The sequence below is a fragment of the Tachyglossus aculeatus genome, chromosome X3 (genome assembly GCF_015852505.1).
Source record: "Tachyglossus aculeatus isolate mTacAcu1 chromosome X3, mTacAcu1.pri, whole genome shotgun sequence".
Lineage (NCBI taxonomy): Eukaryota > Metazoa > Chordata > Mammalia > Monotremata > Tachyglossidae > Tachyglossus > Tachyglossus aculeatus.
This window is the reverse complement of record NC_052099.1, coordinates 33,737,860-33,798,807: the sequence shown is the minus strand read 5'-3', so window position 1 is coordinate 33,798,807 and position 60,948 is coordinate 33,737,860. Positions and strand designations below refer to the sequence as shown.

The window sequence follows — 60,948 nt, the reverse complement described above, 5'->3', positions numbered from 1 at the left end:
TCTCAGAATACTGAGATTCTAGTGGGCAGCAGCTGGGTGCTCTGTTATGGTCACTTCTCCCTGAACCTTTCCCGTAGGGTTAAGAAACACACCACGACCATTACATTTTAGACTAAGCTCGCTTGTTCATTCATCTCCTCCGTGTTTGAAATTCAAGTGCAAAAAAAATGTTACTTTTCCCAAGGAGAAAAGCTATCACCATGTTTGAGCAAAATGTATATACGGACTCAACACACGTGGGGCCTCTGAGAAAATGTTATTCAATTTAATCATTTTAATTTACACGGTTAAAGTACAAGAGCATTTCTTTCAACCCACAGGTTAACACACACACACACACACACACACACACACACACAAAAGCACTGCTGTTAGAGGAGCGGAGAAACGTCTCTAACACTGTCGTCTGAAATAAAAGCAAGGCACTCTCCTTTTGATAGCTGGTCTATTCCTGAATTCAGCCTGCAGAAGGTGCGCTCGGCTGGAGCCCTAACAAAGGGAGAGGAACACCTGCTTTCGGGGTCTTTTTATTCTTGGGGTCCATCACCCATCAGATAGCACGAGCACACCTTGTGAATTTCTAGCCAGGTGAAATTGGTGATTTTGGAGGTTAGCCCGGTTGAAATGACTATGGAAGACTGCAGCCCCGTGGCCTCCGGGAGCTGAACTCCAGGCTCCGAAACGGGAGCCGGAAAACTCGTTCATTCTCTCGGATAAAAGCATCATAACTCCAAAGAGGTCTTCGAAGCGAGACTGGTTTGGGAGCCAGGGAGAGGGTGAAATTATGACGGCAGCACTCTGAGGGACTTGTAGTTCTCGTAGGAGTAGAAGAAACAAGAATAAACTTCCTAAACGATAATGGTATACGTCTATGGGATATGTGGTATATAGGGCGCGCGCCTGTGTGTGTGTGTGTGTTTGTGTGTGCGCACTCATGCATGCATACACAAAACTTCAAACTCATTCCAATTATATTTACCTTGTAGGTCAGGCGTCTGATGTGAGCCTACAAGCTACATTAGCTTTTCTGATATTCAATAATGTTTATCATGTTTGCTCATTAGCTCAAAAGTCAATGCAAAAACCAATACTTTCCTCCGGAGAGCTGAGCTGTAATTATTAAGGTCTGTTTTCCTATTGATCATGTGATAAATCTTTATAGGACACTTTCATGAAAGCACATACAAACATAATAAATGCTAAAATATCAGAGGACTATGGAAAACCGCTTAGTGATTTGATACGGGTTACCCTCTGCAGCAATTAGACGATTCATTTGGCATTCGATTGTATCCTTTAATTTCCATATAAACAGCATAGTTTTGTTTTTTCCAGGATAAGAGCCAGAAGGTTTTAAAGCTAACAAAAGATACAGTGACATCTAGTTGACATTCAAAATTGGTTTCTTAGCAAAATGACTAGAGAAACTTTGATGTAATACGATGTCTGTAATATAAAGATTTTTAGACCTAAAGTCTTTAAGAATTATTTCAATTTAGCAAAATAATTTTAATATCAAAGTGCTAAACAGTACTGCCTTAAAAGTCACTGCAAACAAACCCGAGAATAATCCTTTAGGTGAAGCAACAGATAGAGCTATCACTCAAATGGTTAATAAAAAGACATATTATAAATATATATATTACCTGTTATATATATTTATATATTTCTAATTGGTGTAGCCAAGGCAGGGTGAACCCTCGTTTAATTAACTCTGTGTAACCCGGCTCCCGGGAGCTGGTAGTCTCCGCAATAAATACAGGCCAAAGCCATTTACAGTATACCATGGGTACAAATGTGCGTACAAATAAAGACGCTACGCAACAAGTCCTCTCCTAGTCATGTGGCAGCGACGTTACAAAGGTACAAAAGAGGAGTCCGAATCCGGAATGTGGAAACGCCCCCGACACTTACATTCCAATAATTCACTAGTCGTGCCCGTTTTCCAAAATCGCCCCGTCTCTGGTCTCGTTTCCTAGATTGAATGATAGAAATGTCCGATCCCCGATGCAGACCCTGTGTGACCCAATCGCCGTTCATTTTTTAATTCCTTGGGCAAGGAACAAGTTCTCAAGTGAATCCCCAAATGCCCCCCTCTCCTCTCCCCCCCATCCCCGCCGCACCCTCCGCGTCTTCCCGGATACATTTTGTCAGTCACTACACTAATTCAAGTTTGGGAAACACGGTCGTGTAAAATTAGCGCACGTACTCCACGCTTAATTTCTTCCTTGTGATTTTCCTACTGCAATAAATTAAAAGTTAATAAACGAGACTTAGTAAGACAGCACTTTACGAAATTGCACTTGAACATGGGAGTTAATAGCCACTGTCATTCTGCTTTCTCTGATGCGTATGAAATCCTCAGTTCCACATCGTTTGTTTGAAGAAGAGAACTTCTGTTTTGTTGACGCCGACACGTGTGCTCTCGACACCGGAGGTACCTTCGGCAGGGATCAGTCAATCCATCCCAAGACACGTACCAGCCGGCAAACCCCGGTTTGTGCCGTTTTTAAATACAAAGCATCTACAACGTCATTCCCCACGGAGCGGTTGAATACTGTCAGTCAGGGCAACCCTTCGTTTTTTTGTGTGTTTTTTTTTTTTTTTTTGCGCTGGGAGAGCGTTGTCCTAAAGGGCTGGATTAGCAATGTCTTAGAAAACCCCGCAAATCGCCCCCGAATATTGGAAACAGAAACACAACCCCAAGGACGTATGCCATTCAGTTTTTCGGCTTCAAGCGGCAGGGAAAAGCGCCGGCGGAGATGGTCTTGTTCCAAACGGGGGACGCCGCTCTTCCCTTCCGGAGGGGCCCGGCAGGGACCGGGCAGCCCTATCCACGCAAGGGCCTGCTCGGGGCACGGAGCCAACCTCAGAAGGGCAGGGTGTCCAGAAACAGCCTGTCCACGATGGAAGGAGGCGGCACGAGGTCTTCCAGTTTCAGATAGAAGATGCGCTGGAGGCCCAGGGTGCAAAGAGAGCGCAAGTCCGCGAGGGCCCCCAGCACCTTGGGCTCAGCGGCCTCTTTATTCTGGCAACTGAGGGCCAAGTGCTCTTTCAGGCTTCGGGTGATCTTGCTGCATAGCTCCTCCACCTTCTTTGGTTCTTTTAACCCATGACGTTCTGCAAAGGAAGGAAGAGGGTCAGGACAAGGGAATCATTCAACCGTATTTATTGAGCGCTTACTGTGTGCGGAGCACCGTATTAAGCGCTTGGGAAGTCCAAGTTGGCAACATATGGAGACGGTCCCTACCCAACGGCGGGCTCACAGTCTAGAAGATCATTCCTGACAGCTCGGCTCGGGCCTGAAAGCTACTCTGAGGCCTGGGTCTCCCAGACGAGGCTTTGAAAGAGAAACCGCAGGTGCGTTCTGAGTTCCTGGTCCGCTCTGCCAGAAACCAATTGGCAGGTTTCGCAGGAAGAGTAGAGATTTAAGCCCCATCTTTTTTGGACAAAACCTTCCTGCCTCCTCTGCTATAAACTCTGAAGTTCTCCACGTGTCTTCCCGACTTCCCCCCACATACGGAATATCTGTAAGTGGCTCCTCTCCGGGGTTCTTTCTGACATGGAAGCAGATGCCGCCGAGAGTTGAGAAGACAACTGCTTTGATTATCCAGATAATTTTGGCCAGAGCTGAGGTTTCCGCCTAGTTACCGGAATGGAACCAACTCCCCGGCGTCTTTGGGCCAGGGATCAGTCAATCAATCGTATTTACTGAGCTCTTTCTTTGTGCAGACACTGTATTGAGCCCTTGGGAGAGCAGAATATAACAGAGTTGGTAGACACGTTCCCTGCCCGCATTGAGCTTACAGTCTAGTGGAAGATCCTGAATCAATCAATCATATTTATTGAGTGCTTACTGTGTGCAGAGCACTGTACTAAGCGCTTGGGAAGTACAAGTTGGCAACATATAGAGACGGTCCCTACCCAACAGTGGGCTCACAGTCTAGAAGACTCTGAATCAATCAATTGTATTTATTGAGCGCTTACTGTGTGCAGAGCACTGTATTAAGTGCTTGGGAAGAACAAGTTGGCAACATATAGAGACGGTCCCTACCCAACAGTGGGCTTACAGTCTAGAAGACTCTGAATGACCCCAGCCCCAACAAAACTGCTACACATAGTCCCAGAACCCTCTCGAGGAGAGGCCTGGATGGATCCCAAACTAAAGCGGTTTGAGCCTCCACTAGCAAAAGCTCCTTGAGGACAGGGAACATGTCTACCAACCCTGTTGTACTGCACTCTCCCAAGCGCTTTGTTCAGTGCTCTGCACACAGTGAGTGCTCGGTTGATGCCGTTGATTGACAAACCTTTGCCATGTGTCAATTACCAAGGGAAAGGCTTCTATTTCGCACTTGGTTTTGGCTAGAGGCCTCAGGAGATCAGCTGGAACAGGGATCCAGGCCCAGAATTAGGAGCAAGGAGCCCCGGGGGCGTCCAAAGGAGAAGCTTGGGGCCAAACACAAGGTGCAGTGCCATCCAACTGCACGGCAAAGGGGCCTGTCCCAGGGAGAGGTCTCGGCCCAGAGGGCTAGATTTAGCCATCCAGGTGGCTTAAATGTCAGAGACCTCATCCTAGCTGGATGACAGAGGCAGAGGTGCTATCACCAGATCATCATCATCATCATCATCATCAATCGTATTTATTGAGCGTTTACTATGTGCAGAGCACTGTACTAAGCGCTTGGGAAGTACAAATTGGCAACATATAGAGACAGTCCCTACCCAACAGTGGGCTCACAGTCTAAAAGGGGGAGACAGAGAACAAAACCAAACATACTAACAAAATAAAATAAATAGAATAGATATGTACAAATAAAATAAATAAGTAAATAGAGTAATAAATATGTACAAACATATATACATATATACAGGTGCTGTGGGGAAGGGAAGGAGGTAAGATGGGGGGATGGAGGGGGGACGAGGGGGAGAGGAAGGAAGGGGCTCAGTCTGGGAAGGCCTCCTGGAGGAGGTGAGCTCTCAGCAGGGCCTTGAAGGGAGGAAGAGAGCTAGCTTGGCGGATGGGCAGAGGGAGGGCATTCCAGGCCCGGGGGATGACGTGGGCCGGGGGTCGATGGCGGGATGGGCAAGAGCGAGGTACGGTGAGGAGATCAGCGGTGGAGGAGCAGAGGGTGCGGACTGGGCTGTAGAAGGAATCAGTCTAGGATCAGACCTCCTAGACTGTGAGCCCATTGTTGGGAAGGGACCATCTCTATATGTTGCCGACCTGCACTTCCCAAGCGCTTAGTACAGTGCTTTGCACACAGTAAGCACTCAACAGATACGATTGAATGAATGAATGAATGAATAGGGGAAGGCTGGCCATGGGAGGACCAACTTCGATTTTTTTTTGGCTTTGAACGGTCTCAAGTCTTTCAGAAAACCACCCCGGATTTTGGCTACCTCTGCAGACTACAAGGGCCGGTCCTCAGAGGGAGTTAGTCCCATGGACAACTCTCAGGGATGACTCCCTGAGGTTTATAACCAGCCTGGCCGAAAAGGGACTGTTTTCCAGGGGGAAAGATACCCCGTCAAAATCCGGTTTCCTAAATCTTCATCTCTGATGGCCTTCGCAGAGAGTAACAAACATGATCGTGATACCCCTGCTGATTAATGTTCAGAACGGAGATGCAGATTAACAATCAATAGAAATAAATGGGATTATGCCATACCTAGTCTAGGAGAGGACAGGGCCGATTCTCAAATCTACGAATGGATCATCTTAGGGCAGAACTCTCACAGAAGGTGTTTTGGAGTTTTCCTGGCTTCCCTGCCAGTTGCGAATGCTCGATAACTATGGCAACCATTATTTATTCAGTGAATTCAAGTGGAGATCAATATCCACTGCCAGGACTATCAGCATTAAGCCTGGAATTCCACAAGGAATTTACACACACACACACTTCTATGAGCACCTCCACAATCCTTTGTTATTCTGATCATCTACTGCCTTGATGGCTTATTTCTCTTAAAAAGGCTGACATAAAAGAAGTCTTGAAGTCAACTCCTTCTGGCTTCCAGCAGGCAACATATAGAAAGTCACTATGTTCTCCAACCTTCATGACATGGATTTCCTAGATTCCTTAAAACTCAAAGCACTGGCATTTTAGCAAACTGGTAGAACAGTTCACAACCCGAGAAGGAATCTTAAAAATATAAGATAAGTTATTAAATACAATTATTATTAGTGGTAACAATAATAATAAAGACTTTCATAAGCACAGAAGTTACATAGCACTTCTTCCAGAAGGTGAAAATGTATTGAATCCTCATTTTACAGATGAGGAAACTTGAGGTGCAGAGCAATTCAGTGACTTGCCCGGGGTCACTCAGCAGGCAAGTTGCTGAGCCCACATCCTCTGACTCCCAGGCAAATTTTCCTTCCACTAAATTCTGTTTGATGCCCATTCACCTCTGCATCAAACAGAATCTCCTGACCATCGGCTTTTAAACACTCTATCAGCCCGCCCCCTCTACTTGCCTCACTGATTTCCTATTACAACCCAATCTGCACACTTTGCTTCTCTAAGGCCAATTTATTCACTGTATCTCGATCTTGTTTATATCACTACCAACCTCTCGCCCTCATCCTCCAACTGACCTGAAACTCCCCTGCCCTCTATATACAGTCGACACCACTCTCCCCGCCTTAAAGCCTTATTAAAATCACATCTCCTCTAAGAGGTCTTCCCTGACTACGTCCTCTTTGCCCCTATTCCCTTCTCCCTCCTATGTCACCTATGCACTTGGATCTCTTTACAAGCGGGGTCTGTGGCTTTCCTTCCCCCAAACGCATACAAGCACAAATACATACACAGGTTCTGTCAAGTGCTAGGAATCAAAGCCAAGACAGGAAGTCAAGTTGCTAAAACTTCTATAATTGAATTCCTCTACAAAACCCAGACATCCCGGACCTCAATTAACTGCCATTCCTCGAGGAAACAATACGTTGATGTTTCAACCCCAAAGCCCCCGGATTTAGTGTCAGAAGGCTTGGGACTGGAAGACTCCTTATTGGGGTAGCCTTTCTACACCAGATTATCTTTGCAAGAGATCATCTTTCTTGGGCTACATTTTGTTCCTTGGGTTCTCTTTGGGCTGATCCCATATAACAAACAGTTAAGGAGTCAGGGTGAAAGGCTTGGGAGAGATTAAGCAAGTGAGAAATAGTGTGGCTTAGTGGATAGAGCCCAGGTCTGAGAGTCAGAAGGACCTGGGTTCTAATCCCAGCTCTGCGACTGGCCTGCTGGGTGACTTTAGGCAAGTCACTGATCTTCTCTGTCCCTTAGTTAATCCCCTGTAAAATGGGGATTAAGATTGTGACCCCCATGCGGGACTTGGACCGTCTCCATATTGATTAGTTTGTTTCTACCCCAGCTCTTAGAACAATGCCTGGCACAAAGCAAGAGCTTAACAAATACCATGAAAAAAAAAAGCTAGGGAGTGTGAAAGGTCTGATAAAGTGAAAAGCAACCCTCTCTGGCTCCTTCTTCTCCAGTGCACAGGCCAAAGTTTCCAGCTCTAAAGCACCTAATAAGGAGACATAACTTAAAATTTCCAGGCTCTGAAAAGATGAAAAATGGCACTTCTTCTGCTGATGGATGTGTCTCTTCCTATGTTTTTAAAGGTCAAGGGAACATCGCTATTTCTACCGACTCTGACATGGCTCTGTTCAGGGTGTGTGTGAGCGAGGCAGCGACCGTCGAAAGTCACATACAAAATACCCCCATACAAAGCAGTTGTTTGGTGGCCCACAGGTATACCAGCAAAACAAAAGGGGTCAGGTACTTGTGAGAATTCTGCGGAAGGGTTCTCCGAGTTTCACTAGTCTACAGTTCCTCAGCTGACTTATTTGCTCAGTTCCCACAGCTTAATGGAAATGTTACAATGACGCAATCAATACAAATAGAAAAACATTCCTTCCACTGAAAAAGTGCTGAAAGGATATACCGAGATATTCTACTCCCAGTAAAAGACCCCAGCGATAGGTAAGACAGATGAGTGTTTCACTAAACAACTGTAGAAGCTGAATGAGTGCTCAGAAGTGTCTCCCGCTGAGCAGGACACACAAAGATGAATATGGACTCAGACTGTACTCTTGTCCCATATGACTGCCTTGAGATTCATGAGTTGCCTTCTGGGGGCATGGGAAAGACAGTGTGAATGAATCAGTGCAACCCATGACCACTGCTGCAAAACGACTCAAACGTAGGTCCAACTTATTAAAATGAAGACTAACGTCAAAATGAATGAAAGGATTTGTTTTCTAATCATTTCCTTTTCCCTGTTTAATTTGCCCCTGCCGAAATCATCTAACTGGTTCCTTGTAGACAATGTGTAACAACGCTCCAGGAATCAGTTACTTGGTTTTCAGCAATTAAGAAGGGGAAACCCAGAAAATTGGAAAACTGCAGTTGTGGATGGGCCGGGGGTGGTATGGAAATGAAATTCAGTCCCGAGGGAAAGGTTAATTTTTGGCCTCAAGACTTTCTGCAAAATCTCACAGAGGAATCTAGATCCCGAGCCACTTCCAGTAGTCTCTCCCAGGTACTTGGCGTGGGTTGTAGTTGGGGCTGGGAGGGATGGAGTAAAACATGAAGAGGAAGACCCCTGCTCTGGGAGTTCACAATACAAGGGAGTGATGTACATGTTCCTTCGGGCAATTTCCCACATGCTGATGAGAGGCAGGAGCAGCGAGAAATGTCCAGAACTTCTCTCTCTCCTACAAGCACAGTCCTGTTGTCTGGCCTGCTCCATGGGTACAGGCTGGTTGAATTGAGTCCCACTCCCACGGTGACTAGGCCTGACCTGAGCCCCTCTGGGACCACTTTCAGGGGCTGCTACCATGGGAACACCAGCGGACAACCAGCGGCCCATCACAGGTCCACGAAGCGGATGAATGAACATGGCTGGGAGATGGCGCGGCCAGAGCCTTTTCTCAGCTCTGCCTGCCCGCTGTGCGAGCAGGGACTGTGTCTGCTATCCTGCTATATTGTCCAGTTCTCTGCACAAGGTAATCGCTCAGTAAATGCGACTGACTGACTGACTTGCTGCCCCTGTTTCTAGGGACGCTCGGCTGCCACAGTTTCCACTGTTTCAAAACTGCCCAAAAGGCACTCCCATTTGGAAGGAAGGGGAGGTAGAAATGAGGGGAAGGTGAAAGGTGGGGTAGAGAACACAAAACACCATCTATGTCGCCCATCACTCCCCCTCTCCTGGGACACTTTTTCAGTGCACCCTTTAGAGGTAGTAAGATAGAAAGTTAGGCAGGCCGGAAGAGGGATGAGTTTTCATTCACTTGTTCATTCAGTCGTATTTATCGCGTGCTTACTGCGTGCAGAGCACTTAGTGCTTGGAAGAGTACAATACAACAATAAACGGCAAGCTGGTTTCTAGATGGGAGGCTGTGAATTAGGTCCTATAAAGATTTAGATTTCAAGTTTTCTGAGATTAATAAGGCATTCATAAGATGCTTTGGGCTCTTCCCAAAGGATTGCGATACTTCCTCAATCCTGGACGTTGTCACAGCCTCTGCATCCGGGGCTAATGGGGGACTAGCCACATAAAGCAAACATGAACAGCATGTGGATGTCAGACGGGGAAAGGGATCAAAGCCCCCGGGAAAGATTCACCCTCTCTCTAGAGTACGAACTTGTGCTGCTATCAGGTTGGTGTTGCCTGGACCCAGTTATGCTTCAGAAATCATTTATTTGTGCAAGGAATCACTTCAGGGAAGAAACCATCTGTCTCTGAGAACTAACTGTCCCTGTGTTCCACTTGGAAGTGCCCATTAGCTCCAGGAGGAGGCCAATAAAACAGCAGTCCTAGTTTATATAGGTTTATAGAAGCCAACAGATCATGTTCTGCCTACCAGCAGAAAAGCAAAGAATCACTTTCACAGAAACACGTGGGCAACTCCAGATACAGAAAGAGACCCGTGTCTTGGCACACAGTAAGTGCTCAGTAAATACCACTGATGGATTGATCGATTGAGACCTACAGATCTGTTCTCCCACAGAGCTTCAACTTTCCCATCGGCGCAGAACTCCACGAGTGAAGCCCATCACAGGGAGAGGGAGATGTTTGGCCTCAGAGTAATTTACTTTCAAGATCTAATAGGAACACTAAGGGAGGTTATGTCTCTGCTTTGGCAACCAGAGTGTATTCCAAAGAGTGATCAGAGTCAGCGTACAATGAAAGACTCCACCCCAACTCACCCCCCACATTAACAGAGACAATATCAATTAGTCAATCAATGGGATTTATTGAACGCTTACTATGTGCAGAGCACTGTACTAAACTCTTGGAAGGGTACAGCCTAGAGTACCATGGTGTCATGGCATTCTTGAGACCGTTTGCTTGCAATTACCCTTGACTACTTGGCAGTATTGTTTTTACTACACTGAAGTTCCCTAATTTTAGAAAAGTGACCATTTTTTTTCCACATCTACATCAACAAAGCAGTTTGTATCAGAAATCTCTCAGCTCTGGAAAAGCGGAGAGGAGAACAGGGAATCCACTTACCTGTAACCATACTGAGAGCTGATAAGCATGCTAAGGCTGGAATATCAAGGTTAAGGCTCTGTAAGTTTAGGGAAAAGTCTTTAATTGAATCGAGCCATTCCCCAAATCCACGAAGGCACTGAAGTCTATGAAGCACTAGTCCATTACAGAATACAAACTTATCTTCAGCAGTATTAGATCTGAAACCAAAAGATATTTGTGATATTTTACATGCATGTTAAAATACGTGCTTTACAACATCTACTGTGCACTGTTTAAAACCCAAAACGCTACTGCTAAGCACATGCATTCACTCAGGTTTGATATACATGTCTTGCTTTGCGTAAAACTAGAATAAACCATCTTACTTTGCAGAGATTTAGACCTGAGGTTAATGTAGCATGTGTACAGGCTGTCTAATCAGATAGATAGATATTAGACTTGCCTAAAGACATAACAAAATTCGTAGTACATGTTACCTGGATTTTACTAAACCTTATGAGCACTGAACTACAAAGATAAGACAATCAAAGAAATGTGTGTCCACAATCATACATTTGAAATTTAAAAAATTCTTTATGGGGATTTTATTCCTCTCTAAATAAAAATTCAAAAACTGATAACCGTAAGGAGAGTGATTATTGGAGTGCCCACCCATGAATGCAGATGTCAAAAAACAAACATTACCAACCAGGTCAGGGTAGAATAACAAACTGAAGATTAATTCATTAAAAACAAAATTTGAAACAGGCGGATGCTAATCTCCAAGAAACAGTATTGGGCAAGTCACTTAAATTCTCAGTGCCTCAGTTTCCTCATCTGTAAAATGGGGATAAAATATCTGTTCTCCCTCCCTCATAGACTGTGAGCCCCCTGTGGGACAGGAATTGTGTCTGATCTGATTATCTTGTATCTACCCTCAAGCTGATCACAGTGCTTGGCACAAGTAAGCGATTAATACCTAGCAACGTCATCCCAATTATTATTAGTAAAGCTTCCCGTGGGATTAGTCTGGTGAAGAATCATCCGTTCTACAGGGTTACTGGATTTAAAGGAAAGAATACACATTAATCTACATGGATTTGGGACTCCCTGTTTCCTCTGAAATGAGAAATGGGGGAAACAAAGTCAGATGCATGGATCATTAATACTTCTGCAACGATTCTAAGAAAATAGACTATCTTGAAAATGCATGAAAAACCCCCACCATGGTGGGGGTGGAGGCCCTCAGGCCCACAGCACTTATGTACACATCCGTAATTGATTTATTTGTGTTAATTGTCCGTCTCTCCCTCTAGACCATGTCCCACGCAAGGGACTATGTCTACCAACTCTGTTATACTGTATTTTCCCAAGTGTTTAGTACAGTGCTCTGCACCCAATAAGCGCTCAATAAATATGACTAACTGATACACATGGACCTGCTTTAATGGATGTCAGCTCCTTACACCTCAACTGCTGAAATTCATTCTTTGCTTTTCATCATTTTGTCCAGAAACTTCATCTTGTTGACTATTCTGAGCTGGAATTTCCCAGGGTGGAAGCTACTTCCAGGAACTTATGCATTTCAGGAAAACACACTGACTCTTTTAGGCTATAGAGAGCAATGCTCAGAGTTCTGAAGCAGAAATTAAATGTACGATGGTCCAGTGACATACGGTATACTTCCCAAGCGCTTAGTACAGTGCTCTGCACACAGTAAGTGCTCAATAAATACGATTGATTGATTGATCAGTCTTTTCAGGGATCAGTCTTTTCAGCGATCCCTACACAGTCCGGTGGACTCCACCCTCAACGTCGTCAAACGCTCGTCTCGCTCTCTATGTACACAGATATAGGTAGCTCTCTATCCCTCTGCCTGAAGACTTGGCATGTGGGAGTTACGACTGTTCCCCGAAAACTCCTTCCGCCGATGACAAAATGCTGTGGGAGGCCAATCTTCCTAGAGACACGAAGGAAAGCATACATTGACGATGGAATGGTGATGGGAGAAATGAGTGAGTCCATTACCTGATGGAAAGTCTTAGTACAAACAGCTCCAAAAAAGCTGATTCTATAAGTAAGGTCTGATCTTCCTTTGGAAGGTCAGTAAATCCTGGAATTTTTTCAGCCCAGCCCCTGGATATCTCGATGGAGGCAGTCAGAAGATTATAGAACTGTTGTACATGTTCTGCATCCGTGCCTGCAGCAGTCTGGTCGATGGAACAGTACTACAATGAAAGCCACAGACAGCAATGTTCTCTTTTGAAAGGACTGTTAGAACATGTACAGTGGTATCAGCTGAAAAACCATTCAAGACCCTCAATGGCGAAAGCCTAAATAACCAATGGGATGATAAGTAAATGCTTACCCAGAAAGTCAACTCGAAAACAGACAGCTCGATTCCTTCAACTACATCAAATGCTTTTGGTTTCTCTCTGTCAAGATGGTACCTAAAAAAATACCTATACTTACTGAAGTCATGCCTACTTGGAAAAGGGGGAAAACAAATGTTTGCCACTATTTCAAATATCCGCTGGTTATCTTCGGAGCAAAACACCTTTTCAGGAAAAGATCTCCTCAGAATCCAGTGGATTGGATCACCCTTCCTTCTGAGTGCTAAACTATGCCAGAATGAAGCTGGGATCGGTGGCAACTGACTGTGAGCCCAGTGTTGGGTAGGGACTGTCTCTATCTGTTGCCAATTTGTACTTCCCAAGAGCTTAGTACAGTGCTCTGCACATAGTAAGCGCTCAATAAATACGATTGATGATGATCAGCCCTTAGGATAATCCACTCCCCTATCCAGCTCCCTACAAGAAGTTCTTGCCACTCCCTGACCAGGAATGGAGGGAGGGGACTGACTGAAAGCTCGCTGCGAGCAGGGAATGTGTCTGCTTATTGTTATATTGGACTCTCCCAAATGCTTAGTACAGTGCTCTGCGCACAATGAGCACTCAATAAATATGACAATGAATGAATGAATGGCTGGCCTTCACCACTCCTGTGCTCCAGAGATCTTGTCAACTGGGGAAGACAGGAGAAAGATTTCCGAAAGATGGAGGGAGCGGGGACAGTTGCTGACGCAGAAGCATGGAGAGCTACTGTGGCTTTTTCTTCTGGGAGGCCCTTCTCCACCCTCCCCAGCTGAAGCAGCATGGTGTAGTGGCTAGAGCATGGACCTGGGTTCCAATCCCGGCTCTGCCGCTTGTCTGCTGTGTGGCCTTGGCCAAGTCACTTCACTTCTCTGGGCCTCAGATACCTCATCTGTAAAATGGGGATTGAGACTCTGACCAACCTAATTTGGTTGTATCCATCCCAGCACTTAGTACAGGGCTTGGCACGTAGTAAGCGCTTAACAAATACCATAATTATTTATAGACAGGCTACTTCGTCTATCAATCGTATTTATTGAGCACTTACTGTGTGCAGAGCACAGTCTAGGCCAGTTCCCTTCCATTGTATGCTCCCAAGGGTCTGGTGCAATGCTGTGCACACCATGGGTGCTCAATAAGTGTCACTTCATACTTTCAATCATATTTCAATGATATTTATTGAGTGCAGAGCACTGTACTAAATGCTTGGGAGAGTACAATATAACAATAAACAGACACATTCCCTGTTCACAAGGAGCTTACGGTCTTACAACTGTTGATCCTCCCCTGTAGACTGTACGCTTCTTGTGGGCAGGGAATGTGCCCACCCACCAACTCTACTGTATTGTACTTTCCCAAGCCCTTAGTATAGCGCTCTGCACGCAGTAAAGCGTTCAAAAAATATCATTGACTGATTGATGTAGCCATGGAAACCACATTCCTGCCTTTAAAAGCACCCATTCTCTGGCAAGGACGACTCAGATCTCGTGCCAACCGTGAAGCTCAGAACAATTCCCCCACTCGTCCTCCCTTTCTCCGAGAATTATTATCGTCCCCTGGCACCCGGGCACGCTGGCTGCATGGCTCTTGGAAGAAGAGAAGAACGTGGCCGCATCAGCCGGAGCACAGAGCACCGCTTTTCTGTTACACGGAGATGTCCCAGAACAAAACAGTCAGTTGGAATAGTTGGTCTCCCCACCAAACCCCCTTGATAGTGGACGTCCCCACATGCAGAGAAAGGTGCTGTGCCTTGGGAGAGACAAGGGGTAAGGAACACAATTTCTTCCTTTGTATGTATCTACAGACTCTATTGTCCTCCCCCAAGCCCTCAGTACAGTGCTCGGCATACAGCAAGTGCTCAGTAAATACCACTAACTGATTTTCGACCGAGAGAAATAGAAGGCCCCCAGGAATATTTTCTACGCTCATTATAATAATAATAATAATAACATTTATTAAGCACTTACTATGTGCAAAGCACTGTTCTAAGCGCTGGGGAGGTTACAAGGTGATCAGGTTGTCCCCCGTGGGGCTCACAGTCTTCATCCCCATTTTACAGATGAGGTAACTGAGGCCCGGAGAAGTTAAGTGACTTGCCCAAAGTCACACAGCTGACAAGCGGTGGGGCGGGGATTTGAACCCATGACCTCTGACTCCAAAGCCTGTGCTCTTTCCACTGAGCCATGCTGCTTCCCTAACATGCTGCTTCTATTACAAAGACCTTTCTCCCGTCCCCCAGTGGGGAAAGTAGAATTGGACTCAGTGAATGAAAAAACAAATTGAACCCACTCAAAAAAACCTCAACAATTCTCATCTCTGTGTCACAGAGCCTTCCTCTGGGCTCTCCCACCCTCTCTTCCCCAGTTGGATCGGCCACAGGGAACAACTGAGTCACAATGACGTCCATCAGTCGTGGCCAGGGATAATAACTGTGGTAATTGTTAAGCCCCTACTATGTGGTAAGCGCTTTTCTAAGCCCTGGGGTAGATACAAGTCAATCAGGTTGGACAAAGTCCCCCACATAGCCCACGCTCTTCACAGGGAACAGGTATTTATTGAGCGCTTACTGTGTGCAGAGCACTGTACTGAGCGCTTGGAAAGTACAGTTCAAGGATGGGGCTTCTGTTTCTCCCTTGTGTCCTGGAGGATATTTAGGGGGTTTAGCAAAGGGGAGAGCGAGAATCATTAAGTTGCAGCATCTTAAGTTGCTGCAGCGTGAGAAGCAGCGTGGCTCAGTGGAAAGAGCCCGGGCTTTGGAGTCAGAGGTCAGGGGTTCAAATCCTGGCTCTGCCAATTGTCAGCTGTGTGACTTTGGGCAAGTCACTTCACTTCTCTGGGCCTCAGTGACCTCATCTGTAAAATGGGGATTAAGACTGTGAGCCCCCTGTGGGACAACCTGATCACTTGTAACCTTCCCAGCGCTTAGAACAGTGCTTTGCACATAGTAAGCGCTTAATAAATGCCATCCTTAGCCCCTCGCCACCCTCTCCATCCCCTCCATCTTACCTCCTTCCCTTCCCCACAGCACCTGTATATATGTATATATGTTTGTACATATTTATTACTCTATTTATTTATTTACTTATTTTACTTGTACATATCTATTCTATTTATTTTATTTTGTTCAGTATGTTTGGTTTTGTTCTCTGTTTCCCCCCTTTTAGACTGTGAGCCCACTGTTGGGTAGGGACTGTCTCTCTATGTTGCCAACTTGTACTTCCCAAGCGCTTAGTACAGTGCTCTGCACATAGTAAGCGCTCAATAAATACGATTGATGATGATGCAGAGAGATTGAAGGGGTCTAGTTATGATGAGGGGAAAAAAACCCTGAAAGGAGTTCCAAATTGCTGAGTGTCTGGGCCGTATAGCTACTTACTGCACATTCCTTGTACTTGTACTTCCCCAACTTGTACTTCCCAAGCGCTTAGTATAGTGCTCTGCACACAGTAAGCGCTCAATACGATTGATTGATTGATTCCTGAATAAAGGCAGGGGGAGTTGGGAGGGGAACTGCCCCCATCCACGTTGAAGCATAAGAAGAACAGGCCGAGGCTCTGCGGTATATCAGGAATCAAGGCTCCTATGGTTGGCATGCTGCTGTTAGTAAGACGGAGGGGTGGGAGGGTAAACCGAGGTCAGGGTTGGAGGTGATAGACGCCCAGTGGTTCAGCCAGCTGGGCCAAGTGGCTACTACACTGTTCTTTGAGTAACAACACTATATGTGTCTAGACTGTAAGCTCGTCGTGGGCAGGGAATGGGTCTGATTATTGTTGCACTGCACTGCACTGCACTGCACTTCGTACAGTGCTCTGCACACAGTAAGCGCTCAGCATGACGGATCGAATGAACGAACACACGAAAAACGCCACGGGCCTGAGAGTCGGAAGGACCTGAGTTCTAATCCCGGCTCCACCACCCGGCGGCGTGAACTTGGGCAAAGTCACTTCTTTCTGCGTCTCAGTTACCTCCTCTGTAAAATGGGCATTAAGGACTGTGTCCAACCGGATTTGCTTGTATAATAATGATAATAATAATAATGATTGCATTTATTAAGCGCTTACTATGTGCAAAGCACTGTTCTAAGCGCTGGGGAGGTTGCAAGGGGATCAGGTTGTCCCACGGGGGGGCTCCCAGTCTTAATCCCCATTTTACAGATGAGGTAACTGAGGGCCCAGAGAAGTGAAGTGACTTGCCCAAGGTCACACAGCAGACATGTGGCGGAGCCGGGATTCGAACCCTGACCTCTGACTCCAAAGCCCGGGCTCTTTCCACTGAGCCACGCTGCTTCTCTACCCCAGCACTCAGTACAGCGCCTGACACAGAGTGAGCACTTAGTCAATGCCACAATTAGTATTCTAGACTGTGAGCCCACTGTTGGGTAGGGACAGTCTCTATACGTTGCCAACTTGCACTTCCCAAGCGCTTAGTCCAGTGCTCTGCACACAGTAAGCACTCAATAAATACAACTAAATGAATGAATGAATATTATTGAGTTGCTGATGGTTCTGCCTGCGGCTGCGTCTACAAAACCATTTCACGCAGACACGGACTCAGTTCAAGGGGAGAATCTGTTCCAGCTGGCGTGCCATTCTGCTCCCTAAGAGGAGAGTCTGCCTTGCAGCTTCTAGACTGTGAGCCCGCTGTTGGGTAGGGACCGCCTCTATATGTTGCCAACTTGTACTTCCCAAGCGCTTAGTACAGTGCTCTACACACAGTAAGCGCTCAATAAATACGATTGATTGATTGATTGATTGATTGAACAACAGGCAGCCTGGGCCTTGGCTGTCCGATTCATTCATTCGTCCAATTGTATTTATTGAGCACTTACTGTGTGCAGAGCACTCTGCTAAGTGCTTGGGACAGTACACTACAACAAACAGACACATTCCCTGCCCACAGTGAGCTTACAGTCTGGGGGAGCCGGGGAGACAGACACTGATAGAAATAACTTCAGATATGTACATTAGAGAAACAGCGTGGCTCAGTGGGAAGAGCCCGGGCTTGGAGTCAGAGGTCATGGGTTCAAATTCCGACCGCCAATTGTCAGCTGTGTGACTCTGGGCAAGTCACTTCACTCCTCTGGGCCTCAGTTACTTCATCTGTAAAATGGGGATTAGGACGGTGAGCCCCCTGTGGGACAACCTGATCACCTTGTAACCTCCCCAGCGCTTAGAACAGTGCTTTGCACATAGTAAGCCCTTAATAAATGCCATTATTATTCCAGTGCTTTGCACATAGTAAGCACTTAATAAATGCCATTATTATTCCAGCGCTTTGCACATAGTAAGTGCTTAATAAATGCCATTATTATCATTATTATTATTATAAGCACTATGGGACTGGAAAGGGGAGGGGAGAACCAAAGGAGCAAGTCAGGGTGATGCAGAAGAGAGTGGGAGAAAAGGGAAAGAGGGGGTTAGTCAGGAAAGGCTTCTAGGAGGAAGCCTTTCAATAAGCCTTTGGTGCGGGGGAGAGTAATTGTCTGTTGGATTTGAGGAGGGAGGGGGTCCCAGGCCAGAGGCAGAACGCGGATGAGGGGTCGGCTAGAAGCGGTGGGAAAAAGTTCCCCCTATCCTATTTGAGGAGTTTTAGGGTCACCTGCCTAACAGGAGATTCCTGATTTCCTCCACTTGCTTTCTTCCAAGCTCTGCCCAGACACAAACCCTTTGAGGTCAGGGGAGGTGAGTCTCGAACCAGGCTCGTTATCCCACTCATTCTACTCCACTCCCGGAGGTACCCAGCACTACTTATCCAGAATTTTGAAAATGGGAAACCAATGCCCTGACAGGTGATGGTGACTCCCCACCAGAACCTGGATGGGAATTGAGAATTCCCGAGATTCTTCTCTCAAGGCTCCTTCTTCTAGACTGCACTGTCCCCGCTCCAAACAGGCACACATTTTAAAAGCCAAGCTGGGTTAAGTGCTCAGACTCTATCTGAAGCAGCTTGGCCTAGTGGAAAAAGGACGGGCCTCGGAGTCAGAGGACCTGGGTTCTAATCCCGGTTCTGCCACCGTCTGCTGCTGGGTGACCTTGGGCAAGTCACTTCACATCTCTGGGCCTCGGTCTCCTCAACTGTAAAATGGGGATTCGATACCTGTTCTCCCTCCTTCTTAGACTGTGAGCCCCATGCGGGACAGGGACTGTGTCTGACCTAATTAACCTGTACCTACCCCAGAGTTTAGAACAGTGTTTGGCACATAGCAAGGGCTTAACGAACGCCATTAAAAAAAATGTAACTTTCAAATCCACGAGACCTCTCTGAGCAGCTAGTGTGAAGTTGGGCATTTTATTCCTTCCTTGTGTTGGCTAGGTTGGTTAGAACACATGCACTCAGTGTGTTGTTTTCTCAATTCTGATACACGGGGTTGAACTAACCCTTAAAGTAATTCATGCTGCTGGCGATCGGTTCTGAGGTTGTCACTGCATGTGGAATCTGTTATTACTAAGCCATATCCTCGGCCAGAAAGGATCAGAGTTTACCAAAATACATGACCAGCTAACACTGAGTGCCTAACATCAGTTTTCTTACTCATAATTGTGTGGTTTCTGAAGCCAGGGATAGAATCTCTATATATGGTTTCTATGGACTAGTAAATTAAAAGCAACTGCGAGACAGAGAACCAACAGCACAGTTCTAGAGAGAAACAAATCGAATGTGACATGTTTGGACTCTACAGAGGTACACAATAGACCACGTTTACGTTTACGGTCTGGGGGTCGGAGCATAAAACATGGGATCAGAACTCCTGACTTCTTGAGCCAACTTTCTTAATGACCTGGAGTAAAACTTCCCTGCCTTAGGACAAGTTTACACTAGCAAATTATCTGGGTTATTTGGGGTGGGGGGAAGGCGCAACTTAATAATAATGATGGCATTTGTTAGCGCTTACTATGTGCAAAGCACTGTTCTAAGCGCTGGGGAGGTTACAAGGTGATCAGGTTGTCCCTCATGGGGCTCACAGTCTTCATCCCCATTTTACAGATGACGTAACTGAGGCCCAGGGAAGTTAAGTGACTTGCCCAAAGTCACACAGCTGACAACTGGCGGAGCCGGGGTTTGAACCCCCGACCTCTGACTCCAAAGCCCGGGCTCTTTCCACTGGGCCAAGCTGTTTCTCATGGGAACTTCAAGGGAAACGGTCTGACGGGAAACATGCAGAAAATTGAGGACAAAGTATATTTTTTGGCTTGAATTATCTTGAGAATGTGCAAACGCATGACATCAAAAAGTGAGGACAACACTCCTGCCCGGTCATTAAAACCTAAACTGCTACTTCTATAGTTGAAGATGAAAATACTGGCAGAGCGAATTTGTCTACTGTGTCCCTCGCATGAATGTAAATTCCTGGATGGTAGGGATTATGTCTTTTGTTCTTCAGTATGTCTCCTAAGCGCCTAGCATCCGTGTTTTGCACACAGAAGGTGCTCAGATGATACTGATTCTGGTTTATTGTGTTCCCTTTATATCAAAACTTTAATGCAGAAGTCAAGGAAACTGACAGTTCTATGACCCAAACTGGAGAAAAAAAAGATCCATACCAGAACGTAAAGACTGGCTATTTCTATTACTATTAAATATACATTTGTAATTGGATGGTAGTACGGAATTTGAAAATTCCATTGTAACTGCTGATGTCCTAAAAATTCACCGAAATTCCCCGTCTTTTACTCTAAATAGCAAGGGTTTAATGAAAGCAGTTTCACAATTGCCTACAGGTTTCTGGCGCTATGTATACTACCCTTCACCGATATATACACATTCAGTTCTCATTTTGAAATGTTAAAATAATTCATTCCAGTAGACTGTTTAATTCATTTTTTGAGTGTGGGTCTCTCTAATTTTACATGGGGTCTTTTTGCTCAAGTGTACATTTGTACCTTTCAAAATCATCGAATATTAGAAAAGCAAAGATATGCTTTGCCAATACACACAGATGAGGCAATAGATGATGGGAAAAGAAACCATATTACACAGAGATGTGCTTTCGGGGGAAAGGAGGTAACTACCCTTCATCTCCTTTACATGTCTGACAGCCTATATGTATATATGTACATGTATATGTGTATATATATACACATATATATATACACACACACATTAACTGAGAGACTGAGGAGTGCTAGTATATCTTTGGGGGACTTTTACAACAGGGCTTTACCTTTTCCCTTCCCTCCCACTTTCAAGGAGGGCTATTAATGGCCGGGCAGAGTTTCTGCGAAGCTAACAGTACCAGAAAATGTGAAATGAAGGCCCAAAACTAACAAGGTTGCCCGTGATTTTAATGCAGGAGAATTTTTTTAAAGCAAGAAAAACAAAGAAAACAGAAGATAATTGTATTGGGGAATTCTCTTATATGATTTTAACATGTAAAACTGGCTTTGCATTAGAGTTTCACTTTATACTGTGCTTTTTTTCTCCGTGAGAGCAATCCCACTGTAAAGTGAGTGGTATGCTTCGTGCTAGGCAACTGACTACGTTCTCTTACTTAGTTAAGCTAATTTACACTTCCACAAATCACGCAGCATTGTTCTAACGGGCTACTTTTCAAACCTGTAAAAACTACTAAAAATCTGTTCTTTGGAGGAATCCCATAAATTCTGGCTACAGATTTTTACAAATGACCACGTGCTGTTTTATGTTCGGAGGAATATAAATACATTTTAAAATCTTTTCATGCAAATGAATTGTCATTAAAACTTTGGTAAATTTTGAAAATCTACCTAAAAGTGAAGCTCCAAACAACTGTCTTTTGAATGTATTTCCCAGTAAAAAAAAACGTTAAAATCGATAGGTCTGGGAGACTGTGAGCCCGTTGAAGGGTAGGGACCGTCTCTATATGTTGCCGAACTGTACTTTCCAAGCGCTTAGTACGGTGCTCTGCGCACAGTAAGCGCTCAATAAATATGATTGAATGAATGAATGAATGAATGAATGAATTAGGGCCTTCTAAAAACCTAACGTGAAAAAACTTTTTAATACCATGCTAATTAGTTCTGCAATTAGTTGCCTGAAAAAGGGGCAAGGTGGAGGCCTACAGAGAGAGTTACATGGCTTAAATTGGATTTTAAAGGAACGGAGATGGCTCCGTATGTTAGAAAATGGGGGAAAAGAAGGATTTTGCCTGATCCCTGACAGAAGTCTGAGAATCGAACCCATCCCAGAGCTTTGCCACTGGGGGAACTGGGCAAACTCTGACTCAGTGACAAGCATTGGCACACCTCTGAGCACACGGGCACACCTTCGTGTACACAATCTCAACAGATCAGCCCTGCTCAGTTCAGGCACCACCGAACCGGGGAATAGGCTATGTGATTGCTCAGTTAAATAGACGATTTATTGGAGCATCGCGACACTTACCCTAGAATAATCAAGGTCTCTGGGGGTTGAGTCGGTTAAAGCTCGAACCAGGGCATTGATCATGCTGACTGGAGGAGAAGGTGGAGAGGGCTGGGAAGATTCCTGCTGGAGAGGACTCTTTGGTTTGGAAGGTAGCCGACCTCTCCTCCCTTTCAGACTATCGGTACGGACAACTGGTTAAAGCAGAGGAGAATTGGGGTTTGCAGAGAGGTTAGTGAAAAGTTACAAATGACAGAAAGGTTGAGTTAAAAAAAAAAAACCCAACCACACATTAATATGATTCATCTTCTAAAAATGATAATAAGCTTTAAATTTTTTTTCACTTGGTACTGATTCGGTGTACTCTTCCAAGTCCCTGAGTACACTGCTTTGCACGTAAACAGTATTAATTGATTGTTTTAACTGTTCAAGCATTTTGAAGGGTAGCCCACACATGCAATCCATAACTATCCACAATAGCCCCCGTCTAAGAGACTCCAGGTCTCCTTTTATGCACCCAATTAATGGACAAAAACCTCCATGGTTTGAATGAATCAGTCTAACAGAGCTTCACCATAAATAAAAATAAAATTTTTTACCAGTACAGGTTTTAAATAGCAACACTTTAGCTCAGGTCATCGGATCTACTCGTGTTAAAAAAGCGCAAGCCCCTTACCTTAGTAAGGTAAGCGCTTAGTACAGTGCTCTGCACACAGTAAGCGCTCAATAAATACGATTGATTGATTGATTACCTTCCTTAACCATGCCAACGCTGAGACATTTCTGAAATCTGCAATACTGGCAGCGGTTTCGACGTCTCTTATCCACGGGACAGTTCTTATTAGCCAGGCAGACGTATTTCGCATTTTTCTGTACGGTTCTCTGAGAGAACACAAATTCAGAAATAGTCAACAGAGAGTTTCTTGAAAGAGCTGGGACCTGACAAGATGTATTCTAATTACAAAGTGAAAAGTGACAGTGCAATTCACATAATTAGATAAAATTAATTCCCTAACACACTTGCCTGCAGGAAAAACAATTTTATTAGTGGCGGCGGATTACATTGGAAATCATCGAGGACTGTTCTGAAGCAAGTCTCAAGAGGCAACCAACTTTGAATGATAAAATCATATCTGAAATTACCAGGTCAACGAATCATACCTTTAGGGAGTATATTATCTCCTCTCTGAATATCCCTTTGGGACCAATTTTTCTACTTATCTCATTCCTCCTGATTATTGCTGACCTTATTGTATTAAACCCAGAAATGACCTGGGAAAGAATTATTTGACTATCGCTACTGTTAGATATCAGAGTAGCTGGTTCAGTTGGCCATTAGAAATGAAACCCCCCCCAAAAGCGATTAGCATCATTTAACTAGAAAATGGGGTAAATGACTCCATATTCTTATATCATTTACAATATGAAAAACTGAATGAATGCTTGGAAAACTTAATTTAAGTAGGTAAAATTTGTTTGGATAAATCATTTTCAAAGCTGCACACCACAAAATAATATTTTAGAAAACAAAAATAAAGTTACCTTCTGAATAATCATTTTTAAAACCCACACTCTAGCTACCAATTAGCTTCCCGTGAAAAATACTGTAGATGCCCCTCAAAAAAAAAAAAAATAAATCTTGCAGGTGCCACATTATAAAAATTTAACCTTAACACAAATATCTGGTAAAAGTGTGGCTAGTTAAAGGGAATTTCTTCCAGGATCAGTATTTTGTTCACTGAATGAAATCTATTAGGGCTTAGAACAGTGCTTGGCACATAGTAAGCGCTTAACAAATACCAACATTATTATTAAAAGTAACACTTTAAAAAAAGAAGCACAGGCCGAGGAAGAAGGTGGATGAATTAACCACAGGGTCCCGTTTATAAGTTTCAAATGGAACAAAAGTAAATTAAATGTCAAGCTCTAGCCAAATTCTTAACAAGCAGCTCAAACTGAAGGTAAATGTTATGTTGCCAACTTGTACTTCCCAAGCGCTTAGTACAGTGCTCTGCACACAGTAAGCGTTCAATAAATACGATTGATTGATTTGCATAGGTTAGCGGCGTCTCTTCCCTGCCTGGAGTCCCTTACGAAGTTTCACCTTGGATGGTTTTGCACCTGACAATTAAGTACTAAAGAAATTTTGTTAAGAGGAATAAACTTTTCCCTGTCACCTGCAGCTGTTCTACATTTTTGTGTCAGCCCAGCTGGAGAGGGATAGAATTAGAAGGCCGTGTTTCAATCATAGGATATTCACCGCTACATCAACAATAGGTGAGGTATAAAAAGAATTCAATTAGCCGAGGCAGGCCACCGGTTAAATCTGCTCCCTTGTCTTTGAATCAACACATCTAGGTTTTTGTCGTTTTTTAATTTAAGTGTGAACTCGCTTTATAAGATTACTTGAAAGTTCCTTGAAGGCAGGGATATCAATCCATCAGTCATACTTATTGAGCTCTTACTGTGTGCCGAGCATTGTATCAGGCACTTGGGAGAGCACACTAGAACAGACGCGTTCCCGAACCACAACAAGCGACTCTATTGTATTTTCCCCAAACTCCTGGTCAGTTCTCCGCACACAGTAAACCCTCAATAAATACCACTGATCGATTGAGAGTTGAAGGGACGAAAGAACTATCAATACGAGCGTTAAACAGAAACCTCCAGAGTTTGAGAGAACCAAACACTTTGAAAAGAGGTGAGTATTCAGAAATTGATGATAGTTTCTGTCCGCCTGAAGAGTCTCTTACAGAGCCCCACCTTAAAAGAGGCCTTCAAGTAAATACTTTCTGTGACTTTTAGTAGAACTATCTTGTGTTTCCTCCTGTTGGCTTACCTCACACTCATAAGAATCTCCTTTAGAGAACAGGCTAGAACGTGAAATTCATCTGCCCGAGACTGTCTGTCTTTGACGGCATCTCTAAATGCTTGGAAAGAGAGGGCTTTGCACAGTGCTTGGCACGTAGTAAGGGCCTGACAAATTCTACATTTATTATTCCCAAGGAAATCTCCAGCTGTCAGGGAGGGGATGGAGTGAATGAACCCAGGTTTAGGGAATGGAGAGAAAAGAAATCTCTCTCTGGCATCGCGGGTGTTTCCCAATATATTCCCAATAATGCTGTCTGGGAAGCAGATTGACATTTCTGGAACTCTGTGTCCCAGAAATTATTGGGATGGAAGAACAGATGTCAGCAGAGGCAGCATGATTCAAATCATACTTATTGAGTGTGCAAAGCACTGTACTAAGCGCTTAATAGGGATACACAACCCTGGCACCAAATCAGGCCCCAATCTCCACTGTCACCATAAGCCTCTCTGTTGCACTCTAGAAATGAAAGAAATTAGGTCTCATGGCCCCACAGCAGGTTTCTTAATAAAGTGGCAGCGGTTGCGCTGAACAGGGAAAAAAAACCAAAATGTGGCTATGGGGGTGCAGGGACACTCTCAAGTTCAGCGCTCCATTTGAGGAGTTGCAAACAACCCCAGCTATTCCAATCAGTGGGTCATCCCAAATGATCCAAGCAAATTCCAAAGAAAAAGAGAGAGGGAAAGAGAAGCAACCTAGAGCGGGTGAATGAGAGAGAAAGAAAACCAAGCAGGAGTAGGTGAGAAGCCATATGGCCTCGTGGAAAGATCAGGAGTCAGAGGACCCTAGTTCTAATCACACATTGTGTGACCTTGGGCAAAGAACGACTTCCCAGTGCCTCAGTTTCCTCTTTTCTAAAATGGAGATCCAATATCTGTTCTCCCTCCTACTTAGAGAGTGTAAGCTCCGTGTGGGACTGGGTCCATCCTGATTGCTTTGTATCTAGTACGGTGCTTGGCACATAGAAGCACATGTGCTTGGCACATAGGCTTGCCGCACAGAGAAGCGGCGTGGCTCAGTGGAAAGAGCCCGGGCTTTGGAGTCAGAGGTCATGGGTTTGAATCCCGGCTCCCCCACATGTCTGCTGTGTGACCTTGGGCAAGTCACTTCACTTCTCTGAGCCTCAGTTACCTCATCTGGACAATGGGGATTAGTACAGTGCTCTGCACACAGTAAGCGCTCAATAAATACGATTGATGATGATGATTAAGACTGTGAGCCCCCCGTGGGACAACCTGACCACCTTGTATTCCCCCCAGCGCTTAGAACAGTGCTCTGCACATAGTAAGTGCTTAACAAATGCCATCATTATTATTATTATAGTGAGCACTTAACAGGTACCACTATTATAAACGAACACGGGCGATTGCGAGCGAGATTCTCCCTATCACTTTGGGGAAATTAGACACTTTGGAAAGCTGCGGATATTTTCCCCCATTACCAAGAGCCCTAATTCTCTAAGTGAGGAGATTCAGGCGATCTGGTCAGTAAGTGGGAGGTCCAATTGGCTAGAAAATAGCCCTAATCCGGATTCCAATCCGTACTCGCGGAGGTAGCCCGGATCTCCTCCTGCCCTCGTCCGAGCCGCGTCTTCCCGTTGCCAACCCGGACTGCTCCAAGTTTAGCCACCCGGTAGTAGTCAGCAGCCCGAGGCAAGCTGGCGTGTAGTCCGTGGCTCCCAGTAGCCACAGAGGGGTGAAGAAGAGGGAGTCCCTACTAAATCCACATCCTTGGGATGGGGTGAGGCCGCGGTTTCTCGCAGCATGCCTTGAGCGATACCGGTGGGTGGCATGAGCCATCGGAAGAGTCCAACCCTTGGCACTCCACTGGCATCCAATTCCTCGGTCAAATTTATAATAATAACCGTGATATTTGTCAAGCGCTTACTGGGCCAGGGCCGGAGTGGAGACGGGCAAATGGGGTTGGCCGGAGTCCCTGTCCCACGCGGGGCTCCTTCTCTCAATCCCCATTTTCCAGATGAGGTCGCTGAGGCCCAGAGAAGTCAAGCGACTGACCCAGGTTCACCCAGCAGGCAAGGGGCGGTGCGGGGATTAGAACCCACGACCTTCCGACTCCCGAGCCCGTGCTCCATCCACCGCGCCTCGCCCACTTTCTCCTAGGAGAAGCCCCTGGGGGGAGGCGGCGGCCCTGGGTGGGTCCGAGATTCATTAAATCGTCTTTATTGAGTGCTTACTGTGTGCACAACACTGTGCTGAGCACTTGGAAAGGACAATTCGGCAACAGAGAGGGACAATCCCTACCCAACAGTTTACTTCATTTCTATAAAGAAGCAGCGTGGCTCGGTGGAAAGAGCCCGGGCTTGGGAGTCAGAGGTCGTGGGTTCTAATCCCCGCTCCGCCGCTTGCCAGCTGTGTGACTTTCGGCAAGTCACTTGACTTCTCTGGGCCTCAGTGACCTCATCTGGAAAATGGGGATGTAGACCATGAACCCCCCGTGGGACAACCTGATCACCTTGTAATCTCCCCAGCGTTTGGAACAGTGCTTTGCACATAGTAAACGCTTAATAAATACCATCATAAAATTAAATTGTCACAACTTCCCTGGGCCTCAGTGACCTCTTCTGGAAAATGGGGATTAAGACTTGTGAGCCCCACGGGGGACAACCGATGACCTCGCGTACAGCGCTTCACGCATAGTAAGCGCTTAACAAATAATAATAATAATAATAATAATAGTGATGGCATGTATTTAGTAGTAGTAAGCACTTAATAAATGCCATCACTATTATTATTTGTTAAGCGCTTCCTACTACTACTACTAATAATGATGGCATTTATTAAGTGCTTACTATGTGCAAAGCACTGTTCTAAGCGCTGGGGAAGGCTACGAGATGATCAGGTTGTCCCACGGGGGGCTCACAGTCTTAATCCCCATTTTACAGATGAGGTCACTGAGGTCCAGGGAAGTGAAGTGACTCGCCCGAAGTCGCACAGCTGACAACTGGTGGAGCCGGGATTTGAACCCCTGACCTCTGACTACAAAGCCCGGGCTCTTTCCACTGAGCCACGCTGCTTCTCAAGGAGGAGCCCCCCTCCTTCCTCTCCCCCTCGTCCCCCTCTCCATTCCCCCCGTCTTGCCTCCTTCTCTTCCCCACAGCACCTGTATATATGTATATATGTTTGTACATATTTATTACTCCATTTATTTATTTTACTTGTACCTATCTATTCTATTTATTTTATTTTGTTAATCTGTTTGGTTTTGTTCTCTGTCTCCCCCTTCTAGACCGTGAGCCCTCTGTTGGGTAGGGACCGTCTCTCTATGTTGCCAACTTGGACTTCCCAAGCGCTTAGTCCAGTGCTCTGCACACGGTAAGCGCTCAATGAATACGATTGATTGACTGATGAGCCCGGGCTTTGGAGTCAGAGGTCATGGGTTCGAATCCAGGCTCCACCACCTGTCGGCTGTGTGACTTTGGGCAAGTCACTTCACTTCTCTGGGCCTCAGTTCCCTCATCTGTAAAACGGGGATTAAGACTGTGAGCCCCATGTGGGACAACCTGCCCCACCTTGTAACCTCCCCAGCGCTTAGAACAGTGCCTTGCATCATCATCATCATCATCAATCGCATTTATTGAGCGCTTACTATGTGCAGAGCACTGGACTAAGCGCTTGGGAAGTACAAATTGGCAACATAACATAGTAACTTGGCAACTTGCACATAGTAAGCGCTTAATAAATGCCATTATTATTATTATTATTAAATACCGTGATGATTGTTATCATTGCGATAGTGCCCAGGCAGGAGTGGCCACAGTGCAGCAGAGAGGCCTATGGGGGACGGAGCGGATGGAAAGGGTGGGTGGCAGGGGGGCCGGGGCACCGGGTCTCACCTTGAAGAAGCCCTTGCAGCCCTCGCAGGTGCGCACACCGTAGTGCTGGCAGGCGGCATTGTCCCCGCACACGGCACAGGTGCCCTCCCCGGCCGTGCCAGTCCGTCCGGGAGGGGACGGGAGGCTGCCCTCGCTGGCCAGCCCCAGCTGGGGGTAGGCCAGGCCGGTCGCCCTCTTGGCCAGCGGCAGCCCGTAAGCGTGGCCCTCCAGGGCGGCGTTGGGCTGGACGCCCAGGGGCAGGTGCAGCGTGGAGGAGGAGGAGGAGGTGGAGGCGTCGTAGCCCGGCTGCTGCCCGGAGGAGGAGGGCGGCGGTGAAGTCTTGAAGTGGAAGAGGGGGAAGCGGGCGGGGGCGGCCTTGCCCGGGGCGTCCATCAGGGGCCCGGGGGCGTCCAGCGGGCCGTCCCACAGGGGTCCAGAGAAGGCGGGCGGGGACGGGGGCGCGGGCTTGAAGTAGAGGGCAGGCCCCGGCGGGCCTGCAGGGGGGTAGCCATGGTGGCGACCGTCCTCCGGCTTGCCCGGCGGCCTGGGCCCGGCCGGGGCCTGCCCCTGGTACAGGCACGACGGCTTGAGGTCGAAGGCGCCCGGGTAGCCCTCCATGAACGTGCTGAAGCTGGGCAGGGCGGTGGTGGCGGCCAGCTCGGCGCTGCCCAGCCCCACGCTCAGCTTGGCGTAGTCCGGGTCCATAGGGTCCATAGGGTCTGCGCTATAGGCGCAGGGCGCCGCCAAATAGCCCGGGCCGGGCGGCGATGGGCTATACTGGGCTTGCACGCAGGGCATGTCTGCAACGACAGAAACAGGGACAGTACGCACCGTCAGGACGGACCCGTCCACCACAGGCCTCGTTCCACCCCCTGGGGGGGAGGAGAACCGGGAATAATAATAATGATGGCATTTAGTAAGCGCTTACTATGTGCAAAGCACTGTCCTAAGCGCCGGGGAGGTTACAAGGAGATCAGCTTGTCCCACATGGGGCTCACAGTCTTAATCCCCATTTCACAGATGAGGTAACTGAGGCACAGGGAAGTGAAGTGACTTGCCCAAGTCACCCAGCTGACAATGGGCAGAGCCGGGGTTTGAACCCATGACCTCTGACTCCAAAGCCCGGGCTCTTTCCACTGAGCCATGCTGCTTCCCTAAGAGCCCGGGCTTGGGAGTCCCAGGTCGTGGGTTCTAATCCCGCCTCCGCCACTTGTCGGCTGGCTGGCTTTGAGCAACCCACTTCTCTGGCCACCTGTTTTGTTGTCTGTCTCCCCCTTCTAGACCGTGAGCCCGTTGTTGGGTAGGGACCGTCTCTATATGTTGCCGACTTGGACTTGCCAAGCGCTTAGTACAGTGCTCTGCACACAGTAAGCGCTCAATAAATACGATTGAATGAATGAATGAATGGCCCTCGGTGGCCTCATCTGGAAAAGGGGGGTGAAGCCTGGGAGCCCCACGGGGGACAACCTGATCACCTTCTGTCTCCCCCCCACCCCCCGCGGCGTTTAGAACAGTGCTCAGCACGTAGTCGGCGCTTAACAAATGCCATCATTATTATTATTATTATTATTATTATTCGGCCAGGCCTCCCCCGCCCCAAGGAAAATCCGGGGCTATCACTTCCACGGGCCCCAGAATTGGGGAGGGGGATGCTGGAGGGAAGGCGAGGAGGAAAGTTTGCTGAATGGTACTTTCCAAGCGCTTAGTACAGTGCTCTGCGTACAGTAAGTGCTCAATCAATACGATTGAATGAACGAATGAATGAGAAGGAGGCCTCCGGCCATTCCTGGAGAATAATAATAATAATGGCATTTGTTAAGCGCTGACTATGTGCCGAGCACTGTTCTAAGCGCTGGGGGAGATATAAGGTCATCGGGTTACCCCATGTGGGGCTCACAGTCTTCATTCCCATTTTACAGATGAGGAAACTGAGGCATGGAGAAGTGAAGTGGCTTGCCCAAGGTCACCCAGTTGATAAGTAGCAGAGGCAGGATTAGAACCCACGACCTCTGACTCCCAAGCCCGGGCTCTTTCCACGAAGCCACTTTGCTTCTCGAGAAGTGGCAAGATCCCGGGTTAGCGAGTCAGCGGTCGTGGGTTCTAATCCCGGCTCCTCCACGTATCGGCTGGGTGACTGTGGGCCAGTCACTTCACTTCCCCGGGCCTCAGTTCCTTCATCTGTAAAACGGGGATGAAGACTGTGAGTCCCACGTGGGACAACCTCATTACCTTGTATCTCCCCCAGCGCTTAGAACAGTGCTCGGCACATAGTAAGCGCTTAGCAAATGTCCTCATTATTATTATTAGAAATAGGACTGATGGATTCAGCGGCGCCGAGAGGCAAAGTTGCGAGCAGGGCACGGGCTTTGGGGAGGCTGCCCCATTTGTTACAAAACAGTCTCAGTGCTTTGCACATAGTAAGCGCTTAATAAATGCCATTATTATTATTATTATATTATTATTATTATTCTCGCTTCTACACCAGGACAAGTGAAACATGTCTCTGCTGCCGAATTTCTAGACTGTGAGCCCACTGTTGGGGAGGGACCGTCTCTATATGTTGCCAACTTGGACTTCCCAAGCGCTTAGTCCGGTGCTCTGCCCACAGTAAGCGCTCAATAAATACGATTGAATGAATGCATTGTACTTTCCAAGCGCTTAGTCCGGTGCTCTGCCCACAGTAAGCGCTCAATAAATACGATTGAATGAATGCATTGTACTTTCCAAGCGCTTAGTCCGGTGCTCTGCCCACAGTAAGCGCTCAATAAATACGATTGAATGAATGAATTGTACTTTCCAAGCGCTTAGTCCGCTGCTCTGCCCACAGTAAGCGCTCAATAAATACGACTGAATGAATGAATCGTACTTTCCAAGCGCTTAGTCCGGTGCTCTGCACACAGTAAGCGCTCAATAAATACGATTGAATGAATGCACTGTACTTTCCAAGAGCTTAGTCTGGTGCTCTGCCCACAGTAAGCGCTCAATAAATACGATTGAATGAATGCATTGTACTTTCCAAGCGCTTAGTCCGGGGCTCTGCCCACAGTAAGCGCTCAATAAATACGATTGAATGAATGAATGAGCTACAGTGTCCATTTTTAACCAGGGGAGTTGTTAGGTCGCCAAGTGTACTGAACCCCGAGCCTCTGGAGAAGACGGGATTTTCCAAATACCCAGGGAAACAGAGCCGGGTCAAACTGGAAGTTTCAGGGACGGGTCACTGAAGGCCTCTGGTGACTTAGAATCGGGTCTGCCCTTCAATTATTATTACTATTATTATTATTATTGTTATTATTATTATTATTATATGGACACGGACCAGTTCTGGAGAATCACATCGTCTTTTAGAAAGGCACCCTTACGGATCTCCCCCCGAACTGGCGAGGAGAAATCGGTGTGTTAGATTTTCTCTTCGAACGGCTAGGCTCCTGCCCAGATAATAATAATAATAATAATAATAATAATAATAATTATGGTATTTATTAAGCGTTTACTATGTGCCAAGCACTGTTCTAATCGCTGGGGAGGTTACAAGGTGATCAAGTTGTCCCACGGGGGGGCTCACAGTCTTAATCCCCATTTTCCCGATGAGGTCACTGAGGCACAGGGAAGTGAAGTGACTTGCCCAAAGTCACACAGCTGGCAGCTGGCGGAGAGGGATTTGAACTCACGACCTCTGACTCCAAAGCCCGGGCTCTTTCCACTGAGCCACGGATCATTTATTTATCGGGGAGAGAGAATCTCCCCCTTTCCCAAAATGAGTGGAGGAGTGGGGAGGGAGCCTTCTCGGAGGAAAAAAAGGGATCGGTAGGCTTCATTTCTAACCAAAGTGGAAAAGTACTTTTCCCCACGTTGCGGGGAGTAGATTCATTCATTCATTCAATCGTATTTACTGAGCGCTTACTGTGTGCAGAGCACTGTACTAAGCGCTTGGGAAGTACAAGTTGGCAACACGAGATGTTTTCTCCTCGTTAGTGTCGTTCAAATTGCCCTTCAGGCTAAAATGCTGTGGGGCTCACAGTCTTTATCCCCGTTTTACAGATGAGATGAGGCGCAGAGAGGTGAAGTGGCTTGCCCGAGGTCACCCAGCGGATGAGTGGCGGAGGTGGGATTAGAACCCACGCCTTGTGACTCGCAAGCCCAGGCTCTTGCCACTGAGTCACGCTGCTTCTCGTTTCCCCAGCCCGTCCCTCGCCTTGCGCGTCCAGAAGTTGCCCAAGTTGCGGACTGAGCGCTTCCCGCTCCTCCCTGGGGCATCTCCCTGGGCGGGCGGTGGACGAAGGGTGGGGGATAATAATAATAACAATAATAATAATAATAATAAATATTTTTGTTAGGCAGCGTGGCTCAGTGGAAAGAGCACGGGCTTGGAAGTCAGAGGTCATGGGTTCAAATCCCGGCTCCGCCACTCATCCGCTGGGTGACCTCGGGCAAGCCACTTCACTTCTCTGTGCCTCAGTTCCCTCATCTGTAAAACGGGATAAAGACTGTGAGCCCCACAGTATTTAGTCTGAAGGGCAATTCGAACGACACTAACGAGGAGAAAACATCTCGTGTTGCCAACTTGTACTTCCCAAGCGCTTAGTACAGTGCTCTGCACATAGTAGGCGCTTAAATACCATCATCATCATTATTATTGTTATTATTATCAGGCACTTACTTTGTGCCAAGCACTGTTCTCAGGTAATCAGGTTGTCCCGCGTGGGGCTCACAATCTTTTTTTTTTAATGGCATTTATTAAGCGCTTACTATGTGCAAAGCACTGTTCTAAGCGCTGGGGAGGGTACAAGGTCATCAGGTTGTCCCATGGGGGGCTCACAGTCTTCATCCCCATTTAACAGATGAGGGAACTGAGGACCAGAGAAATGACTAGCATGCCGGGACAAATGGGCTTCTTCTCTTCTTAAAAGTAATAATAATAATGGCATTTATTAAGCGCTTATGTGTGAGGCACTTTTCTAAGCGCTGGGGAGGTTACAAGGTGAACAGGCTGTCCCATGGGGGGGGGGGGCTCAAAGTCTTCATCCCCATTTGACAGATGAGGTCACTGAGACCCAGAGAATAATAAGAATAATAATAATGGCATTTATTAAGTGCATACTACGTGCAAAGCACCGTTCTAAGCGCTGGGGAGGTTACAAGCTGAACAGGCTGTCCCATGGGGGGGGCTCACAGTCTTCATCCCCATTTGACAGATGAGGTCACTGAGGCCCAGCGAATAATGAGAATAATAATAATGGCATTTATTAAGCGCTTACTATGTGCAAAGCACTGTTCTAAGCGCTGGGAAGTGAAGTGACTGGCCCCAAATCAGCCAGCTGAGAATGAGAGGCCACGCCGAGGACTCCCGAGGCCCGGGGGATGGAGGGGGATGGAGGCCGCGTTACCTGGAGGGTATCTTGCGCGCTGAATGGTGGGGCTGGTGGTCTCTCCGGCGGAGGGTCCTGGCAGGGGCGGAGGAATTGGGGTCCCGCTCGGAGGGGGGGTCCTGCCGTTGCTGCGGCCACCGGGAGCAGGCTGGACACGGGCTTCCCCCACGGGCTCTGTAGTGGAGGACAGCGGGGGGGGGGGGGGGGGGGGAGGAGAGAAAGGGCGCGGTGAGACCGGCCCGGGGGACAGGACCATTCGCCGAACGATGCCAAGGGCTGGTTGCCCGGAGTGGGGTCGCCCAAAGCTTCGTCTTCCCACTCCAGGGGTCGGGAGAGCCGACGGGGCGCCTATCACGCCTCGCGGGGGCCGTTAGAGCAGGCGTCGTTGGAGGCGCGATCCGGGGTGTGGAGAGGCGGAGCGGGATTCGCACCCGGCGCCCCCTCCTCGGGGGAACCTCAACAGCAGGCCCTCGGCCGCCGCCGCCTCCGTCGTCACCGGGGCCGAGATTTGGGGAAAGGGGAGAAGACGGAAAACCGACAGGACGGGAGGGAGAACGGCCCGGACCTCGGCTCCCGGAGCCCACTTTCCCGCAGCGACTGGAGGCGGCCCCGGCCCGGGCGGCGGCACTGTTAGAGACGCTCCGCACCCGGGACGGAGGGAAAGAGGGAGAGGGAGGGACACGGGGAGGGACGGAGGGGCGGTAGGAGAAGAAGGAAGAGGGGGAAAGAGGGAGATGGAAGCAAAGAGGGAGAGGGGAAAAGGGAGAGGGAGAGTAGGAGAAAAAGGGAGAGAGGGTGAGGGAGGGAAAGAGGGAGAGGGCAGGAAAGAGGGAGAGGGCAGGGAAGAGGGAGAGGGCAGGAAAGCGGGAGAGGGCAGGAAAGCGGGAGAGGGCAGGAAAAGGAGAGAGGGCAGGAAAAGGAGAGAGGGCAGGAAAAGGAGAGAGGGCAGGAAAAGGAGAGAGGGCAGGCAAGGGAGAGGGGGCAGGCAAGGGAGAGAGGGCAGGCAAGGGAGAGGGGGCAGGCAAGGGAGAGGGGGCAGGAAAGAGGGAGAAGGAGGGAAATAGGGAGAGGGAAGGAAAGAGGGAGAGGGAGGGAAAGAGGGAGAGGGAAGGAAAGAGGGAGAGGGAAGGAAAGAGGGAGAGGGAAGGGAAGGAAAGGAAAGAGGGGGAAAGAGGGAGAAGGAGGAAGGGGAGAGGGAGAGAGGTAGAGAGAGAGAGGGAAAGAGGGAAAGAGGGAGAGTGAGAAGGAGAGAGGGAGAAAGAAGGAAAAGGGAGAGGAGAGGGAGAGAGAGGGAGGAAAAGAGAGGGGGAGAAAGAGAGAGAGACGGAGGGAGGGTCCGAGCTGGTTCTGGGAAGCGATGCCGGTGTGTCGGGGCCGCCGGGCTCCCGTCCGGAGACGGATGGTCCAGGGTCTGCCCCGCTTCCCTCCGAGGGCCAAGGCGCTCCCTTCGGGGCCTGAGTCTCGGAAAACCCTTAGGCCGCGGCCCCGCCACTCCTGCCTCCTCCCCCGGGCCTTCGGGGAGGCCTGGGTGCCCTCCGGGGCAGGAGGAGGGCGCTGCCCACGGGGCCCCAGGGCCCCCCTCTCCGGCCCTAAGGCAGCCGGTTCCCCGGACAACACGCAGCCCTCGGGGCTCTCCAACGCGCAGCCCGGAGCCCCGAAGGAGGCTGTAAATCAGGAAGCCTTTTCTTCTTCCTTAGACTTCCCATTCAGATCCCAGCGACGCCCCGCTCGGCTGGTCCCCCGCCTCCTGTTGCAAAGGGAGGAGAAAACGGTGAAAAAAAAAAAACCACACACACACACACACACACACACACACACACACACAGAGAGAGAGACCCTGGGGAGCGAGGAGCATCCTAAAAATTTTTAGCATCCTAAAAATCATGAGGGGATTTTTCCTTCCCCCCCATTCCTCGCCCCGAACTTTGTTTCAATCAATCATCAATCGTATTTATTGAGCGCTTACTATGTGCAGAGCACTGTACTAAGCGCTTGGGAAGTACAAATTGGCAACACAGGGCGATGCTTCTTTCGTCCAGGCGACGATTCAGGTCGAGTCCATCCCCGTCCTGGGGATGGAAACCGCCGCTCCCGAAGTATCGATCCCCAAGTATCGATAACGGCCCTCGGGAGAATCGCTCCGACAGGCTGGGACGGGGGAGGTTGCCTTTAAAACCCCGAACCACAAGCACTAAATAATAATAATGCAAATCATCATCATCATCATCAATCGTATTTATTGAGCGCTTACTATGTGCAGAGCACTGTACTAAGCGCTTGGGAAGTACACATTGGCAACATACAGAGACAGTCCCTACCCAACAGTGGGCTCACAGTCTAAAAGGCTCACAGTCTATTATAAAATAATAATGATGATGGTATTTATTAAGCGCTTAGTATGTGCCACGCACTGGGACGGCCCGGGAGACTGTGAGCCCACTGTTGGGTAGGGACTGTCTCTATATGTTGCCAATTTGTACTTCCCAGGCGCTTAGTACAGTGCTCTGCACACAGTGAGCGCTCAATCATCATCATCATCATCAATCGTATTTATTGAGCGCTTACTCAATAAATACGATTGATTGATTGATTGGCCCCAAATCAGATGGGGACCCCCCCGCAGCCTTGTCCTTCTGAAAGATTTCAAGCGCTTAGTCCAGTGCTCTGCACACAGTCAGCGCTCAATAAATACTAGACCGTGAGGCCGTCGCTGGGTAGGGACCGTCTCTCTCTGTTGCCGGTCTGTACTCCCCAAGCGCTTAGTCCAGTGCTCCGCACACAGTAAGCGCTCAATAAATACAATTGATTGATTGATTGGCCCCAAATCAGATGGGGACCCCCCCCCAGCCTTGTCCTTCTGAAAGATTTCAAGCGCTTAGTCCAGTGCTCTGCACACAGTAAGCGCTCAATAAATACGCTTGATTGATTGATTGATTGGCCCCAAATCAGATGGGGACCCCCCCCCCCCGCAGCCTTGTCCTTCTGAAAGATTTCAAGCGCTTAGTCCAGTGCTCTGCACACAGTCAGCGCTCAATAAATACTAGACCGTGAGGCCGTTGCTGGGTAGGGACCGTCTCTGTTGCCGGTCTGTACTTCCCAAGCGCTTAGTCCAGTGCTCCGCACACAGTAAGCGCTCAGTAAATACGATTGATTGATTGATTGGCCCCAAATCAGATGGGGACCCCCCCCCAGCCTTGTCCTTCTGAAAGATTTCAAGCGCTTAGTCCAGTGCTCTGCACACAGTAAGCGCTCAATCATCATCATCATCATCAATCGTATTTATTGAGCACTTAATAAATATGATTGGTTGATTGATTGGCCCCAAATCAGATGGGGACCCCCCCCCCAGCCTTGTCCTTCTGAAAGATTTCAAGCGCTTAGTCCAGTGCTCTGCACACAGTCAGCGCTCAATAAATACTAGACCGTGAGGCCGTTGCTGGGTAGGGACCGTCTCTCTCTGTTGCCGGTCAGTACTCCCCAAGCGCTTAGTACAGTGCTCCGCACACAGTAAGCGCTCAGTAAATACGATTGATTGATTGGCCCCAAATCAGATGGGGACCCCCTCGCCCCAGCCTTGTCCTTCTGAAAGATTTCAAGCGCTTAGTCCAGTGCTCTGCCCACAGTAAGTGCTCAATAAATACGATTGATTGATTGATTGATTGGCCCCAAATCAGATGGGGACCCCCCCCGCGCAGCCTTGTCCTTCTGAAAGATTTCAAGCGCTTAGTCCAGTGCTCTGCGCACAGTAAGCGCTCAATAAATACGATTGATTGATTGATTGGTCCCAAATCAGATGGGGACCCCCCCCCCCAGCCTTGTCCTTCTGAAAGATTTCAAGCGCTTAGTCCAGTGCTCCGCGCACAGTAAGCGCTCAGTAAATACGATTGATTGATTGATTGGCCCCAAATCAGATGGGGACCCACCCCAGCCTTGTCCTCCTGAAAGATTTCAAGCGCTTAGTCCAGTGCTCTCCACACAGTCAGCGCTCAATAAATACTAGACCCTGAGGCCGTTGCTGGGTAGGGACCGTCTCTCTCTGTTGCCGGTCTGTACTCCCCAAGCGCTTAGCCCAGTGCTCCGCGCACAGTCGGCGCTCAATAAATCCGACGGAAAGAATAAATGCGATGGAACGGATTCCTCGTGAAGTTTTCCCATCTCCGCCGCCGTTCGCGGCCCACGCCTTCTTTACTCACGGTTCAGACACCGCAAATCCTCGGCGCAAACACGCTCCCCAGGCTCAAGCTATTTCGATTAATGATGGAGAAATAAAGTGTGTGTGTGTGTGTGTGTGTGTGTGTGTGTGTGTGTGTGTGTGTGTGTGTGTGTGTGTGTGTGTAAGAAAGAGAGGAAGCAAACGAGCACCCAACAAGGACCGGCGAGGGGGAAGGCCGTCCTACACGTGACGAGCCACCGGAGTCGCCAATTATTATTCCCTCCGGAGGGAAAAAAAGTGTAAAACGGAGCCCCAAACCGGGAGGACGTGCCTGATGGAGACCTCTTCTCATCCCGGCCCCCTTCCCACCCCGAAAGCTTCCCCTCTTTTTTCTTTTTTAAACGGCATTGGTTTCCGCCCTTGATAATAATGATGGCATTTGTTAAGCGCTCACTACGTGCCAAGCACTGTTCTAAGCGCTGGGGGGGAGACAAGGTGATCAGGTTGTCCCACGTGGAGCTCACAATCTTCATCCCCATTTTGCAGATGAGGGAACTGAAGCTCAGAGAATCAGTCAATCGTATTTATTGAGCGCTTACTGTGTGCAGAGCACTGGGCTAAGCGCTTCGGAAGTACAAGTTGGCAACATATAGAGACGGTCATCATCCTCAATCGTATTTATTGAGCGCTTACTGTGGGCAGAGCACTGGACGAAGCGCTTGGGAAGTACAAGTTGGCAACATATACAGTCATCATCCTCAATCGTATTTATTGAGCGCTTACTGTGGGCAGAGCACTGGGCGAAGCGCTTGGGAAGTACAAGTTGGCAACATATAGAGACAGTCATCATCATCAATCGTATTTATTGAGCGCTTACTGTGGGCAGAGCACTGGACGAAGCGCTTGGGAAGTACAAGTTGGCAACATATAGAGACAGTCATCATCCTCAATCGTATTTATTGAGCGCTTACTGTGTGCAGAGCACTGGGCGAAGCGCTTCGGAAGTACAAGTTGGCAACATATAGAGACAGTCATCATCATCAATCGTATTTATTGAGCGCTTACTGTGTGCAGAGCACTGGGCGAAGCGCTTGGGAAGTACAAGTTGGCAACATATAGAGACAGTCATCATCCTCAATCGTATTTATTGAGCGCTTACTGTGTGCAGAGCACTGGGCGAAGCGCTTCGGAAGTACAAGTTGGCAACATATAGAGACGGTCATCATCATCAATCGTATTTATTGAGCGCTTACTGTGTGCAGAGCACTGGACTAAGCGCTTGGGAAGTACAAGTTGGCAACCCTACCCAACAGTGGGCTCCCAGTCTAAAAGAAGTGAAGTGACTTGCCCAAGGTCACACAGCAGATTTGTGGCGGAGCGGGATTAGAACCCACGACCTCTGACTCCCAAGCCCGGGCTCTTTCCACCGAGCCACGCCGCTTCTCAGCATAATGACCGAGAGCCCACTGTTGGGTGGGGACTGTCTCTATATGTCGCCAATTTGTACTTCCCAAGCGCTTAGCCCAGTGCTCTGCACATAGTAAGCGCTCAATAAATACGATTGATGATGATAATGACGATGATGGTCTTTACTGAGCGCCTACTGGGTGCCAGGCGCTGGGGTGGACACGGGCAAATCGGGTTGGACTCAGTCCCTGCCCCCCCGTGGGGCTCACGGTCTCCATCCCCGTTTTCCAGATGGGGGAACTGAGGCACAGAGACGTACTTCCCAAGCGCTTAGCACAGCGCTCTGCACCCAGTCAGCGCTCAATAAATACGACTGATTGGACGAATGAATGAACGGATGACTGTGAGCCCACTCTTTTAGACTGGGAGCCCACTGTTGGGTAGGGACTGTCTCTACGTGTTGGCAATTTGTACTTCCCAAGCGCTTAGTCCAGTGCTCTGCACATAGTAAGCGCTCAATAAATACGATTGATGATGATGATGATGATGACGGTGGGTAGGGACCGTCTGTATACGTTGCCAACTCGTACTTCCCAAGCGCTCAGTACAGCGCTCCGCACACAGTCAGCGTTCAATCAATACGATTGATGGAAGGAACTTGCCCATGGTCAGGCAGCCGAGCCCGCGGCGGCGTCGGGATTAGAACCCAGGACCTTCCGACTCCCAAGCCCGGGCTGCGGCCGCCGCTTCTCCCCAAATCCCGCGCCTCCCCCGGGACAGGCGGGGATACTCACTACTGTCCTAACGAGGAGCCAAGCACTGTCCTAAGCGCTGGGGTGAGCGCCAAGCAGCGTGCGGGGGGCTGGCGGTCTTCATCCCCGTTTTCCGGCGGAGGCCCCCCCGAGGCCCGGAGCAGCGAAGCCCCCTGGACGGGGGCGGGATTCGAACCCACGTCCCGGGCCTCCCAACCCCGCGCTCTTCCCGCTGGGGCCGCGCCGCTCGTCTTCTCCTCCTCCTCCTCCGTCCCGGGCGCGGAGTGTGAGGGGGGAAGAGGGAGGGAAGGGCGGCCTCCTCCTCCTCCTCCTCCTCCTCCTCCTCCTCCTCCTCCTCCTGCTGCTGCTGCTGCTGCTGCTGCTGCTCCCGGGCCCCTCCCCCGGCGAGCGCGGTTGCCAAGGCAACGTCCCGGGTCGGGTACCTACTTGGTGATGATGCTGGGTCCGTGCCTAGGGCCCTGGCATGGGGCCGCGGCGGGGGGCGCGGGGGGCCCCCGGGGGGCGGAGGCCGCCTCGGGCCGGGGCCCCCCGCATGGGCGGCCGCGACCCCCGCCCCGGGAGGACGGCAGCCGGAGGACCGCCCGGAGGAGGAGGACGGGGAGGAGGATGGGGAGGAGGAGGAGGAGGACGAGGACCGGCGGCCGCTCCCGCCACCGGGACCGTCCCGAGAGGCCAGGGGCAGCTGCGGGGTCAGGATGGGGGGGGGGGGGACGGGACAGACAGACAGACAGACAGGGATGAGCGAAGAGAGCGCTATGAGAGGGCGGTGTGAGAGAGAGAGAGAGAGAGCCGGGTGAGAGGGGAGAGAGAGCGGGGTGTGAAAAGAGCGGTGTGAGAGGGGAGAGAGAGGGGTGCGAGGGGAGAGAGCGCTACGGGAGGGGGGAGACAGGTACGAGAGGGGGGAGAGCGCTGTGAGAGGGGAGAGAGCGCTGTGAGAGGGGAGAGAGAGCGGTGTGAGAGGGGAGAGAGCGGTAGGAGAGGGGAGAGAGGGGTGGGCGAGGAGAGAGAGCGCTGGGCGAGGGGAGAGAGAGCGCTGTGCGAGAGAGGAGAGAGAGCGGTATGGGAGGGGAGAGAGAGCGCTGTGCGAGGGGAGAGAGCGCTGTGCGAGAGAGGGGAGAGAGCGCTGTGCGAGGGGAGAGAGAGCGGTATGGGAGGGGAGGGAGAGCGCTGGGCGAGGGGAGAGAGAGCGCTGGGCGAGGGGAGAGAGCGCTGGGCGAGGGGAGAGAGCGCTGGGCGAGGGGAGAGAGAGAGGTAGGAGAGGGGAGAGAGAGCGCTGTGCGAGGGGAGAGAGAGCGCTGGGCGAGGGGAGAGAGAGCGCTGTGCGAGGGGAGAGAGCGGTGTGCGAGGGGAGAGAGCGGTGTGCGAGGGGAGAGAGAGCGGTAGGAGAGGGGAGAGAGAGCGGTAGGAGAGGGGAGAGAGCGCTGTGCGAGGGGAGAGAGAGCGCTGGGCGAGAGAGGAAGGAGAGGGGAGACAGCGCTGGGCGAGGGGAGAGAGAGCGCTGGGCGAGGGGAGAGAGCGCTGGGCGAGGGGAGAGAGAGAGGTATGGGAGGGGAGAGAGAGCGCTGGGCGAGGGGAGAGAGAGCGGTAGGAGAGGGGAGACAGCGCTGGGCGAGGGGAGAGAGAGCGCTGGGCGAGGGGAGAGAGGGAGGTATGAGAGGGGAGAGAGAGCGGTAGGAGAGGGGGGAGAGCGCTGTGCGAGGGGAGAGAGAGCGCTGGGCGAGAGAGGAGAGAGAGAGGTAGGAGAGGGGAGACAGCGCTGGGCGAGGGGAGAGAGAGCGCTGTGCGAGGGGAGAGAGAGCGCTGTGCGAGGGGAGAGAGAGCGCTGTGCGAGAGAGGAGAGAGAGCGCTGTGCGAGGGGAGAGAGGGAGGTATGAGAGGGGAGGGAGCGCGGTGCGAGAGGAGAGAGAGCGGTAGGAGAGGGGAGAAAGCGGGGTGCCAAGAGAGCGGTATAAGAGGGGAGAGAGCGGGGGGCGAAGGGAGAGAGCGGTATGAGGAGAGGGGAGAGAGCGGGGGGCCAAGAGAGCGGAGTGCGAGAGCGGAGAGAGCGAGCGAGCGTTGTGTCAGTCCGGAGAGCGCTGTAGGAGGCGAGAGCGCGGTGGAGCCGGAGAGCGCTGTGAGCGCCCACGGCGCGGGGGAGCCGGTGGAGGAGCGGGTCAAGGAGGGGCGGTGGGAGGGAGGGGAGGAGGGAGGGAAAGAGAGAGGGGTGTGTCCGTCTGTCTGTCTGTGTGTGTGAGTGTGAGAGAGAGAGAGGGAGGGAGAGAGCGTCTGTGAAAGTCCGGGGGCTGCGCGCCGGCCGCTCCCGGAACGTCATTTATGCCCCCAGAGCGCGGCGGCCGCGCCACACAGCGCTCGGAATGCGCGACGTCAATGGTGACGTCACGGGACGCCCGCGTCACCGCACCCGCCCGCGCGCGCCCGAGCCCGAGCCCGAGCCCGCCCCCGCGCCCGCGCCCGCGCGCGCGCCCCAGGCCCGGCTCCCCCCCCCCCCCCCGCGCATGCGCCACGCCGGGCTTCCCCGAGCCGGGATCCCTCCGGGGAAGGCCGGCCGGACCGGCGCGAGCCAGAAATAGTTGCCTCACGTGGCGGGGGGCCCCCCTCCTACGTCACGGGGGCCCGGGGGCCGCCTCGGCCAATCAGGAGGCGGCGGGGCGGCGGGGGGGGCGGGGCCCGGGGGCCCGGCGGCCGTTGACGCACTGGGGGCGCGTGACTGACGCACGCGCCGACGCTAAATTTAGCCCTTGGCCTGAGGCCGCCCCAGGCCTCAGTTGGCCAAACTCTCCCGGCCAAATATAGGCCCGGGACCTTATTTTTAGCTCCCCTGGGGTCAGCGCTTAGGACAGTGCTTCGCACACACTTGTTCCCACGATTTGGACACCTGTCTCCGTGTTCTGTTTGATAATAATAATAATAATGATGGTATTTGTGAAGCGCTTACTATGCGCAAAGCACTGTTCTAAGCGCTGGGGAGGTCATACTAGTAATAATAGTGGCATTTGTGAAGCGCTTACTATGTGCAAAGCACTATGATAAGCGGTGGGGAGGTCACACTAATAATAATAATGGCATTTGTGAAGCGCTTACTATGTGCAAAACACTTCTAAGCGGTGGGGAGGGCACACTAATAATAATAATGGCATTTGTGAAGCGCTTACTATGTGCTAAACACTTCTCACACTGATAATAATGGCATTTGTTCAGCGCTTACTATGGGCAAATCACTGTTCTAAGCGCTGGGGCAGTCACACTAGTAATACTAATGGCATTTGTGAAGTGCTTACTATGTGCAAAACACTGTTCCAGGCGCTGGGGAGGTCACACTAATAATAATGGCATTTGTGAAGCGCTTACTATGCGCAAAACACTTCTAGGCGGTGGGGAGGGCACACTAATAATAGCATTTGTGAAGCGCTTACTATGTGCTAAACACTTCTCACACTGATAATAATGGCATTTGTTCAGCGCTTACTATGTGCAAAGCTCTGTTCCAAGCGCTGAAGAGGTCTCACTAATAATAATAATGGCATTTGTGAAGCGCTTACTATGTGCAAAGCACTGTTCCAAGCGCTGGGGAGGTCACACTAATAATAATGGCATTTGTGAAGCGCTTACTATGTGCTAAACACTGTTCCAAGCGCTGAGGAGGTCACACTAATAATAATAATGGCATTTGTGAAGTGCTTACTATGTGCTAAACACTGTTCCAAGCGCTGGGGAGGTCACACTAATAATAATAATGGCATTTGTGAAGCGCTTACTATGTGCTAAACACTTCTCACACTGATAATAATGGCATTTGTGAAGCGCTTACTATGTGCAAAGCTCTGTTCCAAGCGCTGGGGAGGTCTCACTAATAATAATAATAATGGCATTTGTGAAGCACTTACTATGTGCAAAGCACTGTTCCAAGCGCTGGGGAGGTCACACTAATAATAATAATGGCATTTGTGAAGCGCTTACTATGTGCAAAGCACTGTTCCAAGCACTGGGGAGGTCACACTAATAATAATAATGGCATTTGTGAAGCAATTACTATGTGCAAAACACTTCTCACACTAATAATAATGGCATTTGTGAAGCGCTTACTATGTGCAAAGCACGTGCAAAACACTTCTCACACTAATAATAATGGCATTTGTGAAGCGCTTACTACGTGCAAAGCACTGTTCCAAGCGCTGGGGAGGTCTCACTAATAATAATAATGGCATTTGTGAAGCGCTTACTATGTGCAAAGCACTGTTCCAAGCACTGGGGAGGTCACACTAATAATAATAATGGCATTTGTGAAGCAATTACTATGTGCAAAGCACTGTTCCAAGCGCTGGGGAGGTCACACTAATAATAATAATGGCATTTGTGAAGCGCTTACTATGTGCAAAGCACTGTTCCAAGCACTGGGGAGGTCACACTAATAATAATAATGGCATTTGTGAAGCAATTACTATGTGCAAAACACTTCTCACACTAATAATAATGGCATTTGTGAAGCGCTTACTATGTGCAAAGCACGTGCAAAACACTTCTCACACTAATAATAATGGCATTTGTGAAGCGCTTACTACGTGCAAAGCACTGTTCCAAGCGCTGGGGAGGTCTCACTAATAATAATAATGGCATTTGTGAAGCGCTTACTATGTGCAAAGCATTGTTCTAAGCGCTGGGGTGGTCACACTAGTAATACTAATGGCATTTGTGAAGTGCTTACTATGTGCAAAGCACTGTTCCAAGCGCTGGGGAGGTCACACTAATAATAATAATGGCATTTGTGAAGCGCTTACTATGTGCAAAGCACTGTTCTAAGCGCTGGGGAGGTTACAAGGAGGTCAGGTTGTCCTACGAGGGGCACACAGTTTTAATCCCCATTTTACAGATGAGGGAACTGAGGCCCAGACAATCAATCAGTCAATCGTATTTATTGGGCGCTTACTGTGTGCAGAGCACTGTACTAGGCACTTGGGAAGTACAAGTTGGCAACATATAGAGACAGTCCCTACCCAACAGTGGGCTCACAGTCTAAAAGGGGGAGACAGAGAACAAAACCGAACATAGTAACAAAATAAAATAAATATAATAGATATGTACAAGCAAAATAAATAAATAAATAAAGAGTAATAAATCTGTGCAAACATATATACATATATACAGGTGCTGTGGGGAAGGGAAGGAGGTAAAATGGGGGGATGGAGAGGGGGACGAGGGGGAGAGGAAGGAAGGGGCTCAGAGAAGTTAAGTGACTTCCCCAAAGTCACCCAGCTGACAGTTGGTGGGATTAGAACCCATGACCTCTGACTCCAAAACCCGGGCTCTTTTCCACTGAGTCACGCTGCTCAGCCCGGGAACTTATTTTTAGCCCGGGATCAGCGTTTAGGACAGTGCTTCGCACACACTTGTTCCCACGATTTGGACACCTGTCCCCGTGTTCTGTTTAATAATAATAATGATGATGACGGCATTCGTGAAGCGCTTACTATGTGCAAAGCACTGTTCTAAGCGCTGGGGAGGTCACACTGATAATAATAATGGCATTTGTGAAGCGCTTACTATGTGCAAAACACTTCTAAGCGGTGGGGAGGGCACACTAATAATAATAATGGCATTTGTGAAGCGCTTACTATGTGCAAAACGCTTCTCACACTAATAATAATGGCATTTGTTAGGTGCTTACTATGTGCAAAGCACTGTTCCAAGCCCTGGAGAGGTCACACTAATAATAATAATGGCATTTGTTAAGCGCTTACTATGCGCAAAGCACTGTTCTAAGCGCTGGGGAGGTCACACTAATAATAATGGCATTTGTTAAGCGCTTGCTTACTATGTGCAAAGCGCTGGGGAGGTCACAGATAATAATAATGGCATTTGTTAAGCGCTTACTATGTGCAAAGCACTGTTCTAAGTGCTGGGGAGGTCACAATGATAATAATAACGATGGCATTTGTTAAGCGCTTACTATGCGCAAAGCACTGTTCTAAGCGCTGGGGAGGTGATAATAATAATAATGATGGCATTTGTTAAGCGCTTCCTATGTGCAAAGCACTGTTCTAAGCGCTGGGGAGGTCACAATAATAATAATAATAATAATAATAATAATAATAATGGCATTTGTTAAGCGCTTACTATGTGCAAAGCACTGTTCTAAGCGCTGGGGAGGTCACAGATAATAATAATGGTATTTGTTAAGCACTTACTCTGTGCAAGCACTGTTCTAAGCGCTGGGGAGGTCACAATAATAATAATAATAATAATAATGATAATGGCATTTGTTAAGCGCTTACTATGTGCAAAGCACTGTTCTAAGCGCTGGGGAGGTCACAGATAATAATAATGGTATTTGTTAAGCACTTACTCTGTGCCAAGCACTGTTCTAAGCGCTGGGGAGGTCACAATAATAATAATAATGACATTTGTTAAGCGCTATCTATGTGCAAAGCATTGTTCTAAGCGCTGGGGAGGTCAATGATAATAATAATAATGGCATTTGTTAAGCGCTTACTATGGGCAAAGCACTGTTCTAACCGGTGGGGAGGTCACAATGATAATAATAATAATTATTATTATAATGGCATTTGTTAAGCGCTTACTATGTGCAAAGCACTGTTCTAAGCGCTGGGGAGGTCACAATAATAATAATAATGGCATTTGTTAAGCGCTTAGTATGTGCAAATAATTCATTCATTCATTCATTCATTCAATCGTATTTATTGAGCGCTTACTGTGTGCAGAGCACTGTACTAAGCGCTTGGGAAACACGTCACACTGGACTAAATTGTATTTACTGAGTGCTTGCTGTGTGCAGAGCACTGAGCTAAGCCCTTGGAAGTGTATGATAGAATCACATTTGTGTATAGCATTCATTCATTCAGTCAGTCGTATTTACTGAGCACTTACTGTGTGCAGAGCACTGTACTAAGCGCTTGGGAAGCACAAGTCACACTGGACTAAATCGTATTATTTATTGAGTGCTTGCTGTGTGCAGAGCACTGAGCTAAGCCCTTGGAAGTGTATGATAGAATCACATTTGTGTATAGCATTCAGTACAGTGCTCTGCACATAGTAAGCGCTCAATAAATACGATTGATGATTCATTCAATCGTATTTACTGAGCACTTACTGTTTGCACAGCACTGTACTAAGCGCTTCGGAAGCACAAGTCACCCTGGGCTAAACCTATGGGAGTGTGTGATATAATTGTTTTTATTGAGTGCTTGCTGTGTGCAGAGTACTGGACTAAGCGCTTGGGAGTGCATTTATTTATTTATTTATTTATTTTACTTGTACATATCTATTCTATTTATTTTATTTTGTTAGTACGTTTGGTTTTGTTCTCCGTCTCCCCCTTTTAGACTGTGAGCCCGCTGTTGCGTAGGAACTGTCTCTATATGTTGCCAACTTGGACTTCCCAAGCGCTTAGTACAGTGCTCTGCACACAGTAAGCGCTCAATAAATACGATTGATTGATTGATATAATCGTAGAGAAGCAGCGTGGCATAGCGGAAAGAGCCCGGGCTTTGGAGTCCGAGGTCCCGGGTTCAAATCCCGGCTCTGCCAATTGTCAGCTGTGTGACTTTAGGCAAATCACTTCACTTCTCTGGGCCTCAGTTCCCTCATCTGTAAAATGGGGGTTAAGACGGTGAGCCCCCCGTGGGGCAACCTGATCACCTTGTATCCTCCCCGGCGCTTAGAACAGTGCTTTGCACATAGTAAGCGCTTAATAAATGCCATCATTATTATTATTATTCTCTGGGCCTCAGTTCCCTCATCTGTAAAATGGGGGTTAAGACGGTGAGCCCCCCGTGGGACAACCTGATCACCTTGTATCCTCCTCAGTGCTTAGAACAGTGCTTTGCACATAGTAAGCGCTTAATAAATGCCATCATTATGATTATTATTATTCTCTGGGCCTCAATTCCCTCATGTGGAAAATGGGGGTTAAGATGGTGAGCCCCCCGTGGGACAACCTCCTCCGCAGCGCTTAGAACAGTGCTTTGCACATAGTAAGCGCTTAATAAATGCCATCATCATTATTATTATTCTCTGGGCCTCAAGTTCCCTCATCTGTAAAATGGGGGTTAAGACGGTGAGCCCCCCGTGGGGCAACCTGATCACCTTGTATCCTCCCCAGCGCTTAGAACAGTGCTTGGCACATAGTAGGCACTTAATAAATGCCATTATTGTTATTATTATTATTCATTGAGTGCTTCGTGCAGAACACAGGACTAAGGGCTTGGGAGAGTACAATATAATCGTATTTATTGAGTGCTTAGTGCGCATAGGAGACTGGACTAAGCGCTTGGGATAAAATTACATTTGAGTGCTTCCACTGTGCAGAGCGCTGGACTAAGCGCTTGGGAAAGTGCCCTGGAAAAGAATGGGGACCAATGCCCTGTCCTAAATACTTGGAAAAAGACAATAGAAGGAAATGATACCTTCCGGGAGCTTAAGATCCCTAAAATCTAACAGGGAAGGCTGACGGAAATATTTACAAATCAAATCATCAGAGTTTTTAAAAAAACGGAATAAACCTACCTCAGCGATGAGGAGAAGCATCTATCTATAAATACATAAACGCTAGAGATGCCTGGTGGGTAGATGTGATGGGGAATTATTGTGTCAGGAGGGGTAGGAGTGTCTCAGGAGGATTTGTGACTTTGGAGGGGGCGGGCCCTGTGTGTGTGTTTGTGTATATGTGTGTGTGTGTATCAGCTGCCTGTGAGTGTGTCTTGGGGGTGGATTTATGTCAGAGAGGGGTTGTATATGGAATTGTGTGATCTTAGGAAGAGGGCCAAGAGTGTGTATTTTGGGAAGATTTTGGAGGGGGGTGGTTGTGTGTTTGTGTGTGTGTGTGTATCAGCTGCCTGTGAGTGTGTCTTGGGGGTGGATTTATGTCAGAAAGGGGTTGTATGTGGAGTTGTGTGGTCTTGGGAAGGGGGTCAGGAGCGTGTGTTTGGGGAAGATTTTGAAGGGTGTGTGTGTGTGTGTGTGTATCAGCTGCCTGTGAGGGTGTCTTGGGGGTTGTATGTGGAATTGTGTGGCCTTGGGAAGAGGGCCAGGAGTGTGGATTTGGGGAAGATTTTGAAGGGTGTGTGTGTGTGTGTGTATCAGCTGCCTGTGAGTGTGTCTCGGGGGTGGATTTATGTCCGAAAGGGGTTGCATGTGGAATTGTGTGGTCTTGGGAAGGGGGCCAGGAGCGTGTGTGTGGGGCAGATTTTGAAGGGTGTGTGTGTGTGTGTGTGTGTGTGTGTGTGTGTGTGTGTGTGTGTATCAGCTGCCTGTGAGGGTGTCTCAGGGGTTGTATGTGGAATTGTGTGGCCTTGGGAAGAGGGCCAGGAGTGTGTATTTGGGGAAGATTTTGAAGGGTGTGTGTGTGTGTGTGTGTGTGTGTGTGTGTGTGTGTGTGTATCAGCTGCCTGTGAGTGTGTCTCGGGGGTGGATTTATGTCAGAAAGGGGTGGCTGTAGAATTGTGCGGTCTTGGGAAGGGGGCCAGGACCGTGGATTTGGGGCAGATTTTGAAGGGGGTGTGTGTGTGTGTGTATCAGCTGCCTGTGAGTGTGTCTTGGGGTGGATTTATGTCAGAGAGGGGTTGTATATAGAATTGTGTGATCTTAGGAAGAGGGCCAAGAGTGTGCATTTTGGGAAGATTTTGAAGGGGGGTTGCTGTGTGTTTGTGTGTGTGTGTGTGTGTGTGTGTGTGTATCAGCTGCCTGTGAGTGTGTCTCGGGAGTGGATTTATGTCAGAGAGGGGTTGTATGTGGAATTGTGTTGTCTTGGGAAGGGGGCCAGGAGCGTGGATTTGGGGAAGATTTTGAAGGGGTGTGTGTGTGTGTGTGTGTGTGTGTGTGTGTGTGTACCAGCTGCCTGTGAGTGTGTCTTGGGGGTGGATTTATGTCAGAAAGGGGTTGTATGTAGAATGGTGCGGTCTGGGGAAGGGGGCCAGGAGCGTGGATTTGGGGAAGATTTTGAAGTGTGTGTGTGTGTGTGTGTGTGTGTGTGTGTGTGTGTGTGTGTGTGTAAGATGCCTGTGAGTGTGTCTTGGGGTGGATTTATGTCAGAGAGAGCTTGTATGTAGAATTGTGTGGTCTTGGAAAGAGGGCCAGGGGTGTGTATTTGGGGAAGATTTTGAAGGGTGTGTGTGTGTGTGTGTGTGTGTGTGTGTGTGTGTGTGTGTGTGTGTGTGTGTGTATCAGCTGCCTGTGAGTGTGTCTTGGGTTGGATTTATGTCAGAGAGAGGTTGTATGTAGAATTGTGTGGTCTTGGAAAGAGGGCCGGGGTGTGTATTTGGGGAAGATTTTGAAGGGTGTGTGTGTGTGTGTGTGTGTGTGTATCAGCTGCCTGTGAGTGTGTCTTGGGGGTGGATTTATGTCAGAAAGGGGTTGTATGTAGAATGGTGCGGTCTTGGGAAGGGGGCCAGGAGTGTGGATTTGGGGCAGATTTTGAAGGGTGGGTGTGTGCGTGTGTGTCTTTTGAAGAGGGTGTGTGTGTGTGTGTGCGTGCATGCGTGTCCCTGGGCCGGAGGGAGGGAAGGAAGCGGTGGGCGGGCAGGCCCGGCTTCCTGGCGGCGGGGATCCCCCTGGCCGGATGGCACGGAGGAGTCCAGGCCATGCCAGGCCCGCATCACGGGGCAGCCCCTGGCTGGACGTGCCACTTTCCCCCAGGGACTCACAACTTGCCCCAAGTCGGCCCCCTTGGCCTCCGCCAGTCCAGCACAGCGCTTAGTCCAGTGCTCTGCGCACAGTAAGCGCTCAATAAATACGATTGAACGAATGAATGAATGAATGCCAGCCCGGTGCCCGGCCAGGGAGCCGTAATAATACTGAGGATCATCATCATCAATCGTATTTATTGAGCGCTTACTATGTGCAGAGCACTGGACTAAGCGCTTGGGAAGTACAAATTGGCAACATATAGAGACAGTCCCTACCCAACAGTGGGCTCACAGTCTAAAAGGGGGAGACGGAGAACAAAACCAAACGTACTGACAAAATAAAATAAATAGAATAGATAGGTACAAATAAAATAAATAAATAAATAGAGTAATAAATATGTACAAACATCTATACATATATACAGGTGCTGTGGGGAAGGGAAGGAGGTAAGATGGGGGATGGAGAGGGGGACGAGGGGGAGAGGAAGGAAGGGGCTCAGTCTGGGAAGGCCTCCTGGAGGAGGTGAGCTCTCAGCAGGGCCTTGAAGGGAGGAAGAGAGCTAGCTTGGATGGCATTCATTAAGCGCTTACTATCATCAATCATATTTATTGAGCACTTACTATGTGCAGAGCACTGGACCAAGCGCTTGGGAAGTACAAATTGGCAACATCTAGAGACAGTCCCTACCCAACAGTGGGCTCACAGTCTAAAAGGGGGAGACAGAGAACAAAACCAAACATACTAACAAAATAAAATAAATAGAATAGATATGTACAAATAAATTAAATAAATAAATAAATGGAGTAAAAAATCTGTACAAACATATATACATATATACAGGTGCTGTGGGGAAGGGAGGGAGGTAAGATGGGGGGATGGAGAGGGGGACGAGGGGGAGAGGAAGGAAGGGGCTCAGTCTGGGAAGGCCTCCTGGAGGAGGTGAGCTCTCAGCAGGGCCTTGAAGGGAGGAAGAGAGCTAGCTTGGATGGCATTCGTTAAGCGCTTACTATGTGCGGAGCACTGCTCTAAGCGCTAGCACTGTTCTAAAAGCGGTACCACAACGGCTGCACCCTAACTCTGTATAGATAATAATGGCATTTAGTAAGCGCTTACTATAATAATAATAACAATGTTGGCTTTTATTAAGCGCTTACTATGTGCCAAGCACTGTTCTAAGCGCTGGGGAGGTTACAAGGCGATCAGGTTGTCCCACGGGGGGCTCACAGTCTTCATCCCCATTTGACAGATGAGGTCACTGAGGCCCAGAGAAGTGAAGCGACTCGCCCAAAGTCCCACAGCTGACAATTGGCAGAGCCGGGATTTGAACCCATGACCTCTGACTCCAAAGCCCGGGCTCTTTTCCCCCGAGCCACGCTGCTTCTCTATGTGTCAAGTATTGTTCTAAGCGCTGGGGAGGTTACCAGGGGATCAGGTTGTCCCACGGGGGGCTCCCGGTCTTCATCCCCATTTGACAGATGAGGGAACTGAGGCCCAGGGAAGTGAAGTGACTTGCCCAAAGTCACCCAGCCGATTTATTTTATTTTGTTAATATGTTTGGTTTTGTTGTCTGTCTCCCCCTTCTAGACTGTGAGCCCGCTGTTGGGTAGGGACCGTCTCTAGATGTTGCCAACTTGGACTTCCCAAGCGCTTAGTACAGTGCTCTGCACACAGTAAGCACTCAATAAATACAATTGATTGATTGATTGTACTTCCCAAGCGCTTAGTACAGTGCTCTGCACACAGTAAGCGCTCAATAAATACGATTGAATGAATGAATATATGTATATATGTTTGTACATATTTATTACTCTATTATAATTGTACATATTTATTCTATTTATTTAATTTTGTTTATAAGTTCTGTTTTGTTGTCGTCTCCCCCTCCTAGACTGTGAACCTGCTGTTGGGGAAGGACCGTCTCTATATGTTGCCGACTTGGACTTCCCAAGCGCTTAGTCCAGTGCTCTACACACAGTAAGCGCTCAATAAATACGATTGAATGAATGAATGAATGAACTGCGTCTGACTGATGGCATTGTGCCCACACTGGTGCTCAGTAAAGTGCTTTGTGCATAAGTGCTAATCAATCAATCAATCGTATTTATTGAGCGCTTACTGTGTGCAGAGCACTGTACTAAGCACTTGGGAAGTCCAAGTTGGCAACATATAGAGACAGTCCCTACCCAACAGTGGGCTCACAGTCTAAAAGGGGGAGACGGAGAACAAAACCAAACATACTAAACAAATACTATTATTGTAATTATTGTAATTATTATTATTATTGTGAAGTTCAAACACAAGGGACAAATTATTGATCCCCATCTCCATCCCCCCCATCTTACCTCCTTCCCTTCCCCACAGCACCTGTACATATGTATATATGTTTGTACATATTTATTACTCTATTTATTTATGTATTTATTTTACTTGTACATATCTATTCTATTTATTTTATTTTGTTAGTATGTTTGGTTTTGTTCTCTGTCTCCCCCTTTTAGACTGAGAGCCCACTGTTGGGTAGGGACTGTCTCTATATGTTGCCAACTTGTACTTCCCAAGCGCTTAGTCCAGTGCTCTGCACACAGTAAGCGCTCAATAAATACGATTGATTGATTGATTGATTATTATTATTGTGAAGTTCAAACACAAGGGACAAATTATTGAGGGTGGGGGTCGCGTGTAGTAACGCTAAAGCTGAGCACAGCGCACTGCACAGAGTGAGTGCTCAGAAACTACTATCGAGTTGACAACTATATGTTGCCGACTTGTACTTCCCAAGCGCTTAGTACAGTGCTCTGCACACAGTAAGGGCTCAATAAATATGATTGATTGATTGATTGATTGATTGATTGAGGGAGGAGAATAGGGGGGGTAGAAGGAAAGGGAATTGCATCAGTGAGCCAGGGTGGGGGCTTATTTCTTTGGGCCCCCATCCAGCTCTGGATTTTTGCCCATATTTATCCGTATACAAAGAACTACTTCTCTCCTCCTTTCCAAACCACACACCTCCCTTCCTGTTTGACCTTTCCAATGCAGAATTAAGGGCCACCTCTTCCAGGAAGTTTTCCCTGAACACCTCACTCATTCTCCAGGTTGCCATTAATCAATCAATCAATCAATCAATCGTATTTATTGAGCGCTTACTGCAGAGCTTCCCCATTAAGATCCCCAACCCATTCTCCTAAACACATCTTGATCATTTATCCAAGTATATCGATGATCTTGACTTGACCATTCATTCATTCAATCGTATTTATTGAGTGCTTACGGTGTGCAGAGCACTGGACTAAGCGCTTGGGAAGTCCAAGTTGGCAACATAGAGAGACGGTCCCTACCCAAGAGCGGGCTCAGTCTAGAAGGGGGAGACGGACAACAGAACAAAACATATTAACAAAATAAAATAAATAGAATAAATATGTACAAGTAAAATAAATATAGAGTAATCAATATGTACAAACATATATACATTCATTCAATCGTATTTATTGAGCGCTTACTGTGTGCAGAGCACTGGACTAAGCGCTTGGGAAGTCCAAGCTGGCAACATCTAGAGACGGTCCCTACCCAACAGCGGGCTCACAGTCTAGAAGGGGGAGACAGAAAACAATACAAAATGTATTAACAAAATAAAATAAATAGAATAAACATGTACAAATAGAATAAATAAATAGAGTAATAAATCCGTACAAACATATATACATATACACAGGTGCTGTGGGGAGGGGAAGGAAGCCTTCCCAGACTGAGCCCCCTCCTTCCTCTCCCCCTCGTCCCCCTCTCCATCCTCCCCGCCTTACCTCCTTCCCTTCCCCACAGCACCTGTATATATGTATATATGTTTGTACATATTTATTACTCTATTTATTTATTTTACTTGTACATATCTATTCTATTTATTTCATTTTGTTAATATGTTTTGTTTTGTTCTCTGTCTCCCCCTTCTAGACTGTGAGCCCACTGTTGGGTAGGGACCGTCTCTAGATGTTGCCAACTTGGACTTCCCAAGCGCTTAGTACAGTGCTCTGCACACAGTAAGCGCTCAATAAATACGATTGATTGATTGATTGATTGATTGATTGATTGGTTGACTCTTGTAGCTCCCAGGTGGCAGGGGAAAGGTCTGCTTTCTTTTAGACTGTGAGCCCACTGTTGGGCAGGGACTGTCTCTATGTGTTGCCAATTTGTACTTCCCAAGCGCTTAGTACAGTGCTCTGCACACAGTAAGTGCTCAATAAATATGATTGATGATAAACAGGCCCCAGTACAAAAATCAGGTTAGGAGGGCAATGGAAAGAGCGTACGCCTGGAAGTTGGGAGGCCTGGGTTCTGTGCCCGGGTCACTCTACCCCAGGGTGTTAGTTTCCCAATCTGTGAAATGGGGCTGACTTGCCCCATCCCACCTCCGAGAGATGTTGTGAATAAAATGAGATCACGTGAAAGTCCTCGGGAGAAATAAAGTTAGTACAGTGCTCTGCACACAGTAAGCGCTCAATAAATACGATTGATTGATTGATTGATTGTAAAAATTCAAGGTATTATTATGATTATTCTGCTTCCACACTTACCAGGGTCGGAATGAATGTTGTGCGAGTAAGTATCACTGCAACTTTTGTAGTTTTTTCTTCTGGATGAGAAGAACGAGGCCCACCATTATTTCCGACTTTCAAGCAGAGGTGAGGGATGCTCCTCTTCCGGGGCATAACCGGTGGCCCAGAGCACTGAAAGAAATCGAAGTATCAACTTCTCAATCCATGGTATTTATTTAATGGTATTGTTGGGTAGGGACCGTCTCTATATGTTGCAAGTGCTTAGTACAGTGCTCTGCACACAGTAAGTACTCAGTAAATACGATTGAATGAATGAATGATCTTACTCTGTGCTGAGCACTGTACCACACCCCGTCCAAGACAGTTAAATAACTGATCATCACAGGGCTAAGTAAGGCAGTGAAATCAATCAATTGAGTGCTTGCTTACTATGCTTAGAGAAGCAGCGTGGCTCAGTGGAAAGAGCCCGGGCTTTGGAGTCCGAGGTCATGGGTTCTAATCCCGGATCTGCCACTGGTCAGCTGTGTGACTTTGGGCAAGTCACTTCACTTCTCTGGGCCTCGGTTCCCTCATCTGTGAAATGGGGATTAAGACTGTGAGCCCCCGGTGGGGCAACCTGATCACCTTGTAACCTCCCCAGCGCTTAGAACAGTGCTTTGCACATAGTAAGCGCTTAATAAATAGCCCACTGTTGGGTAGGGACCGTCTCTATATGTTACCAACTTGTACTTCCCAAGCGCTAGGTACGGTGCTCTGCACACAGTAAGCGCTCAATAAATACGATTGAATGAATGAATGAATAAATGCCATTATTATTATTATTATTATTATTATTATGGGTTCAAATCTCAGCTCCGCCAACTGTCAGCTGTGTGACTTTGGGCAAGTCACTTCACTTCTCTGGGCCTCGGTTCCCTCACCTGTGAAATGGGGATTAAGACTGTGAGTCCCTGGTGGGACAACCTGATCACCTTGTAACCTCCCCAGCGCTTAGAACAGCGCTTTGCACATAGTAAGCGCTTAATAAATGCCATTATTATTATTATTATTATGGGTTCAAATCTCAGCTCTTCCAACTGTCAGCTGTGTGACTTCGGGCAAGTCACTTCACTTCTCTGGGCCTCGGTTCCCTCATCTGTGAAATGGGGATTAAGACTGTGAGCCCCCGGTGGGGCAACCTGATCACCTTGTAACCTCCCCAGCGCTTAGAACAGCGCTTTGCACATAGTAAGCACTTAATAAATAGCCCACTGTTGGGTAGGGACTGTCTCTATATGTTGCCAACTTGTACTTCCCAAGCGCTAAGTACAGTGGCCTGCACACAGTAAGCGCTCAATAAATATGATTGAATGAATGAATGAATAAATGCCATCATTATTATTATCATTATTATTATTATGGGTTCAAATCTCAGCTCTTCCAACTGTCAGCTGTGTGACTTCGGGCAAGTCACTTCACTTCTCTGGGCCTCGGTTCCCTCATCTGTGAAATGGGGATTAAGACTGTGAGCCCCCGGTGGGGCAACCTGATCACCTTGTAACCTCCCCAGCGCTTAGAACAGCGCTTTGCACATAGTAAGCGCTTAATAAATGCCATTATTATTATTATTATTATTATTACTATTATTATTATTATTATGGGTTCAAATCTCAGCTCCACCAACTGTCAGCTGTGTGACTTTGGGCAAGTCACTTCACTTCTCTGGGCCTCGTTTCCCTCATCTGTGAAATGGGGATGAAGACTGTGAGCCCTCGGTGGGACAACCTGATCACCTTGTAACCTCCCTGGCGCTTAGAACAGCGCTTTGCACATAGTAAGCTCTTAACAAATACTATTATTATTATTATTATTATTATTATTATTATTATTATTATTATTATTATTATTATTATTATCTTCAGTGGCCAGTTCAATGGGTGCTTACTACAGGATATTGGTGTCCCCTAGTGGGAGGGAGAAGTTAGTGCACCTCCCCCAGGGCCTAAAATGACATTTTTATTCTTAGGAGAGGCCAGAAAATTCACAAAAAGAGCTCATTTTTTAGGTTTAACGAGTGACAACATTTTCTTTTCAAAATCAGGAGGCTTCCTCTTCCCTGGGGCGCGCCCGCTGTGAAAATCAATAAAGAGAAGAAGGCCGACACTCCTTAATAAGGTCGTAAAAAAGCTCGCATTGTTAACCTTGTTTTCCCCCACCCCACACTTTCCCTGTCACGTTCAAACCGCTTTGTTCCCCTCAATAAAATGACTTTCTCACTCTTCGTCTCTCTCAGGGTTCCCCCTCACCGGGGGGGTGACTTGGAAGTGTCTCAGAAAGCCAACTGATAGTAGCGATTATGGTATTTGTCAATTATTATTTGACAATTATTTGTCAATTATTATTATTATTATTTGTCAAGCGCTTACTATTTGCCAGGCACTGTGCTAAGCGCTAGAGGCACCGTCCTGAGCCCTGGAATCCAATAAACTGTTCAGTTGGTGGCATTCCTAAAGCTCATCCCTTGGGGATCATCGCCGTTGTTATCGTTATCAGTATTTATTGAGCGCATACTGTGAGCTGAGCCTTCTGTTAGGGAGCATAGAATAATAATAATAATAATAATAATAGTATTTGTCAAGCACTTACTATGTGCCAGGCACTGTACTAAGCGCTAGAGGCACTGTACTAAACACTGGAGTCCAATAAACTGTTCAGTTGGTGGCATTCCTAAAGCTCATCCCTTGGGGATCATCGCCGTTGTTATCGTTATCAGTATTTATTGAGCGCATACTGTGAGCTGAGCCTTCTGTTAGGGAGCATAGAATAATAATAATAATAATAATAATAATAATAATAATAATAGTATTTGTCAAGCACTTACTATGTGCCAGGCACTGTACTAAGCGCTAGAGGCACCGTCCTAAGCACTGGAGTCCAATAAACTGTTCAGTTGGTGGCATTCCTAAAGCTCATCCCTTGGGGATCATCGCCGTTGTTATCGTTATCAGTATTTATTGAGCGCATACTGTGAGCTGAGCCTTCTGTTAGGGAGCATAGAAAAATAATAATAATAATAATAATAATAATAATAGTATTTGTCAAGCACTTACTATGCACCAGGCACTGTACTAAGCGCTATAGGCACCGTCCTAAGCACTGGAGTCCAATAAACTGTTCAGTTGGTGGCATTCCTAAAGCTCATCCCTTGGGGATCATCGCCGTTGTTATCATTATCAGTATTTATTGAACGCATACTGTGAGCCGAGCCTTCTGTTAGGCTTTTGGGAGCATATAATAATAATAATAATAATAATAATAGTATTTGTCAAGCACTTACTATGTGCCAGGCACTATACTAAGCGCTAGAGGCACCGTCCTAAGCACTGGAGTCCAATAAACTGTTCAGTTGGTGGCATTCCTAAAGCTCATCCCTTGGGGATCATCGCCACTGTTATCATTATCAGTATTTACTGAGCGCATACTGTGAGCTGAGCCTTTTGTTAGGCTCTTGGGAGCATATAATAATAATAATAATTATTATTATTATTATTATTGAAGCCCCCCTGGCTTCAAAGCCTTATTGAAGGCACATCTCCAAGAAACCCTCCTTTCTTCTTCTTCCAATCAATCAATCAATCAATCAATCGTATTTATTGAGCGCTTACTGTGTGCAGAGCACTGTAGTAAGCGCTTGGGAAGTACAAGTTGGCAACATACAGAGACAGTCCCTACCCAACAGTGGGCTCACAGTCTAAAAGGGGGAGACAGAGAACAAAACCAAACATACTAACAAAATAAAATGAATAGAATAGATATGTACAAGTAAAATAAATAAATAGAGTAATAAATATGTACAAACATATATACAGGTTCTGTGGGGAAGGGAAGGAGGTAAGATGGGGGGATGGAGAGGGGGATGAGGGGGAGAGGAAGGAATTCGCCCCACCCTCAGCCCCACAGCTCTTATGTCTGGATCCATCATTTAATTATATTACTGTCTCTCCCCCCCTCTAGGCTGTAAGCTCATGGTGGGCAGGGAATGTGCCTGTTTATTGTTATATGCTACACTTCCAATCAATCAATCAATCATATTTATTGAGTGCTTACTGTGTGCAGAGCACTGTACTAAGCGCTTGGGAAGTCCAAGTCGGCAACACATAGAGACAGTCCCTACCCAGCAGCGGGCTCACAGTCTCAAAGGGGGAGACAGAGAACAAAACCAAACATACTAACAAAATAAAATAAATAGGATAGATATGTACAAGTAAAATAAATAAATAAATAAATAAATAGACTAATAGATACGTACAAACATATATACATATATACAGGTGCTGTGGGGAAGGGAAGGAGGTAAGATGGGGGGGATGGAGAGGGGGACGAGGGGGAGAGGGGGAGAGGTCCTGCTGGGTGACCTTGGGTGAGTCACTTCACTTCTCTGGGCCTCAGTCGCCTCGTCTGTAAAACGGGGATTCAATTCCTGTTCTCTCTCCTACTTACACCGGGAGCCCCATGCGGGACAGGAACCATGTCAAACTTGATAATCGATCAATTAATCAATCGTATTTATTGAGCACTATTGAGCACTATTGAGCACTTACAGATGAGGGAACTGAGGCCCAGAGATGTGAAGTGACTTGCCCAACATCACATAACAGGCACGTGGCAGAGTGCGGATTAGAATCAATCAATCAGTCAATCAATCGTATTTATTGAGCGCTTACTGTGTGCAGAGCACTGGACTAAGCGCTTGGGAAGTCCAAGTTGGCAACATATAGAGACAGTCCCTACCCAACAGTGGGCTCGCAGTCTAAAAGGGGGAGACAGAGAACAAAACCAAACATACTAACTAAATAAAATAAATAGATATGTACAAGTAAAATAAATAAATAAATAGAGTAATAAATGTGTACAATCTTGTACATAATCTTGTAGCTAGCCCAACGCTTAGTACAGGGCTTGGCATAGAGTCAGCGCTTAATGAATACCACAGTTATTATTTATCATCAATCGTATTTATTGAGCGCTTACTATGTGCAGAGCACTGTACTAAGCGCTTGGGAAGTACAAATTGGCAACATATAGAGACAGTCCCTACCCAACAGTGGGCTCACAGTCTAAAATTATTTATCGTTATTACAAGCATCCAGCGTTTGCATCCCCACTCTGGCTCCCCTTGGTACTTGGT

The 60,948-nt window shown here is 47.9% G+C and overlaps 1 protein-coding gene across 1 annotated transcript; it reads right to left on the bottom strand.

Moving 5' to 3' along the window:
- Window positions 1-2,118: 2,118 nt before the first annotated feature.
- Window positions 2,119-34,986, bottom strand: NR4A3 (nuclear receptor subfamily 4 group A member 3). Its single transcript, XM_038770354.1, has 7 exons — window positions 34,282-34,986; window positions 28,916-29,694; window positions 22,946-23,075; window positions 22,215-22,387; window positions 12,511-12,710; window positions 10,522-10,700; window positions 2,119-3,120 (listed from the first exon to the last, which is right to left on the bottom strand). Exons 1-7 carry the CDS (start codon window positions 34,517-34,519, stop codon window positions 2,870-2,872), a joined length of 1,950 nt encoding a protein of 649 aa, XP_038626282.1. The 5' UTR covers window positions 34,520-34,986; the 3' UTR covers window positions 2,119-2,869.
- Window positions 34,987-60,948: the final 25,962 nt, after the last annotated feature.

Bases quoted from the DNA above. Each gene is read 5' to 3' on its own strand.
- NR4A3 (XM_038770354.1), bottom strand. From the start codon at position 34,519: ATGGTCCTGTCCCCCGGGCCGGTCTCACCGCGCCCTTTCTCTCCTCCC. The intron at 23,076-28,915 runs GTGAGACCCGGT...GTGTTCTCTCAG, and splicing joins GCTGCAAGGGCTTCTTCAAG to AGAACCGTACAGAAAAATGC. The intron at 3,121-10,521 runs GTAAGTGGATTC...CTTCCTTTGCAG, and splicing joins AGCTCTCAGTATGGTTACAG to AACGTCATGGGTTAAAAGAA.